Raw genomic sequence first — 72,089 nt, 5'->3', positions numbered from 1 at the left:
CCATCTCTGAATCAGACCCAGTGTGTGTTCCCCTGCAAAAGCCTCAGTCAGCACCAGGTTATGCCAGGGTGGGCTAATCACACAATAACAGGGATACCTGGAGTATGGGAATAAATTGAGCAAGACCGAGCCTGCTCAGCACGTGATTAAATTCCCTAGGACAGTGTTTCACAAATGTGGTCCAAGTGGAACTTTAATAGTTAATGTTCTATATCACCTAGCAGGAGTACAGGTGTGTTAATTATTGACTAACTAATTGTCTATTTTATAAGATAAACAGGTGTTTCTCTGAGGGACTATATTACATAAACATGTAATTATTATTATTATTATTATTATTATTATTATTGTTATAATATTTATTAAGACATTACTTAGAAAATGCAGTACCATACATGGAATATACTGAGAAAGTGACATATAAATGGTACTGTAATTGTTTGTTGACATATCTTTGGAATGGTACAGACTCAATAAACTGATAAACTAGGTAGGGGCATGGGTTTGGTAATTCAGTTTATCTTGGCAGAGAATCAGAGATGAGTGGCAGGGAGGGGAAGACAACTGAGCACACAATGACATTGCACCACCCAGGAAAGGGTGAACACACAATGTCAGAATTGCTGAAAAGGGCTGGGAGACAAATGACAAGGAGCACTGGAAGGAAGGACAGCGAGAGGTATGAACATAAGGAAAGAGGGCCCAAGCCATTATAGTTTACATATTAACCACTTAACTGACAATTTTTTTTTTCTGAAAACCGCTCCAAATTTGTTAGGTTTTTTATGAGTGAAATAGGTGAGGAACATCCATTTTAACTTATCAAAAATGATTTCATAAAAAAAAAATATATATATTTTTTTTTTAAGATTTGTAAAAAAAAATGTGTTTTTTCAAACATCGGAACCACCAACGGAAACATTGCGACCATCGCGACGTTCAATTTGAGACCAGTTTCAGACACCAGGTACTCTAGGGGGTTGAGGGGGAGGTTAATTTACTTTCTCCCAGTGGCTGCTAATCTTTGCAGCTGCTGGGTAGGGGGTCTTGCTTTGCTGACCGATCAACACTGGTGTGGTCAGAAAATTACGACCATGCCAGGCAAGTGGTTAAGAGAGGGGTTGAAGAGCTGCTAGTTGAACTGTGGAGAAGCATAGGAAAGGGGAGAAAAGAGGAGTGGAGACTTTGGAGTTATGAAAGGCTCCGATGTACGTTTGAAACTGGCAAGATTGTGATAAAGTCTGTCTTGGTGAGGGAGTGAGTTTCAGAAAGTGGTCTCCATATGTCACCCTTTGCAGCCCCCTCCATGTGTCTCCCTTTGCAAACCCCATCCATGTGTTCCCTTTGCAGCCCCCTGCATATCTCCCTTTGCAAGCCACTCCATGCATATCCCTTTGCAAGCCCCTTACATGTGTCTCCCTTTCTCCCTTACAGCCCCCTGCATGTCTCCCGATAAGGTTACTTCCTGTAGCTGATTTGATTATGTCATGTGATTGCTGCAGTCACATGGTACATATTGCATTGAGTCTGCTGTTCCAGTCTCTGTGTAGCAGACAACACTGTAGGAAATAAAGTAAGTTAAATTAAGAAAAAAGTGTAATGTGTGCAAAAGTACATGTTGGTGTGCAGGGGTAGATATGTGCAGGGGGATATATTGGTGTTCAAGAGCAAATGTGTGCAGGGGGCATGTTTTATGAAATCTGATGGGCACAGGGGCATGTGTGAGAAAATCTGGTGGGCATGTGTGAGAAAAGATGAAAAGTCTAAGTAAAATTAAACCTATTGTTCTATATACAGAGCTGTAGCTTAGGCAGTGTGATATGTATCAACACTAAGGGTGACTTCTACAGACCCCACGAAAATGGAAGGTGGCGCATTGTAGAGTACACTTTCTTATCAATTAAAGAAATAAAAAAACAAAAGTGAACCAAAACACTTGAGGGTGGTTTTGCCCACACCAAAACACGGGGTTCTGCACACATCTCTCATTTATAGTGGGTGTGCTGCACTATTGTATGCATGCAGGGAAGTAGAGAGCCCTGCCGGGCCCATGTATAGAGGGGGTGTGGCCTAATAACGAGAGGCGTGGCCACATCCCCTTGAGCAAAAAACCCCCCAACAACACACTTTTGCTCAGCAGTCACGAGTAGTCTCCCACTGCAGCTCAGCACACGCTGTGTGCTAGGCTGTTGTGATGGAGAGAGAATGGAGGGGGGGGGTGGCGCCGGACCCAGGCCCCCGCTGGGCCCCTCAGGAAGCCTGGGCCCAGGTAAATAGTACCCTCCCCCCCACACCTCTCGGCGCCCCTGTATGCATGGACTTATTGTACATCCCTCTTTCCAGATATAATGAGCCAGTGTAACTTTACACTATTTAGGGGTCTATTTACTAAGCAGTGTTAGGAGACAGAGTGAAAATTGATAAGGTACCAGCCAATCAGCTCCTAACTGCCATCTCACAGGCTGTGTTTGAAAAATGACAGTTGGGTGCTGATTGGCTGGTACCTTATCACTTTTCACTCTGTCTCCAAGCAATGCTTAGTAAATAGACCCCTTAAAGTCCTATGGCACTGATTGTATTATACATTCATCTTGTTCTTTTTCATTTTAGAGAAATATAAACAAAAAGGTTGCATAAAAGGAAAATAAAGAATAGTACTAGAATGTCTATCGTTTCTGCAATTTCCAAGAAAGAGCAATGGGCAACTTTTGAAAGCGGCTTTGTTCTCTGAGACAGACGACGCATTATTTGTACATGTTGTTTTGCTGCAATATTTTCCGTCTGTTAACACATTTAAATATTCTGTTTATTTATTATCATTGATCCAGTACATTTAACACAGCATTGCCTTTACCGCCCACTGGGGTTGTTTTCATTGTCACGTTTTCTTTTTAAGCTTTATTCTCCAAGTGAAAAAAAAATCTTGAAAGGCATAAAGAGATCAGACTCCGAACTAAACAATGAAGATGTATTACTATTATACAGGAATTGTTTTCATTTGCCTCACTACCTGCAGCACACAAATATGAGACACAGTATTGGAGAAAGATGCAATCTTCTCCCGGAGGTAATATTATGCACAAAGACTTAGAAAAGGCTGTTCTGTTTGACAGCAGGATTTTTCTATTACCATTTTACCTCTGTTAAGAAAATAATACTGACTGTATGACCCCTCTTTTTTATATAAATAATAAACATTTCTATTTTTCTACACAAACCAGAAAATTCCAACATTATGGTAAAGTTATACAGAAAATATTTACATTAAAAATCAATGGCATATGAATATATTCATGTTTTCTGAAAAGTAAACCAAGAAATAGAAATATAGAAACTAACACTAAATCTAACGTTTCAGTTTAGAGGCATTAGTAGCTATAGCAACAGTAAAAAAAAAACTATATAGGAGATGTATCAAACTTTCAAGAGAGATAAAGTGGATATCAGTGCATTATTCCCTGATATCCATTGGCTTCTGGTGGCTCCAACTGTCTGCGCTAATAGAGATGTTCTTGGGCAAGAACTTAGAAATTTAGAGATTATAATATACGGGGAGATGTATCAAACCTCTGAGAAAGATAACGTGGAGATATTGTCCATAGCAACCAATCAGCTTCTAACTGTCGTTTATCTAGCACCGTTTATAAAATGAAAGTTAGAAGCTGATTAGTTGCTATGGTACGAATCTGGAGTGTTACAGCCGTGGTACTTGTAAGCTGCAATTATGTAGCATCCGCTCTCCAGGCTCCGGTTTCCAGCAGCTCGTTCTCACTCACTCTCACAGTTGGTGACGTCACGGCGTTGCGGCGTCACTAATCCACGCCCCACGGATATTTATCTCTTCAGTTGCTTAATGGATATTTATCTGTTTACTGCCAGGTTTTCTCTATATATTCTCTATATTTTTATTTGTATTTTATTATATTATTCCACCTCTGAATCTGGCTCTATCTATCTATCTATCTATCTATCTATCTATCTATCTATCTATCTATCTATCTATCTGTCTGTCTGACTGTCTATCTAAAAGATATATATATGTCCTCTCATTTATGGAGTAAGTCATTCCCCTATTATGTTACTACCAATATCCCCCATAGCCATTTACCAATTATTTTTATAGATTTTGGGACAAGCTATACTGTAGATCGGAGGTTTACTGCTCTGCTTCTGATGTTCCTATGGGCTACCAAATTTTACAGTCTGCAGTATCTATTTTCCTAGAAATCTCTATAGAAGTCCTATGCTGTTAGACTTCTATTTCTGATGACGGCCAATTTCCTGACCTATTTTGGCTACTGCCTTTCCTTGTCGTATTTAAATTATAAATGTGGCTCCTAGGAATATTTATAGTTTTGTCTGCTGTTATGGTTACTTTATGATGCTACTGTAATAGGCAAAATACTTTCTTTTTTGTTGTACTTACTGCTATTGAGCCTTATTACTTCTATTGTACTCCATCCTTGCCTTGCCTTATCAACCACACTATTTTTAATATGGTTTCTGTAGGTTGCCCCCCACCACCCTGTCCCCCTCTTAACCATTTGTATTAATCTCCGACCCCTTTTGACCACCCTTCCAGTGGTGGTTATACTGCCACCCTCCTTCCCCTAATTCACCCTGTTGTTTTCTTGTACACCTTTACTATTGATTCACACCTGGAGCTTGTTTTCCATCCTACTGTATCTTCGTAGATTAGTGCTACTTCTTTGGCACCTTTGACCACTTACCCCCAAGCGGTCATAATGACCGGTCTCGGATACTCTAGGCTTTTTAGCCAATTACTTCCGTGGGTCCGACCATAAGGACGGGGCCTTCCCCGTTCCTCATTTTCTCTTCCTTTCTTTCCCTATCTTCTCTTTTTTTCTTCTTTCCCTGAGACCAAAGTCCGGACTTTCTGGTACATTACTCACCTACTCTCTTTTGACCATTACATGTTAACCATTTTATACACACCCCCATGACTACCAAACTCATCACATTCAACATTAGAGGTTTGAATAGCCCACAACGTCGATCCACCCTGTTCCATACTCTTCGCCATCTTCAAACAAAGCAATGTTATTTTTCTTCAAGAGACCCATTTCGCGTGCGCTCATCACCCCGAACTGAAATCCAAATACTTCCCCTCCACTTACCATGCTTGTGACCCTTCCCGTAAAAAGAAGGGTGTTGCTATATTATTCTCTCGTCGGGTCTCCTTTACCCCCTCCTTAGTTGTTCGGGATCCAGAGGGGCGCTATCTTTTCTTGGTTGGGGAACTAGATGGTACCCTTTTTACGTTTGTTAATGTTTACGCCCCAATTCTGCACAACCACGCTTTTTTCGAACTCTAAGTTTGCTGTTGCCCCAACATAGTAGAGGTAGAGTGGTTGTGGCAGGTGACTTTAATACTACCTTAGATTCACGGCTTGATAGATCTAAACCTCCCCAACGATCATCGGTTAGCTCGGTTCGTGCTAATTCTGATGCTTTACAACAGTTTCTCTCCCACCACCTCCTATTTGATGCTTGGCACATGAAAGAACCCAATTCTAAAGATTTTACCTTTTATTCACATGTCCATGATGTCCATACAAGGCTGGATATGATTTTTCTTGGGGTTGACCCCGCACAACTAATTCTAGACGCCAGCATTCACCCCAGCACTTGGTCAGACTAATCTCCCTTTCCTCATAATAACTCTCATACTTGGCGCCTTAATGACAGGCTCCTTATGAATCCTGCCCTGCATTCACAGCTGGCCTCTGAGATAACAGAATACTTCTCTCTTAACACTAATCCTACCATCTCTCCCCAGCTTCTCTGGGATGCTCATAAAGCAGTGATCCGAGGGTCTCTGATTAAGTCTGCGGCTCTTGCTAGGAGGGCCAGAGGCAAGAGGCTTCTTGAACTCATGGCTCTGGTTGATCGTCTAGATAAAACCCACAAAACATCAGGACTGGCGGATGATTACCATAACCTTGTAGCCGCCAGGGGTGAACTTGGCCTCCTTCTTACAGCAAAAGCGGAGACCTCTCTTTTAATGGCTTAACCAAACATTTTATGAGAAGGGGGATAAAGCTGATAGAATACTGGCATCTAGATTAGGATCTAAACTCTCGCAGAACAATGTTCTGACAATTAAATCTAGCTCAGGTGAACCTATTAGAGATCACTCACACATTACTGAGGATTTTTGTAAATTTTATACTAATTTATATAACCTTTCGTCTTCTTCAGGTAGTTCATTACCTACTAAGGACTCAGTACAAAACTTCTTAGCCAGTTGTCATTTACCCAAATTATCCTCATCAGTCCTTGAATCCTTAAACGTTCCGGTTGAGACGCAGGAGATCTCAGAGGTGATAAAGAACCTTAAAGCCAATAAGGCCCCTGGCCCTGACGGCTTTACAGCTACCTACTATAAATCCTTTGCCTCCCTGCTCTCCCCCCATCTTGCCGCGGTGTTCAATGGTGTGATATCTGGTGGTTCTTTCTCCAAAGAGGCCCTTGAGGCGAGGATTATTGTTATTCCCAAAGAAGGTAAAGACCATTTCAACTGTGCCCATTACAGACTCATCTCGCTGTTGAACGCTGATGTCAAGATTTATGCAAAGATACTTGCCAACCACCTAAATTCAGTACTGCCTGACTTGGTCCATAATGATCAGGTTGGCTTTGTTCCGGGGAGGCAAGCCAGGGACAACACCAGACGAGTTGTTAGTCTCATTCATTCCATCAATTCTACTCAAACCCCAGCTCTGGTGCTCTCCTTGGATGCTGAGAAGACCTTTGACTGGATCTGCTGGCCCTTCATGTTTCAAACTTTGAGGGTCTTCGGCTTAGGTGGCAATTTTCTCCAGGGCATCTTGGCCCTATATTCTATCCCTTCAGCTAGGGTCTCCGTCAATGGTCTTCTCTTGTCCTCTTTCCGTATAACTAATGGCACTAGACAGGGGTGCCCTTTGTTGCCCCTGATCTTTGCTCTTGTCATCAAACCCCTTGCAGCGCAAATACGCCTTGACTCGGATATTAGGGGTACGTCACTTGGGAAAACTGAATACAAACTATCTCTTTTCGCTGATGATGTACTCCTGACCCTAACTTCTCCTCATACATCTCTCCTGAAACTTTTCCAAGTTTTGACTGTTTACGGCTCACTTTCAGGCTATAAGGTCAACTTTTCTAAAACTGAGTCTCTTGCACTCAATATAACACCTAGGGTCTTGGATCTCCTGCGTCACAATTATAACTTTGCTTGGCGCCCCGCTAAAATTAAATATTTAGGTGTCTACATAACAAACAGTTATGACACTTTATACTCTGCGAACGTCCCCCCTATGCTTAAAATTTAAACTGGACCTTCTTCTATGGCGTGATCTAATAATTTCCTGGTTAGGCAGGATAGTAGCAATCAAGATGAACCTTATGCCTAGATTACTCTACCTCTTCCAGACCCTCCCTGTTGCTGTTCCCAAATCAACTTTATTGCAAATACACAGGTGGTTTGTCCAATTTGTATGGAAATCGAAACCTCCCCGCATTAGTTTTCTGACTCTTTGTCGTCCCACCACTAATGGGGAAAATGGATTTCCTGATGTTAACCTTTATTATTATGCTACCCATTTAAGTCAGGCAATAGCCTGGTTTACATTATCTCAACCACCCCGCTGGGTGGAAATTTAAATTAAGTCGTGTAATGTCTCCTCCATATCTACAATTATAGACCCCAACCTGCCCGCTCACACCCGGTTATCTCCTTCACATGCTTCATATGGGATTACTGTAAATCCCAATTTAACATCACCTCCTATCCATCCCCCATTACCCCTATATGGTCGAACCCAGCATTTACTCCAGGTTTCGAACTTGCCCGCTTTTCTTCATGGATTAAAGGTGGGGTTAGGGTGGTATCTGATGTTTTTGAGTCGGGTGGATTCGCCTCTCTGGATTCCCTACAGAATAAATGTAATATATCTTCTGTCAATACTTTTGCTTATATTCATATACGTAATTTTATTAACTCTTTTCCCATTAATTCAATTGATAGATCTCTAACACCCTATGAGTCCTTATGTCTCCGCAATCCTCTCATGAAAGGTATTATATCTGTTATTTATAATCTTTTATTGTATGTTAATTTACCAGATACACCTGGCCATGAACTTCAGTAGGAAAAGGATCTGGGGAGCCCACCGGATGAGAGCACATGGTCTGTGGTGAGGGAGAGGGTATCCAAATCTTCTATTTCCACCTTAATAAAGGAAAATGCCTACAATATATATTATAGATGGTACCTGGTACCTACCCGCCTGCATAGAATGTATCATCTAGCCTCTGATCGTTGCTGGAGAGGTTGCGGCGAGACTGGCACCTACATTCATATATGGTGGTCATGTCCTATAATAGCTAAATTTTGGGATGAGGTTGCTGTCCTCCTTTTGGAGATTCTTAAAGTACCACTGACTAAATCTCCCTGGTCTTTTCTCCTTGGCTGTCCACTAGAGGGTCTCAACCCACATGCTGATAAGCTCTCTTCACACATTTTAAATGCAGCTAGATGTTTAGTTGCAAGGCACTGGAAAGATATCAACCCTCCTGCTCGCCAACAACTCATAAATAAAATCTGGCATGTGGCGGCCATGGAGAAAATATCACCTTATCTCCATAACACCTCCCATAAGTTTCTTATAGTTTGGGGTGACTGGTTTCTTTATAATAACACCACACCACATGGATCCCTACCCTCAGGCTTTTCAAACCTACTACTTTGATGTCCATAATTCACCTATTATTTGTATAAGTCTGGATTCGGTCTCCTCCTTAACTCACATGTCCTCCCCAACATACTTTCCCCCTTCTTTTTTCCTCTTTCCTTTTCTTTCTTTTCCCTCTCTCTACCCCTCTAAGTAGTTCTGCTTTCCATTTACATATTTTTTTCTCAATGTTTTATATTTTGCATTGCTCTATATGATTTATTCTAATTAGAATGGAATGTTGATATATGTGTTCATATGATATCACGCTATTCTGTTTGTCTGAGTATTTCATATACCTCTTTATTTGAGTATGCATGTATAGTTGTATTATTTTACTTCTGTAAAATCTAAAACTAAACTTGCTAAAAGAGATATATATAATAAATAGAAAAGATAATTAATAAAGAAAGTTATTACTGTTGCTTTCTGCTGTTTTAGAACCTGGGTCCATGTGAGCATTGTGCTCTGACGTTAGCCCACTAGACCATAATGGGTGATCAACTGTAAGAGCTACTCTATGGGCTTTTGTATTTTCAATTTTCTGTATTAAATATCAAAATGACTGGGGCTAAAAAGAGTGACCGTTAGTTCTATCTATCTCTCTATATATTTCTTTCTAATCATCTAATATGTTGAATGTGGACATATTTTTTATTGTCAAGCCATAAAAGTATTTATATAAAAATATAATTTTTTTTGTGTATTTTTTTTGCTTCTTTTCTCTAAATAGAAATTATCTGAAATTTATTAAGATCTCTCTAAATAGAATACTGAAAATATATTAGTCACTAGGTTCTTAAACTCAAAATATCACTCTGTGTTGGATTCACACCTGGGTTACTGTGGTTAACAGTGCTCTGGCATTAGCCCTCTAGACTATTTGGGACGATTGAAATCTATTTGGATTTCTCTCTATACATACAGTATACCATCTAAATTAAGTTTTATGTTGATGTCTATTCGCTGTGTTTCTCCATGATGCCATTATAGTTTTAACTGTTTAATATGTCATTTTTATTTTTCTCTATGTAATTGGTTGTTTATTATTATTATTATTATTATTATTATTATTATTATTATTATTATCAAGTTATTTTGGTAATGACCTGTTGTATTATGATTAGCCGTATGTTAAACTGTTACAAAAAAGTTTTGTTCACCAGCAGACTTCCCTCCTCTCTCCAAATTAAATACATCTGTGACTGTTTGGTCAAGTTAATTGTTGGATGGAAGCTATTGGCTGTGACACATTTAAATAATATCTTACCTGTGAGATACCTGCAATACCCTTCTGAAGAAACCGTTACACGTTTATAATGGATAAGGCAGTTAAGGACTTATCCGCAGGCTTGAGCACTATTGCCACAGATCCGGTGATTTATATGAGAACAAACGGGACCCCGTGGATTCAAGCAATTTGGATCTATTACGCTACTCCACTTGCGTCTACCTCCCTAAACACCGGACGATAATGTGTTGCTCCCGCTGACATAGCTCCATCTTCAACATCAGGTGTACATCTCACGGGGTGCGTAATTCACTGAGGTATTGCCTTCCCACCGCTGCTACTCCAGGACAGAGTACTGGGGATCAAGATCTGCAAGGTGGTGAGGTTGATTCACAGTGAGGAGGTCGAGCTTGAAAAGCCAGTATTTGGGCTTACTGATCCTTATATTGTATACCTGGATAAATGTACATGTTATTTCACAAAGTGGATCCCTGCATTTTAAACAGATTTCTAAAGGCATAGTGGACTCTATATCTGTTCTTCTTGAGGCTATTTTGCCCTACTCTATACTAGTATTTTATATATTTAAATTATTTTTGGCCATATTAAGTGGTTTTATTACATGTAAGGTGTAAAATATATTCTAACAATTATGTTATATTAAATTAATTTGTAACTTTTTACTATAGTGCTCCCTTGTGTGTGTTTTTTATCTATCTATCTATCTATATCACATTATCTATCTATCTATCTATCTATCTATCTATCTATCTATCTATCTATCCTGCCTGTGTCCCCTGACTACACTAGAGCCAGCCTGGATGTACCCACAAATGTCGCGTATAATGTTTTTTCTTTTTTTTTTTCTTTTGAGGGGGTGTTTCTCTATTTGACAGTGGCAGCTTTGGAACTTTTAAGATGCCGCCTCCACACTTTCACCTAAAATGAGTGTGTGTTGGGGAAGAGATTTGCAAGAAGTGTTGCCTAGTGTGCCGATAAACCTTGCACCGGCCCTGCCCTCCACTGATGTACAGCCATGCGTATTACTGTACAAGGTCTAAGATGCCCTCTTTCAGTGTCTTTAGGTGCAACCTTCAGTTGCACCTTCGGAACTTTCACCAGGCCCATGCTAGGTGCAGATTCTCCGTCAGAGTATGGCCTCCATTGAGAATGATTGTGCATCTGAATTCACAACCACTATAGCAATGCGCCCGTTACACTCCCATAACACACCCATAAGACATCTCCTTGAATCCATTTAGCCACCTCCCTTTCACTGCCTAGGAATGCTCAATACATTTTCAAAACATTTCTGAGGCTGTGAGTCTCCCGTGCATCTCCCATATGTCTCAATCATAACTGCAACTCTGTGCACATGGACTCTGCAGGTATGCGCAGAAGAAAAAAAAATTGCTTAACTGCATCCAACATCAACAGTGCGTCCAACTCAGCCCCATAGTGTCTTGCAAAAATAATGAAACCAAAAAAAATCAACAGGGTTGTGGTATAAATGACACTTACATAGATTGTCCTAGACAGTATTTTATTAATTGTTTTTAAAGAAAATAAAAACTATTTGCAAACAAAATTACAATTATGGCAGGAAAAAAAAAAACAGTATTAGCTATCATGAAATATTTAATCCATAAAGGAAGCTAAAAATAAATTAAAAAATAGTAGAAAAATATAAACATAATTTATTAAGGGATGGACCAAATGTGACAAAAGGCAAAACTGTGGAATGACATTTTTAATCTTTCCGACATGAGCGTTCCCATCTTGGCCCGTAACCCTGAAAGGGTGCATTTGCAGGGCAAATTTCCCAAAGCAAGAAAACTTGCTACAGTATTTGCTCAGGGGTGAAATAGGAGAGTTTGATATATTTTGTCTGGAATATTATAAAATTGTCTGGAATATTATAAGATTATCTCAATATATGTGTCCTGTAAGCTATCACAACATGACATTGATTATAAAAATAAAAAATGATATTCAGAGTATAATACATTTCCATAGCATTACAGATACCACAGGCTTCTATGTGATGTTAGGCAAGAAATGTTCGTAAATATTTTCATATATTTGACAATTGTTAAAAAGTGTATAAAGAAAGTGGAGGCTGCAAATTCTCCATGTTTTTGTGAATTTTTTTGTATACATCAGCCCCTTAGTCCCTAAATAGACATGTATACCATAGAATGTTGTGCAGCAATGATAATTTTATAAACCAAATGCATGTTACATATTGCCTAGATACAGAATGAATTTATTCAGCTGTACAGAAAGGAGCTGTATGTCTTCAAATGTTCATCTTCTTTTTGTTATTTGTGAATTTAGTAGATATCTCACACATAACATTTTCTGCCAGATTCTTAAACAGTAAATAAATATAATATGCAATATAAGAAAACATGGGATAGCATTGTGGGACACCAATATATATATCACTAATGTCATGAGAGGATATAAAATGTGTGTTAGTGCATTTATCTAGAGATAAGTGAGACACCAACAATTAGATTTACTAAAGCTTCTAAAAATGAAAAGGAGGTGTAACCAATCAGATTCTAGCTCTCATTTATTGCATTCCAGAAAATGATAGGTAGAATCGGATTGATTGGCTGTTATGGTTAACAACACCTCTTGTCTGTTTTAGAAGCTTTAGTAAATCTACCCCCAACTGTTATTTTCTTGGGACAATTAGCAAAATTAGGCAGATACTGTAGTTTCATTTTCCCAAGTCTTGGATTAGTTAGCAAAATTTATTTTTCAATATATTGTTATATTTTTAATGGAGGAATTTGTCTGTGTAATATTTATTTCAAGCCTCATATCCACCATGCATTTATTAGTGTTCTTAATGCTAGCACTATACATTTAAATGAGAATGACTGTGGAACCTACTACTTTTAACATCAGCACACTGGTTTGTGTTAGCACGGGAGCATTATCTTTTTGGCTTAATAGTTTGTATGTTGCCTGTTCCATTTTTTGCATTCATTGGAAGCCAAAAGCATTGAGTTAAATAGAGAGTCGACTAACCTGCCAAAAGCAAGTGCATGTACTTGTATATTACCACATGACCAACGCATGTGAAACGCGTTAGTAACACATTACATTTAGACTGCACAACACACATCACAGCCTTCCCAATTCCCTCCAGTATCCCACTGCTGTACTGTATCACTCACCATTTGCATTTTGCAATTAAAAGGTCAGACACCCTTCTGGATACAGCTGTGTTATACCCACATCTCCAAGTGAACACAGTATATACCTACCCATAAAATGATAGCTACAGTCTGATTAGTTGTTTTAGGCAAGATCCTCTTTAAAAAGATTGATAAATCTTCCTCACTGGTGTGAAAGATATCCTTTCTGTTTCCAGGAGTAATTTTTATCAATTATCGGGTTTTGGACCTGATAATTGTAATTTCTTATCGCCGTTATTTGCAGCAATAACAAATTTAATACCGCCCTAAAAGGATCCCCGCCCTTAGATGTGTTAGTACTGAAGTGATCGCATTTGAGGACACTTCCCTACTATGGCCCATATTCAATTTGAGACGAAAAGTCCAGACTTTTCGCCTACTGGACTTTTCGTGTTCTTCACCTGTTTTCCAGGCGGAAAAGTATCACGCGCGTGCCCGCTATTCCCTGTATTCAATTCCAAAGTAGGAGAAATCGGGAACAGGCGAAACTTTGATCGGCGAAAAAATATGGGAATTTTCGGGAAATAATTGTAGGACCCCCCGAAAGATGTCCAGACCTGGGGATCACTATGGATACCCCCGTTTTGGCCTGCCAAACAAAATTTGGGCTTGTAAATAGCCGCGGCAGGTGCAAAAAAGCGGCTTTGAAAAAGGTGATGCAGAAGAGCATTTGGAAGTTTTTTTGGGGAAAAATAAATATGCCCATCAAATTTGGGGTACTTGAAAATGGGTGCAAGCATATGTTTAAGTCCCATAAATGATTTTAAAAATTCAGCAAAAATGCACCTGCCGCTACTCCCGCAATGAAGAAAACACCTGCCGCACATAAGGGAACCGCTCAGGACTCAGTTCCGTAATTTAGAAGTGTGTTCCCTATTTTTTTTTTAAAAAAACAAATTTGAATTGTCCCTATTTTTTAAAATCTTTTTTTAACACAGCTTATTTTTAAGGACCATTCCCATGGGTGCAGGCTATTTTTTTCAAGTCTGCACCCTAAACTCCAAATCTGCACTTTTTTCGCCTGCTAATGGCAATAGAAAAATGATCCCTGTTTTTTTACATTCACTTTTCGCACCCTACTATGAAAAAAAACGGGAATTTTTGGGAAATGTGCATGGGACCCCCTTAAAGATGTCCAGACATGGGGGATCACTATGGGTAGCCCCGTTTTTGCCTGCAAAAGAAAGTCGGGTTTTTAAATAACCGCAGCAGGTGTTTTTCTCCCGACATTGAAGAAGTGATGCAGAACAGCACTTAGCTTTTTTTTCATTTTTAAAAGTGGTCCCATCAAATTTGGGGTACATGAAAATGGGTACTAGCATATTTTTAAAATTCTGCAAAAAAACACCTGCTGCTAACAGCCTATTCTAGAAAACACCTGCCACATACTTACAGAATACCCCTGAACCTATTTCGCTATTTTTAAACACTGATCCCATTTTTTTTTTTTTTTTTTCACCCCAAAATTTTAAATAATTTTTTGGGGGTGTCCCAATTTTTTTTTTTTTACTTTTATTTCCACATTTAGTTTTTAGGTGGCATTCCCAGGGGTGCAGGCTATTTTTTTAAAGCCTGCACCCCTAAACCCCAATTCTGCACCTTTTTTCGCCTGTTAAAGGCTGTTGAATATTTATCCCCGTTACTTTACATTGACTTTTCGCACCGGCAAAAAGTCAATGTAATTGAATACGGGGATAGTTGAAATAGGCGAAAATTACATGATCTGTGATAAATTATCACCGATTCCGACATTTCGCCTCAAATTGAATACAGGCATATATCGGGACCCCTGGTGAGCTACTGCACATGCACAGTCTGCTGACCACACATGTGCGATGACCATAGCAAGGGAGGGTTCTCTCCTGGTAAATTTTGTGAAGTGCAGCCCAGATGGCCTTAGCTGCCGTGGCCAAACTCCGGAATGCTTCACATTCCGGAGCTTGGTAAATATTCACATCCCCCATAGGACGCTCCGGGTGAGGCTGCAGTTACAGGCACCCTGCTAGCCTGAAGCAAGGGACTTTGAGCAGTGATAGCGCGTCACTGCACACACACTCCTAGTTATTGCCCTGCTCTAGGGGCTAATGTCACATACATGCAGGGGCAGAACTATGGGAGACAATGGAGGCGCCTGCCGCCGGGTTCCAGCTCTGAAGGGGCACCTCCTCCATTATCCACAACATATTCACTCCACTTAGGGCTGTAACAATGTACTCGGAGTGTACCATCACAGCCGCCCAATACATGGCACCCCTTCCGAGCACCTGAGAAGCCACCATACACTCGTGGAGAGCTCCATGTCAGACCATCAGCTGCTGCCTTCTTCTATTTATAGCCTGTCTGCATGTGAATTTCTACATTACAGTGTTAGCGGCTGTGATGGGGGTGGGACCAAATTATAACTTGCCTCCGGGCGTCTGGGATGAATTTACGCCATTGCATAAAGGCCCCCATTTACTAACGTGTTTTATCACCAAAACAAGTGGTAATGTCACTGTGTATAATAAATGGTGTTCCTGCCAATCAGCTCCCAACTGTCATTTTTCTAACAGTTGATAGTTGGGAGGTGATTGGCTGGAGCACCATTTAACAGTGAAATTTATCTGGTGATAAAACTCGTTAGTAAATGAGGCCCACAGTACGCAAACTGTATCTGAATTAGACCTAGTTGTTGATTTATTATAGGATAAGATTCACAAAAATGCAACCAAAACTTACATGTTATATATGGAATTTCCAGGAATACTGACGACATACTGACAGATTCTGAAATCAAATTATAGTCCTGTTCTCCCATTCTGTTACTGACATTTATAAGCAATTCCTGTGATGGACATCTGGGATAATGTCCTTGTGACATGTCTGCAATGACAACAGTATAATTTATGTTTCTATCAAATTGTTGAATAACTTCTTTTTCTCCTGGAGTGTAACATAAATAACAACCTGGGGCATATTTGCCTGTTCACTATTGAACCTTGACATCTAACAATTAGAATGTCAGCTTCTCCAGTGTAAAGAGCAGGCTTTCATATTACATAGCGTTGGGCCAAAAAGATCAATTGGTGGACATAAGCATTTCCTATCAGTGTTTCCTACCAGAGGCAGCTCCGGAGCACTGCAGCCCTAAACTACTAAAGGAGTTATTTTTATGAGATCACTGCGGTCATTGTGCTTTCCATAAGTCTATTTTTGCAAAAATACATAGCATATAGACTGCAAGTTTTACATTTTCTTAATCCAGATAAATCAAATTTATGTCATTACACTAAGGGCCATATTCAATTTGAGGCGAAAAGTCAGAGGTCAGACTTTTCGCTATCATCGCTGTTATTTCCTGGGATAAAGTATTGGGCGCGTGCCCGCTTATCCCAGTACTCAATTAGGATCCGGCGAAAACGGCAGAAAGGTAAGTCCTGTCACTTTAGGGGAAATCAGCCTGTCACCCCCCAAAAGATGGTCTGACATGGGGGATCACTATGGGTACCCCTAATTTGGCCTGCTGAAGGTATTCGGGTTTTTTAAATAGCCGCAGCAGGTACATAAATGCGCCTGAGAAGAAGTGGTGAAGAATAGCATTTATTTTTTTGGGGGGGGAAATAACTATGCCCATCAAATTTGGGATACATGAAAATGGGTGTAAGCATATTTTTAAGTCCCTAAAGTGATTTTTTAAAATTCTTCAAAAATCCACCTGCCACAACCACCCGCATTCTAGAAAACAACTGCCACATACACGGGGACCCCCTTGAGGCTATTTCGCTAGTTTTTAAATTTGTTCCCCAGTACTTTTTTTGGGGTGTCCTAAGGAATTTTTTTTAATTTTTTTTTTACTCAGATTACATTAAAGGGACATTCTAAAGGCTGCAGGCTTTTTTGTTTTTTTTTATTCTGCAATCCAAAACCCCAATTCTGGACTTTTTTTCGCCACTTAAAACAGTGGTGAAAACTTATCCCCGTTTTTTTAGAAAGACTTTTCGCACCTGCGAAAAGTCTTTGTAACTGAATATGGGGATAAGTGAAAGAGGCGAAAATGACGGATAACGGACTTTTCACCTCTAATTGAATATGGCTCTAAGAGTGAAAGTAAACATGTAAAATAGTATCTAGTTAGAAATGTATTGTTCTTCTGTTCATATGAGAATATATTTTCTTTAAAATCTGCTCACTGAATAAGGTTTTGTACACATATTTTTTCCCACTAGCAGTGGCGTGAGAGGGGGTGAAAGAGTGGGTACTAATTACCTAGGCTTGCTGAATGGGCCCGATGGGGGTCCAGGTCCGTCACTGACCCCCCCCCTCCCTCTTACCTCAGAGCAGTTCAGCACACGCTACTGAGCAATTCAGTTGTTTGCATGATCGGACGTGAGTGCCGTGGGCGGACATATCTCTGCTCGCAGCCTCCTGAGATGGCGAGCAGAAATGTGCGAAAAGTCCTAACCAGGACTTTAGGCCAGACTAGCCGCTTTCAGCTTTATAAGTCTATATACCCAGTGTATTTGGAAGCAACAAGCACAATAATTAATAAAGTCAAACCCGATCTGAGCAACAATTGAATTGCTCCATCAGGCGCCCACTAATTATTGCGGCGCCCAAAACAATAGAATTCCCCCCATGGACAGTAATCCACGTCTCAGCACACCGGGTAACGCATGCAGGGTAAGAGTTTATAGGGTTTTTTTGCGCAGTAGCTGACAATCGCTAAGCTCCGTGGACATTGGCATCGCATGAGACTCATAATCAGGCCCAAAATGTACTTCTTCCATATTGATCTACTCCGTATATACTCATTTTTATATCCAGAATTGACTGGGGCACACCATGCAGACTTGAATGGTGCCATGTTACTTAATCTTATGCTCAGGAAATCAGGCAAGTTATTAAGGAGTTAATTTTGTATCTCAACAACCATAAAGCAGTCATAACCACTGTATGGAAAACACAGCTACAATCTGAGGCAAGATAATTAATCGAACGGTCACCCCAGAAAATGCGCACCAGGGAAAAAATAATACAGAGATCGGATTAGATCACTTAGATGTACACACAAAAAAAATATTTAAAATTTTCTTTTCTAAAAGAGAATGGCCTGCTATATGTGACTGAGAAACACGTAATTACCAGAAGAATTTAGCCCTCTTTTATTATATTTTATGGAAGGACTGCTATACAAGTGACTTATTTTCACTTTTTCCAATTGATTGAGATCTCAATTCCAGTCTTGCTGTGGCTTGGATCAGCCGCCCACACCATTGTGACAGCCACGGACCGCTGTTCATTAATTCCAGCAAGGACCTTCATTACTGCCTGTCGCTGATCCATGATGGTCTCCTCCAACAGGCAACTGCGCGGCTCCACGCTGCCGATCCACAAAGCTATCCAGGTGCAGCTGTAATGTGAGTAATGCCTTGCTGGCTTCAGACATCTAAACTGTAGAACAACTGCCTACCCTACTCTATGAGGTGTACTAGCTGGAATCCTTCTTGTGCTGCAACGGAATGGGATTGTAATGCCGGCGACATACTCAGCCCGACAGGAGGAAATCCCGACAGCGTTAGGCAAGTTATCTAACCCTCCTCTCTCCCCCCCCTAATCCTCCCTTAGGGATGCCTAACCCTAAACTCCTGTGGTGGCGCCTAACCCTAAGTCCCCCTCGGGGTGCCTAAACCTAACCCCACCTCCCCCGCACCCTAAACCTAACCCTCCTGGGGGGTGCCTAAGCCTAACCTCCCCCCCAGCGGCGCCTAACCCTAACTTCCCCTAGCCTAACCCTAACCCTCCCCAGGGTGAGCCTAAACCTAAGTCCTCCCAGGTTTGCCTAAACCTGCCCCCGCAGATAAGTGCTAGGGATGGCCAGACTCACCTTAATCGGTCCGGCGTCCTTCGGCACTCCGGCCTCGGGATGAAGATAGGCGTCGGTATATCGGCGCCTATCTTCTGTGCCTTGCCAGTCTTCTGGTGTCGGGATATAGACTGGCGGCATTTAGTCCGCCAGTCTATTAACTACATCCCACTGCAACCACCCTCATTACAATTCAATATTACTGTCTACGTATCTATATATCAGTTCAACTCTGACCACTTCTCTAAATGTGCGGCACATATGTCATTATTTGGACTGTGATTTTTACTGAGCGGGACTGCATTCCTATTACCACCTAAATCTGATTTACCAGTATGAGTATGTTCATATAATTGTTACCTTGTTGCTGCTATCCTTTACATTTTATCAATTGACTGTTATTGTGTAAATTATTTTTACTTTTATTTTGAGTAATTCTTTTTTACATTATTACCACATTTCTATTGTATTCATTATGTTTATGTCCTTCCTACATTGGCATTTGTTTTTTTGTTTTTTTAATTAATATTTTTATATTATTTAATTTAATTATTACTCTGTTTATGTGCTCCCAGTGCATTTTTGTATCTCTTCTAAAAAAAGTCTGCTAAATGCAATCCTATCCAAATAAATCAGCTACATCTCTGGAGCATGGGCAGAGTTAGGACTGTGGGGGCTCCTAGGCTGAAACTCTGTTGGGGCCCTCTGGACAGAGGCCAACAATATTTAACTCTGTCCCATTAATAGGGACGCTATCCTTATACAGGCTAATCATTGCACATTGCAAAAAATATTTTTAAAATCCTTTTACTTGGTGTCAGTCTCCTCTGCAGACCCCTCTCACTGTTCTCACCAGACTCCCCATATGTCTGCTATAAAGACACCGCTGGTGGAGGGTGGATACAAATATGTTTATTTATAGCTTAATACAGAGTATAGTAAAGTAAGCAATTTGGGGTTATAACAAGTACAATGATGAACAGGAAATAGAATGCACTTGAATATGCTGGATTGCATTAAAACAGATAACAGGCAATAGAGAATGGCAGTGTTGGTAACTCACTGGTGCAGATATAAGTCCAGAAAGATAGTCACAACTGGTACTGGATCTGGTACACTTTATATCATGTAATAGCCACAGAGAATAAGCAGGTGAGTATTCTAAAACAAGACCATAGTCAGGATATCTGGAAGTCCAAAAGGAGAGCAGCTCCCCTGGAGGACAGTGGTACTGCAGCAGAAACCAAGGACAGCAGCACCGCTGGTGGTCAGTGGTACTGCAGCAAATCATGACTGTATCCTACAATACTTACTTTATCTCTGGTTCTCTTTTCTCTTCATCCTTTGCCTTCATTTTCCTGTCCTCTCTCTAGTCTTCACAAGCGCTGCAGTGCACTCTCACTCTGCTACCTCTCCCACTGACAGCGTTGCTATGTTGCAACGTGTGGCATAATGCAGTAGCAAAATAGCATGCGGTCCTGCTTACTGATGGTGGGGCCCCTTGGTAGTAGGAGCCCATAGGGGACACCCTATTTAGCCTATCCGGCCCTGCTCTGAAGTACTTTCAGCAGAGGGTCTTCGATATGGATGATTCATATATTAGCAACACCCGCGCACGCAGGGGGGGTTTCCAAGTACCTAGAAACCCCCCCTGCCTGACCCGGTGAGCAGCGCCGCTGAACAAAATATTTATTTTGAAAAAAATTTTTTTCAAAGATTGACACTGCTTGGGCTGGCTGTAGGGGGAGCTGCAGCGCGCAAGCTCCTCCCAGTCAGTCCCCAGGCCGGGCACCATGATCCGGATGACTCAGCGCCTCATGCCACCCTTGACACACTGTCACTGCCAGCGGCTGTGGAGTTCCGGAGCTGTCAACCGCCAGACGTAGGTGGCCGCCGCCGGGTGCCGCCCCGCCCGGGGGGGATAACATTTATTGTTTAAGCAGCTGATGACTCAGACTGACTGAGTACTGCTGTATGTCGGTGGAGCACTTGCGGGCGAGGGCAGCAGGAGGGGGGGGGGCGGGGAGTAATATTTTTTGAATGATGGCCATTTTCTACTGCTTTGTGTATGGGGGGGGTCAGCCAGGAGGGGATAATATGTATTAATATCATTCCATTCGACTGCTCCATTTATATGCGGTGGAGGGATGGAGGGGGAAGGATAATATTTATTAGATTATGCCAGCTGTATGCTGTATGTTAGTCCCGGGGGGTGGGGGAATGGGAGGAATCCTCCCATCCCCCCACACCCCTGGAATAACATACAACAGACAACTCTGCATAATCTAATAAATATTATCCTCCCATCCCCCACCCACTGGGGATAGCAGACAGCTGGCATAAGCTATTAAATAGTATCCTCCTATTAAAACATTTGAAGGACACAATTAAGTGTATGTTGCAGGCCTATTCTGGTTAGACGTTTTTGTCATTGGGTCTGTAACCAATTATTTGGAAACCCCCCTTTCAAAATCCTGCGTTTGCCACTGAGCAAATAAACCTGAGGTCGAACATTCTACAAACAGAATAAAAAGATACAGCTGAGGCTGACGGACAGAAATACAGGAGACTACACTAATGGCGGGGGAAATAAGTGTAATTACCAAATTGCTTAGGTAAGCATGCTGTAAGGGAAGCAATCGGGAAGCCGACTGCCTAAATACCGGCAGCTGGCTTCCCGACTGTCTTATCCCGGCAAGGGTGAAATGTCATCTAGACGCCCGCATTTCCCCGACGCCGGGAGACTGGCGCCCGGCATCACGATCGTAGTGACGCCGGGCGCCGCGCGCGGACAGCTGCGGGGGGAGGGTTAGGTTTAGGGCTCCCGGGGGGGACTTAGGGTTAGGCACCCCCCGGGAGGGTTAGGGTTAGGCTAGGGGGAGGGAGGGTTAGGGTTAGGCACCCCCAGGGGGGACTTAGGGTTAGGCACCCCCCCGGGGGACTTAGGTTTAGGTAGCGGGGAAAAGGGTGGTTAGGGTTAGGCACTTAGAGGGGGGATTAGGGTTAGGCACTTGGGGGGGAAGTTAGGGTTAGGCACCCCTAAGGAGGGTTAGGGGGGTTAGGTTAGTAGATACTTACCTATCCACGATCGGGATTTCCAGCGCTGTCGGGCTTCCGCTGCGTCGCACTCTGCTCCTGTCGGGCTGCCGCTGATGGGAATCAAACCGCCGGCCGCATGCCAGCGGTATTTCATACCCATTCCTGCTGTAAAACATGGAAGAATAATATACTTGGCCGTTACAGTATGTCCTAATATGTTATCTTGTATCTCTACCTTGGAGTGAGTGGACGGTTTTAAAATGTATCAATGTTGTGTTTATTCTTATAATTATTCGTAAGTCACTTAACCTTAATTATTTAATGACCGCGTTAGCTGAGCTTCAGTGCAGCACATTCATTTTTGAGTAAACAAAAAAAGACACAAGTGAAACCTATTTTCTTTTTTATTTGAACAAAAACCGACTTTATTTAAAGCGTTATAAATGATACATTTTCATAGTGAAATATGTTTTAGAACAAAAAATCCTGGCTGTATAATCTACTGGGAGAGGCAGCAGTGTAGTGTTCATAGTCATACAGTAAACAAACATGTATCGTGACAGCTGACTTGGGTAAAGTATATAAAATGACACTAATTAACATATGTTGACATGCAAGTCAAGAGTAAGGATGATTAATTTACATGCTTTGTGGTGCATTAATTATAGGATAAGAATGAGGACAGCCAGTGCGAGATTTTAATTTGCATGGTGCAGAATCAGTGGGATATGCATCATGTATATTTCCTACACACTCATTAATTAACAGGCATAAGATACAGTAATTGCATTTAGTCTATATAGCGCGTTGGGGGTGGTGGTTAGTTTCACAATTTCTCCAGTAATTGATAATTAAATGGATCTCCCCATTCCTGTATGTTTAGGCCTATCAAGAGCACATACTATTACTATTATTATTAGAGATGTGCGATTTGGTTCTCCAGAAATCAGAATCCACCCAAATTTCATGAATCCGGACAGATCCGAGGCACAGTTATGATCTTCTGAGGAGATCCGGACAGATCCAAGGCGCAGTTCTGATCTTCTCGTGGTTTGGAATTCGGATTTTAAGTCTGAATTTTGGGTTTGGGATTGCAAAAATTACATGATTTTAGCTGTTTTTTTAAATTTTTTTATAAATTTATTAATAAAAAAAAAAAAAATAGATCCAAAACCAAAACACTTGAGGGTGGTTTTACAAAACCAAAACACGGAAGTCAGCGCACCTCTAATTACTATATAGATACACGGGAATCAGATGGACAACAATGTAAGTTTGCGTCTTTCGTATTGCTATGTGCGTAAAATTATTTTAAACCCTATAATTCCATGTTTCAGCATTCAAACATGGATACCTGTGAGCAGAGATTCTCAAACCGACCGCAGAGCGTCTGACAGCGATTCAATTTCCACAAATTGCTTCTGTAATTTGAAAATTCACTGGTATTTCTTGAATTCTCCATTAAATAAAATTGAGCTAAGGGCCTGATTCAGACCTGCTCGCTAAGATGCATACTCTCGCTGCTGCCGATGGTATGCAGTGTGTGTGCATTGTGCGCATGTGCATACCTTAGCGAAAGTTCACAATGCGTTTGCTCGCTGCACATAGACAGCCCAGCAGAGTGAGTGACAGGGGAAGCCGTTTGTAGGTGGTGACAGGGGCTGGCCATTAAAAATGGGGGAGTGGAGGTACAAATGCAGGCGTGCCTGAGCATCTCAACGGAGTGTTAGAGGTGTGCATAATTATAAGACAGCATCATAGTACACGTCACCTGGCTGGTTTATACACTGAAGTGCTCGCAGTGCTTGCGGCAGGGTATGGTCAACCTCAAGCGCTGTAATAGCATCTGATGTACCGATGGTTGCATACACTTCCTGGACATGACGTGCACAAGTGGGCATCTTAAAACAGGCTGGTGGGTGTCCGCATAGGCACACGCAGGGGGGGTTTCCGTCTGCCTGGAAACCCCCCTCCCCAGCACACACCATGACCACAATAGAAATAGTAATATAATAGAATGTTACTAGTGCTGCATGTTCTTCTCGGTATCACAAATGAAATGATTAGCACCACCTGTGGATCTTTTAAAATGTGTCAGCCAGTAATAAATTAACCTGTGCACCAACTAGGAGATGTGGAAAATATGCACTGTTAGAGGTGCACTGCTATAGACCATCAATAGGGTTAATAATTAATACCATATAATAATACACTATCCAGTACATAAGGAGACCGATATGTATATATATGTCCAGGGCAGTGCTAAGCTCTTCTGCTGCTCCCCCAGACTCCCGGACTTGCTTCAATGCTCAGGAATGGTGCTCACATCAGAAAAAAAACATTCTGCTCAGACAGGATGGACCTACAGCCGCATCTAATGGCTCACTGTGATCGCTGGTCCTGTATATGCTGGAATTATGCAACACAATATACTTTGTATGTAACATATTAAAGCTGGATAAGTGCTAATTATGCCCACTTCATGGACAGGCCACTCTCACTCTAAAATCCAGCATTTGGAAACCCCCCTCTAGAAATCCTGCGTTTGCCACTGGGTGTCCGCATACATTGTGATCGCTCTCTAAAAAATACTGGGTGTGCTAATGCATTGCTGTTCAATGGCACTGCCTACGCAATTTTCATACACATCGTGCGAGCGATCGCTTCTAGCGAGCGGCTTTGAATCTGGCCCTAAGTTCAAGAAAGTCAAACAAATTTCACAGTGTTAGAAATAAAATTGATTCTCGTGGCATGGTGAACGATGAACTATAACGTGAACTATGATGAATTCCGTAGCCTTGAAACGCAGCAGTGTTTTTATATTTACAATGGCATACTGTTCTTTTTTTCATTAATTACAAATATTATTTCAAAAGTGTTCAATGAAAAAAAAATGAAAACCACTAATTTTAACCAAACAGCAACACTTGAATTGAAACTGCGAACAGAGGGCCTGATTCAGAGACGGGCGCAATGTTGATATTTACGCAGAACGAGTGATTGTTTGCTAATGCGCATGTGCATTTACATTTGTAGAGAGGAACCATTTGCAAAGTGAGTGACAGGTAGTCATGGGCGTGCATAAATTAGCCATTGAGGTCTCTTTCACAGCAGGAGAGCTCTTTGCATGTCAGGAGATCTGCAGTACTTGCAGCTGGTTAGACTTGCCGCAATATGCTGCATGGCTGCCCGATGTGCGTCGATGGTACCGATGTTTATGCTGTAGCACATTGCTGTATGGATATGACTAGGCAGCAGTGGGTGTCCCTATGTCTGGAAATGCTTTGGAAGGAATATTTTAGCAACTGCGATCCGTGAGAGAATGCAGTGTGATTGAATTACCATCCATCTCTGAATCAGGCCTAGAGAACGTGAGCTGCAAATTTATGAATCGCAAATTGTCAATCGGTGTCTAGAGAGTAAGAGAAATGTTTTGCGCAAATTTGACCGAATTTCGAACCAGTTCAAAGTTTTCAAGCATCTTTACATGTAAGAATTTTTTTTTACTAAATAGGAAAAAAAACAAATTATAACTCAAAAGACACATCGTAACAAATGTAGTCTTTAACAAACAGACTGGAACAGAGGACAAGGAAAGAAATATAAGCCACGGCAGTTCAGAATTATTATTGTGACTAATGGTACCCATACCAAGATTTGAATGACGATGCTGTCCAGGATCCAGGGCAAAGAAGAACAAATACAGCAGCACACAGAAATGCAAGGTAACCTTAGACCCAGATAAAGAGGCTCAAAGTACTGTATGTCAGTGTCAGAAGATAGTAGTGCTGCAGGAGCCAACATACATGTAGCATGTAGGCAAGTGTGTGTGTCATAATAAAGCCAACAAGTATTCAAGTTTGCTGAATCTTGAGATGAATACGGAGTGCCATCTGCTGGAGACCTGGAAGAAAGGCATCAGAACCTGTTACTAACTAGTGACATTCGAACATCTTAGATGAAGCTAATTTATGGAGATCTGAAAAACTTAATTCATCTTTGTATTTTTTATTTATTTATAATTAAAAGCTTTTACAAGAAAACCATAAATAATTATCCAAAGAATAATACAATAATTATCTTCATTATATTATTCCAATAATTTTGGTCCTGTCATACACACAGGAAGCAATCGGGAAGCCAACTGCCTATATACCGGCAGCAGGCTTCCCGAATGTCTTATCCCGGCATGGGTGAAATGCCGGGCGGCTAGATGTAGACGCCCACATTTCCCCGACGCCGGGAGACCGGCGCCCGGCATCACGATCGTAGTGATGCCGGGCGCCGCGAGCGGACAGCCGCGAAGGGGAGGGTTAGGTTTAGGGTTCCCGGGAGGGACTTAGGGTTAGGCACCCCCCCGGGAGGGTTAGGTCTAGGCTAGGGGGAGGGAGGGTTAGGGTTAGGCACCCCCGGGGGGACTTAGGGTTAGGCACCCCCCCGGGGGACTTAGGTTTAGGCAGCGGGGAAGGGGGTGGTTAGGGTTAGGCACTTAGAGGGGGGATTTAGGGTTAGGCACTTGGGGGGGGAAGTTAGGGTTAGGCACCCCTAAGGAGGGTTAGGGTTAGGGGGGTTAGGTTAGGTTAGTGGATACTTACCTATCCACGATCGGGATTTCCAGCGCTGTCGGGCTTCCGCTGTGCCGCACTCTGCTCCTGTTGGGCTGCCGCTGACGGGAATCGAACCGCCGGCCATACGGCCGGCGGTATATCATACCCATTCCATACACACACCACCCTGTTATATGGTGCTGCAGGGGTTTTCCTCTCCGGGGGGTGAGATGTATTAATGATTGCAATTATAATGTGATCATTAACGGACTTCTTTGCCTTACCTGCTGAATCGTCCCTATGTATCTTTGCTGTCTTGCTTGGACAGATCTTTCGATACAGGCAACTAGAGCCAATGCGATCTATTGATGGCGTTAGCTACAGGGAACGAGCTCCAGTAAGTTACACTAAGTAGCTTCTGTCTCCCAGGGATTTGGCAGCTTCGTTTTCAAGAGTCACACATCAGTCATCTTGAATTCAAAATCCCGAAATCGAAATCCCGACGCTTGTCATTTAACCTACGTCGGGAGCCCGACGCCCTGATATCCCGATCAAAGGTAAGCCGGGCACCGGGCACGGACAGCCCTGGGGGGGTGGAGGGTTAGGTTAGGGGATCCTGGGGGAACTTAGGGTTAGGCAGCCCCCCAGGAGGATTAGGGTTAGGCTAGGGGAAGGGGGGTTTTGCACCCCTGGGAGGAAGTCAGGGTTAGGCACCCCCCCGGGAGACTTAGGGGGTTAGGGTTCGGCACTTGGGGGGTGGTTAGGGTTAGGCACCCCTAAAGGAGGGTTAGGGCCGGCAGTAAATCATACTAATTCCCCCATGAAAATTTTTGATTTAGGGGAATATACCGAAAATATTATTTGATAAATAGGCTCCAATATCTCAATTTTTTTGTTGACAGCTGCAGAAATGTTGTAAGCTTGCGAGCAGGGCCTTCCTACCTCTATGTCTGTCTGTTATTATTACCCAGTTGTGTTCTACTAATGTTTCCAATTGTAAAGCGCAACAGAATATGCTGTGCTATATAAGGAACTGTTAATAAAATAAATAAAACCTACAGGGGCCTAACTAGAACTTTGTGGGCCCCATAGCAAACTCTTGTAAGGGCCTGCCTCCCCCACAGGCAAAAAAAACCCACACACATTTGACTCCACATGATAAAAACACATTGGCCCCCACATGAAAATAAAAATATAGCACAGCAGACAGACAGATACATACAATATATATATATATATATATATATATATATATTACTGTGTATATACAGTCAGGTCCATAATTATTGGGACATTGACAGAATTTTCAGATTTTGGCCTCTATTCACCACCACAATGGTTTTGAAATGAAACAAACAAGATGTGCTTTAACTGCAGACTTTCAGATTTAATTTGAGGGTAATTACATCCAAATCGGGTGAACGGTGTAGGAATTACAACAGTTTCAATATGTGCCTCCCACTTTTTAAGGGGCCAAAAGTAATGGGACTATCAACTCAAAAGCTATGTCATGGACAGGTGTGGGCTATTACCTTGTTATTTCATTATCAATTAAGCAGGTAAAAGGTCTGGAGTTGATTCTAGGTGTGACATTTGCATTTGGAATCAGTTGCTGTTGACTCTCAATATGAGATCCAAAGAGCTGTCACTATCAGTGAAGCAAGCCATCATTAGGCTGAAAAATCAAAACAAACCCATCAGAGAGATAGCAAAAACATTAGGTGTGGCCAAATCAACTGTTTGGAACATTTTTAAAAAGAAAGAACGCACCGGAGAGCTCAGCAACACCAAAAGACCCGGAAGACCATGGAAAACAACTGTGGTGGATGACAAAATAATTATTTCTCTGGTGAAGAAAAACCCCTTCACGACAGTTGGCCAAATGAAGGACACTCTCCAGGAGGTAGATGTATATGTGTCAAAGTCAACAATGAAGAGAAGAGTTCACAGGAGTGAATATAGAGGGTTCACCACAAGATGCAAACCATTGGTGAGCCATAAAAACAGGAAGACCAGATTAGAGTTTTCCAAACAACATCTAAAAAAGCCATTACAGTTCTGGAACAACATCCTATGGACAGATGAGACAAAGATCAACTTGTACCAGAGTGATGGGAAGAGAAGAGAAGGAAAGGAACTGCTCATGATCCAAAACATACCACCTCATCAGTGAAGCATGGTGGTGGTAGTGTCATAGCGTGGGCATTTATGGCTGCCAATGGAACTGGTTCCCTTGTATTTATTGATGATGTGACTGCTGACAAAAGCAGCAGAATGAATTCTGAAGTGTTTTGGGCAATATTATATGCTCATATTCAGTCAAATGCTTCAGAACTCATTGGACGGCGCTTCACAGTGCAGATGGACAATGACCCGAAGAATACTGCAAAAGCAACCAAAGAGTTTTTTAAGGCTAAAAGTGGAATGTTATGCAATGGCCAAGTCAATCCCCTGACCTGAATCCGATTGAGCATGCATTTCACTTGATGAAGACAAAACTGAAGGGAAAATGCCCCAAGAACAAGCAGGAACTGAAGACATGTGCAGTAGAGGCCTGGCAGAGCATCACCAGGGATGAAACCCAGCATCTGGTGATGTCTATGTGTTCCAGACTTCAGGCTGTAATTGCCTGCAAAGGATTTGCAACAAAGTATTAAAAAGTGAATGTTAGATTTAGGATTGTTTAGTTTGTCCCATTACTTTTGGCCCCTTAAAAAGTGGGAGGCACATATAGAAACCGTTGTAATTCCTACACCGTTCACCTGATTTGGATGTAATTACCCTCAAATTAAATCTGAAAGTCTGCAGTTAAATGACATCTTGTTTGTGTCATTTCAAAACCATTGTGGTGGTGAATAGAGGCCAAAATCTGAAAATTCTGTCAATGTCCCAATATTTATGGACCTGACTATATATATATATATATATATATATATATATATATGTATATATATAAATATATGTATATACACACATATATCTACACTATATACATATGTATTATGTATATACACATATACACACACATATAAATGTGTATATATATTAGGGGTGAGCGGGTTCGGATTACTGAAATCCGAACCCCCCAGAGCCCCCCCGATCCGAGGGCGATCCGAGTCAGGCTCGACTTTTCCCGCCTGACTCGGATCTGAAATCGAGGCAAAACGTCATCATCCCGCCTTCCGGGTCTCGCGGGTTTTGGATTCAATATAAGGTACCCGCCTCGGCGCCATTTTCTCACTCCGCTGTGGACAGTGAAGAGGGAGGGTGGGAGTTAGGGCTGGCTGGGCTGTGTAGTGTAGTGTAGTGTTGTGCTGTGCTGCGCTGTGCTGCTGTTGTCCATAGGGGCTGTGTCCACTCCTCCAAAGTCCATAGGGGCTGGCTGTGTTGTGCTGTGCTGCTGTTGTCCATAGGGGCTGTGTCCACTCCTCCAAAGTCCATAGGGGCTGGCTGGACTGTGTTGTGCAGTCAGATGTTCATAGGGGCTGTGTCCACTCCAAAGTCCAGTGCAGTGTCCCAGTCCTAAAGGGGTGCTGTAGTGTTGTCCAGGGGGTGCTCTGTCCATCAGGGGTGCTTCCCCCAAGTGCAAAAAAAAACTATATTTTCGGTGTTTGTGAATTGTGTGCACTGTGGCCGCACGGTTATCAACAAAGTAGCGCCAAGCGTGCGCCTGTGTCATCTGTAAAGGGCCGGCTGGCTTGACCGTTAAAGGGTGCTGTAACCCCCAAAGTGCACTCCAAACAAAATAAAAAATTATTTTCTGTGTTTCTGAATTGTGTGCACTATGGCTGCACATGCATCAACAAAGGAGCAGCGCCAAGCGTGCGCCTGTGTCCCATAAGTAAAGGGCCGGCTGGCTTGTCCTTTAAAGGGTGCTGTAACCCCCAAAGTGCACTTCAAACAAAATAAAAAAATATTTTCTGTGTTTTGAATTGTGTGCACTGTGGCCGCACATGCATCAACAAAGTAGCGCCAAGCGTGCGCCTGTGTCATAAGAAAAGGGCCAGCTGGCTCGTCTGTTAAAGGGTGGGGTTATCCCCAAAGTGCACTCCAAACAAAATAAAAAAATATTTTCTGTGTTTGCAAATTGTGTGCACTGTGGCTGCACGTGCATCAACAAAAGAGCAGCGCCAAGTGTGCGCCTGTGTCCCATAAGTCTGTAAAAGGGTGGTGTAACGCCCAAAGTGCACTTCACAAAAAATAAACAATTCTTTTTTTCTGTGTTTGTGTGCGAAATGTATGCGCAGTAGCTGCACGTGCATCAACACAGCAGCAGCTCCAAGCGTGCGCCTGTGTCATAAGTCAAGGGCCGGTTTGGACATCTGGTCCGGACTGAAGGACGTGCCAACAATGTCAATATCTGACATGTCTACTGTCACTGCATATGATACTGTCACCACTGACAGAATGGTGGAGGAATTATTTTCTGTGTTTATGAATTGTGTGCACTGTGGCTGCACGTGCATCAACAAAGGAGTAGCGCCAAGCGTGCGCCTGTGTCATAAGTAAAGGGCCGGATGGCTTGTCCATTAAAGGGTGCTGTAACCCCCAAAGTGCACTCCAAAAAAATAAAAAATTCTTATTTTTTTCTGTCTTTGTGAATTGTGTGGGCTGTAGCCGCACCTGCATCCTCAAAGCAGCAGCGACAAGCATGCGTCTGTCTGTTAAAGGGTGGTGTAACCCTCAAAGTGCGCTCCACAAAAAAAAATTCTTATTTTTTTCTGTTTTTGTGAATAGTGTGGGCTGTAGCCGCACCTGCATCCTCAAAGCAGCAGCGACAAGCGTGCGTCTGTCTGTTAAAGGATTACATCGGTGACAGCATCCAAGTAGGCATGTCAGACAGTCTGTACCTGTACTGGCAGGAAAAAGAGGCAATTTGGAGGCCCCTGTACAAACTGGCTCTATTTTACCTGAGTTGCCCCCCCTCCAGTGTGTACTCCGAAAGAGTGTTTAGTGCAGCTGGGAACCTTGTCAGCGAAAGGCGTAGGAGGTTGCTTCCACAAAATGTGGAGAAGATGATGTTCATAAAAATTAATTATCAACTCTTCCAGGGAGACCAGCCTCCAAATTAATACTCTGTGAGGATGAGGATGTACACAACACTGAAGAGGGTGAGGAATCGGTGGATGAGGAGGGTGAGGACGACATCTTGCCTCCGTAGAGCCAGTTTGTGCAGGGACAGATTAATTGCCAGCTTGTTTTGTGGGGGCCCAAATGAACCAATCATTTCAGCCACAGTCATGTGGCAGACCCTGGCGCTGAAATGATTGGTTTGTTAAAGTGTGCATGTCCTGTTTATACAACATAAGGGTGGCTGGGAGGGCCCAAGGACAATTCCATCTTGCACCTCTTTCTTTTCTTTGCATTATGTACTGTTTGGGGCCTAGTTTTTCAAACTGTCATCCTGTCTGCCACTGCAGTGTCACTCCTAGATGGGCCACGTGTTTGTGCCGCCCACTCGTGTCTCTTAGCATAGTCATCCAGCTACCTCGGTGCAACCTTTTGGACATAAAAACACTATTGTGAGGTGTGAGGTGTTCAGAATAGACTGGAAATTAAGGTTATTGAGGTTAATAGCATAGGAGCAGAAAAACCCACAAATTCTGTGATTTTAGCTGTTTTTATGCTTTTTTAAAAAAAAATACAGATCCAAAACACAAAACACAGAACCCAAAACACGGAAGGGTGGTTTTGGCAAAACCAATCCAGATCCAAAACCAAAACACAAAACACGAAAAGTGGCCGGTGCACAAACCTAATACATATATATACATATATATCTTAGGGATTAGCGGGTTCGGATTTCTGAAATCCGAACCCCCCCAAGCCGCCCCCCCCCGATCCGAGTCGTATCCGAGTCAGGCTCGACTTTTCCCGCCTGACTCGGATCTGAAATCAAGGCAAAATGTCATCATCCCGCCTTCCGGATCTCGCGGGTTTTGGATTCTATAAAAGGTTCCCGTGTCGGCGCCATTTCTCACTCCGGCTGTGGACAGTGAAGAGGGAGGGTGGGAGCTAGGGCTGGCTGGGCTGTGTTGTGCTGCTGTTGTCCATAGGGGCTGTGACCACTCAGTCCATAGGGGCTGACTGGGCTGTGCTGTGCTGCTGTTGTCCATAGGGGCTGGCTGGGCTGTGTTGTGCTGCTGTCATAGGGGCTGGCTGGGCTGTGTTGTGCAGTCAGTTACAGTTATAGGGGCTGTGTCCACTCCAAAGTCTATAGGGCCTGACTGAACTGTGTTGTGCAGTGTCCCATAAAGGCTATAGTCCTAGAAGGGTGCTGTAGTGTTGTCCAGGGGGTGATCTGTGCATCAGGGGTGCTCCCCCAAAGTGCATTCCAAAAAAATTTTTTTTTTTTTTCTGTGTTTGTGAATTGTGTGCGCAGTAGCCGCACGTGCATCAACAACGTAACGCCAACTGTGCGCCTGTGTCATAAGTAAAGGGACGGCTGGCTTGACCATTAAAGGGTGCTGTACACTTCAAAGTGCACTCCAAAAAAAATAAAAATATATATTTTTTTGTGTTTGTGAATTGTGTGCACAGTAGCCGCACGTGCATCAACAAAGTAGCGTCGAGCGTGTGCCTGTGTCATAAGTAAAGGGCCGGCTGCCTTGACCGTTAAAGGTGCTGTAACCCCCAAAGTGTACTCCAAACAAAATAAAAAATTATTTTCTGTGTTTGTGAATTGTGTGCAATGTGGCCGCACGTGCATCAACAAAGGAGCAGCGTCAAGCGTGTGTCTGTGTCATAATTAAAGGGACGACTGGCTCGTCTGTTAAAGGGTGCTGTAACCCCCAAAGTGCACTCCAAAAAAAATAAAAAAATATATTTTTTTGTGTTTGTGAATTGTGTGCACAGTAGCCGCACATGCATCAACAAAGTAGCGTCAAGCATACGCCTGTGTCATAAGTAAAGGGCCAGCTGCCTTGACCATTAAAGGGTGCTGTAACCCCCAAAGTGCGCTGTAACCAAAATAAAATAATCTTTTTATCTGTGTTTGTGTGTGAAATGTATGCGCAGTAGGCATGTCAGACAGTCCGTACCTGTACTGACAAAAAAAGAGGCATTTTGGAGGCCCCTGTACAAACTGGCTCTATTTTACCTGAGTTGCCCCCCCTCCAGTGTGTACTCCGAAAGAGTGTTTAGTGCAGCCGGGAACCTTGTCAGCGAAAGGCGTAGGAGGTTGCTTCCACAAAATATGGAGAAGATTATGTTCATAAAAATTAATTATCAACTCTTCCAGGGAGACCATTCTCTACAACGTACAGAGGGACCTGTGGTGGTGGATTCCAGCGGGGACAAATTAATACTCTGTGAGGATGAGGATGTACACAACACTGAAGAGGGTGAGGAATCGGTGGATGAGGAGGGTGAGGACGACATCTTGCCTCCGTAGAGCCAGTTTGTGCAGGGACAGATTAATTGCCAGCTTGTTTTGTGGGGGCCCAAACGAACCAATCATTTCAGCCACAGTCGTGTGGCAGACCCTGGCGCTGAAATGATTGGTTTGCTAAAGTGTGCATGTCCTGTTTATACAACATAAGGGTGGGTGGGAGGGCCCAAGGACAATTCCATCTTGCACCTCTTTTTTTACTTTGCATTATGTACTGTTTGGGGCCTAGTTTTTAAAACTGCCATCCGGTCTGCCACTGCAGTGTCACTCCTAGATGGGCCACGTGTTTGTGCTGCCCACTCGTGTCGCTTAGCATAGTTATCCAGCCACCTCGGTACAACCTTTTGGACATAAAAACACTATTGTGAGGTGTTCAGAATAGACTGTAAATGAGTGGAAATTAAGGTTATTGAGGTTAATAATAGCATAGGAGCAGAAAAACCAACACATTCTGTGATTTTAGCTGTTTTTATGCTTTTTTAAAAAAAAATACAGATCCAAAACACAAAACCCAGAACCCAAAACACGGAAGGGTGGTTTTGGCAAAACCAATCCAGATCCAAAACACGAAGAAAGATCCAGATCCAAAACCAAAACACGAAAAAGTGGCCGGTGCACACCCCTAATATATACATATTAGGGGTGAGCGGGTTCGGATTTCTGAAATCCAAACCCCCCCAAGCCCCCCCGATCCGAGGCTGATCCGAGTCAGGCTCGACTTTTCCCGCCTGACTCAGATCTGTAATCGAGGCAAAACTTCATCATCCCGCCTTCCGGGTCTCACGGGTTTTGGATTCTATATAAGGTACCCGCGTCGGCGCCATTTTCTCACTCGGCTGTGGACAGTGAACAGGGAGGGTGGGAGTTAGGGCTGGCTGGGCTGTGTAGTGTAGTGTTGTGCTGTGCTGTGCTGCGCTGTGCTGCTGTTGTCCATAGGGGCTGTGTCCACTCCTCTAAAGTCCATAGGGGCTTTCTGTGTTGTGCTGTGCTGCTGTTGTCCATAGGGGCTGTGTCCACTCCAAAGTCTATAGTGGCTGACTGAACTGTGTTGTGCAGTGTCCCATAAAGGCTATAGTCCTAGAGGGGTGCTGTAGCGTTGTCCAGGGGGTGATCTGTGCATCAGGGGTGCTACCCCAAAGTGCACTCCAAAAATTATTTTTTTTTTTCTGTGTTTGTGAATTGTGTGCGCAGTAGCCGCACGTGCATCAACAACATAACGCCAACGTGCGCCTGTGTCAAAGTAAAGGGACGGCTGGCTTGACCATTAAAGGGTGCTGTACGCTCCAAAGTGCACTCCAAAAAAAATAAAAATATATATTTTTTTGTGTTTGTGAATAGTGTGCACAGTAGCCGCACGTGCATCAACAAAGTAGCGTCGAGCGTGTGCCTGTGTCATAAGTAAAGGCCCGGCTGCCTTGACCGTTAAAGGTGCTGTAACCCCCAAAGTGTACTCCAAACAAAATAAAAATATATTTTCTGTGTTTGTGAATTGTGTGCACTGTGGCTGCACATGCATCAACAAAGGAGCAGCGTCAAGCATGCGCCTGTGTCCCATAAGTAAAGGGCCGGCTGGCTTGTCCGTTAAAGGGTGCTGTAACCCCCAAAGTGCACTCCAAAAAAAATTAAAATATATATTTTTTTGTGTTTGTGAATTGTGTGCACAGTAGCCGCACATGCATCAACAAAGTAGCGTCAAGCGTACGCCTGAGTCATAAGTAAAGGGCCGGCTGCCTTGACCAGTAAAGGGTGCTGTAACCCCCAAAGTGCGCTCTAATCAAAATAAAATAATCTTTTTATCTGTGTTTGTGTGTGAAATGTATGCGCAGTAGGCATGTCAGACAGTCCGTACCTGTACTGACAAAAAAAGAGGCAATTTGGAGGCCCCTGTACAAACTGGCTCTATTTTACCTGAGTTGCCCCCCCTCCAGTGTGTACTCCGAAAGAGTGTTTAGTGCAGCCGGGAACCTTGTCAGCGAAAGGCGTAGGAGGTTGCTTCCACAAAATATGGAGAAGATTATGTTCATAAAAATTAATTATCAACTCTTCCAGGGAGACCATTCTCTACAACATACCTGTGGTGGTGGATTCCAGCGGGGACGAATTAATACTCTGTGAGGATGAGGATGTACACAACACTGAAGAGGATGAGGAATCGGTGGATGAGGAGGGTGAGGACGACATCTTGCCTCCGTAGAGCCAGTTTGTGCAGGGACAGATTAATTGCCAGCTTGTTTTGTGGGGGCCCAAACGAACCAATCATTTCAGCCACAGTCGTGTGGCAGACCCTGGCGCTGAAATGATTGGTTTGCTAAAGTGTGCATGTCCTGTTTATACAACATAAGGGTGGCTGGGAGGGCCCAAGGACAATTCCATCTTGCACCTCTTTTTTTACTTTGCATTATGTACTGTTTGGGGCCTAGTTTTTCAAACTGCCATCCTGTCTGCCACTGCAGTGTCACTCCTAGATGGGCCACGTGTTTGTGCTGCCCACTCGTGTCGCTTAGCATAGTTATCCAGCCACCTCGGTGCAACCTTTTGGACATAAAAACACTATTGTGAGGTGTTCAGAATAGACTGTAAATGAGTGGAAATTAAGGTTATTGAGGTTAATAATAGCATAGGAGCAGAAAAACCAACATATTCTGTGATTTTAGCTGTTTTTATGCTTTTTTTAAAAAAAATACAGATCCAAAACACAAAACTCAGAACCCAAAACACGGAAGGGTGGTTTTGGCAAAACCAATCCAGATCCAAAACACGAAGAAAGATCCAGATCCAAAACCAAAACACGAAAAGTGGCCGGTGCACACCCCTAATATATATATAATATATATATATATACACACACATGGACAATAACAGGTGGCACTCCAGGTCTTTGCATCAATGTATAACCAGTGCTCGAAGAGTGCCGGTATGCAACGGTATGACATACCGGCACTTCCAGCATTTATTTTTTTTGCAAGTTCAGCTGGACAGCAGAGCTCCGCTACCCTAACACTGCTCAAAGGCTGTCAAAGGAAGAGAGCCCATAAAACAACTCCTACCTGAAGTGCGGCTGGCTCTGTATTATTGCTGCAGACTTCACCCCGCTCAGCCAGGCTGCAGAGTTGGGCTGAGCCGGGTTGGGTGGGGTAGTTAGGTATATGTTGGTGTGTGTCTTCATATGCTATGGAGTCCGGCTGCAGGGGTGGGCTGAGGGTGGGAGAGAGAGAGAATATGGGGAGTCAGCATACGCTGGTGTGCTATGGAGTCCGGCAGCAGGGGTGAGTTGAGCGGGGTGAAGTCAGGCTGGTATACTACGAAGTCCACAGGCAGAGCGGGGGGAAAGAGAGAGGAGAAGGGAAGTCAGGCATACTCTGGTGTGCTACGGAGTGCAGGGTCGGGCTGAGCGGGAGGGAAGTCAGGCTGGTGTGTGTCTTCATAAGATACAGAGACAGCTCAAAGGGTGCAGTCTTAGGCTGTACTTTCCTGGAGCAGGGGCGGAGTTACACCGCACCACAGTTCCCCCAACCCCAACTCAATTAATCATTTTTACCAGGTCTCTTCCCCCCCCCCCCACCGCTGCTCTGTCCCACTATGCAGCTATCGGACATGGGCTGCTGCTGCTGATTGGGCTTGCGGGTGGGGCCTGCACCTGGATTGACATGCCGCTGGGGCAGACTGGGCTGAAGTTACAGTGTGGGATTGGGATTTCCCAGTGATGACGTCACACTGCACATCCGCTCTGTGTGTGGCATGCCTGTGTCAAGTGCTCGGGACGAAGACCCTGAAGAGCAGGCAGCATATATTAAACTGGCTACCATGGCTGGAGCAGCAGAAACTGCAAAAATGAAGGTAAATTTGATGGGGGGAGGGGAGCGGGTTGTTTGTTTAGTAGGGGACACAGATGACTGGAGGCTGGAATGACAGGGGGCTGGAGGGGAGGTAGAAGGCTGGAATGATGGGGGGCTGGAATGATGTGGGGCTGGAGGGGAGACAGGAGGCTGGAATGACGAGGGCTGGAGGGGAGACAAGAGGCTGAAATTAAGGGGCCTAGAGAGGACACCTAGGGCTGGAGGCTGGAATAACAGCGGACTGGAGGGGAGACAGCTGGAATGATGGGGGCTAGAAGGGGACACACGGGACTGGAATGATGGGGGGCTTGAGGCGAGACAGGAGGCTGGAATGAAGGGGGCTGGAGGGGACAAAGGAGGAATGGAATTTTGGGAGTCTGGAAGGACCACGGGGCTGCAGGCTATGACAGGGGGCCAGAAGAAAAACACAGGGGGCAGGAGGCTGGAATGACAGGGCTGGACAGGACATAAAGGATGGGAGCAGGTTGGTTGTTTAGGTTACACAGGAGGCTGGAATGAAGGGGGCTGGAGGGGACACAGAGGACTGAAGGCTGGAGGGGAGACATAAGGCTGGAATGAAGTGGGTCTGGAGGGGACACAGAGAACTGGAGGCTGGAATAACGGGACTTGAGAGGAGACAGGAGGCTGGAATGATAGGGGCTAGAGGGAACACAGGGGGCTAGAATGAAGGGGGCTGGAGGGGAGACAGGAGGAATGGAATTTTGGGGGTCTGGAGGGGACACAGGGGGCTGCAGGCTGGAATGACAGGTGGCTGGAGGGGACACAGGCGGCAGAGGGCTCGAATGACGGGGCTGGACGGGACACAAAAGGCTGGAGGCTGGAATGCCAGGGGGCTGGAGGGGACAAAGGGGACTGAAGGCTATAATTACAGGGAACTGGATGGTACACAGAGGGCTGGAGGCTGGAAAGACAGGCTTCTGTAGGGGACACAGGGTGCTGAAGGCTGGAATGACAGGGGACTGGAGGGACCACAGGAGCAGGATGCTGGAGGGGACACAGGGGGCACAATTCTGTTTGAACTTCTATTGTATGATGATGACATTGGTTTTATTTCTACACAAACAGGCATCTTCCAGACCATGTGATCTTCAATGTGAATAGTGACTACTGATTGAGGACATTGTCTGCCCACAGAGGATCAATGTCTTCGCAGGTTCCCCATTGCCAAGAAACCACCATATAGGTAAGGTGAATTTTTATTTAGTACACACAAAACAGTATAGAATTTTATTGTTTTTTGAAGTGGGATGCAAAAAGGAATTTTCACCCTGGGCTCTACTAGGTCTAGAACCGGCCCTGATATGACACACAAGGCCTTCCTCCTATAGATGGCTAAATGTGGATTAATGAGTAGTCTGAGGACCCAGGCGACACGTACCACACTCCCAGGGCCCCCCATTGGTATCCATGATGATGGATAGATCACTGGCGCGGTGGCAAGCACATCTTTGCCGCCAGTGCACATGAAGAAAGGGGATGGTGTGCTGATCGGATACCAATGTAGGGCTCCCCTCACAAGGAAACACTTTTGCAAAGCTAATGAGAGGAGCTCCTCACCATCTGAGCAAGAGATTTCTCTGAAGTCCACTATGAAGGTCAGCAGCATCACTAAGTTCTACTCTAAAATGTTCTGGTTACAATTCAGTTAAAGGGTTAAATCAGAGAATATGGCCCTCATTCAGAGGCGGTCGGAGGATGCAAGCGGTCGTTCAGAAACTGGGCGGCCGCTTGCATCCTGACCGGCCGCTTCTGTTTTGGTCATTAGGCTGTGGGTTAACACCCACAGCTCTAACGACCGCTAGGGTGATGGTCGCGATGGTCATTGACCATTGCGACCATCGGGGCTTACGATGAGACCCTAGGGTAGGGTCTTACTTGTCGTAAGCCCCAGAGAGCTTCTGGCTCTGTCAGAGCCGGAAGCTCTCCACTGACATCACTAGTGATGTCAGTGGGGCCTCCCCCAAACGGCAGGCGTTCCCATGGGAACGCCTCCGTTTGGGCTTCCACCCCCCCGGCCCGCCTTCCAAACGGGGCGGGCTGTGAATCAACATCGACAGTTCGCCCCCTTTGGAAAGAGACCCGCTACGACCGGCGCTGCGGGTGGACGTTCTGTTACTACTTGCTCAACCTCTCCCCCAGTTGCCCCTAAAGGGACCTCTGGGGCTCTGGTTGTATCATCGAATTCAGGTAATGAAAATTCACTATCACTGTTGGATGACTGACTGCACCCTTCTGGTTTGATTTTCACGTCTTTGTCTCCAACTCTGGAGGTAAATGGACCACGTTGCAATCTGGGTCCTTCTCCACCCATTAACCACCTATATATATGATTTTCCTCGCAGTCAGATTTCACTATTTGGTGTTTGTTTTTCTTGAATCTGATTGGCTCCTTCTTGTAATTGTTGCATTGCACTTGAATTTTATGATACTAGTTTTGTGTTATATCCTGTTCCAACATGCTTTTGTGATCAATTTCAAAAGCTTCCATTTTCTGCCTGGCAACAGATAGCTCCCTACCAGCCTCTTCTACCACAAGGAGCATGAGATCCAGGCCATACTTGTTTAGTATGGCTACCCATTTACGGCAAAAGTCTGGGTTGTATCTGCCTATTGACAGAATGTTTCTAGTATTAATCCCCTAGGGATAAGTTTTTCTCTATAATAGTCCGACAAAGATATACCGTGAAGTAGAAAATCGACTTCACATTTTTTCATTTTGAGAAACCGATGGTATAGGTCCTCAACTCTCAGAGCATTTTCTGCATTAGAAAGTTGCTCCTTGAATAATATCTGTTCTGCTTCATCATCAGTAAAACTAAATGTTTCTCCTTGAGGCATATTCATACCTCTGCAACCTATTTGGTCTCCTGTTTGTGGGTTGCTTGATTCCAGCTCTGGTGTGGTATAAGAGATAGACAGTAAATAGATAGACAATGTCTAGATAGACACCAGATGTTAGACAGTCAATAGTTAGACAGGGAAAAAAGTTTGAGATGGAAAAACGTCAGACACACTAAAGTTATACATGTAATCTAATCTTCACCCTAACTATCCCCTTGGTGACTAACCCTAACCCTCCCTCCTGGAGCCTAACCCTAACTGTCTGGGTAAGTGCCTAACCCTAACCCTCTCCTTGGTGCCTAACCCTCCCTCCTGAAGCCTAACCCTAACTGTCTGGGTAAGTGCCTAACCCTAACCCTCCCTCCTGGTGCCTAACCCTAACCATCTGGGTAAGTGCATAAGCCTAACCGTGGGGGTAAGTGCCTAACCCTAAAAAAAATATAAAAAAATGTGTCGGCCATATTTGTGTCAATCATTTTCATGTCGAACTTTTGATCCTGTCGACCTGTTTTATCTGTCGAACTTTTTACATGTCTAACTTTAGTGTGTCTGACTTTTTTTCGTGTCGAACTTTGGGCCTGATTCAGAGCCGGATGCTCTGAAAGAGCGCTCGCTCTGAGTCAGGGCGTTTTTTTTTTTTTGGAGCGGCCTCCTGGTGCCCTCCTATAGCAGTAGTATATACACATTGACAATAACAGGCGGCACTCCAGGTCTTTGCATGAATGTATAGCTGTATTCAAAGCATGTTACAGCAAAGCCAACGCATACATATACTGTATATAACATACATAATATTAATGAGCATATATTTATAAATAAATGATAAATTAGCTTCATGAGCAGGCTCTTAGGAGCTCTTAAGAGCTGCAGCAGCACAGCTTGTGTCACTCACAGACAGTCCCTCCTTTACACACCGGCACCACTCCGAAGCCGCTGCCTGCTGTGCCACACGACCCTTGTACTATCAGTCCCTGTCTGACGCCCAAAGAAGAGAGAGACTCGCGAGATAATGATGTCATCATCTCTTGAGACCAGTAGCTCTGCGTGTCGGGTGGAAGCCGGACAGTGTCAGTGAATGACACACAATCCCCCCCCAACCCCCCATCCGGCGTTTGCCCGCGGCCAGCAAAGTTTAAATAAACACAGAGTTGAAATTTTAAAAAAGTCTGTGGGCCCCATAGCAAGCCCCCTATAGTTACACCACTGAAGACCTACATATCCTCTGTCATATTTATAAAGGGTGCTGTTCTCCACTGTCAAATAGGAAACCTTCTCAGGAACGAGCGCCCACTCTGAATCAGGGCGTTTTGGGGGTTTTTTTGGAGCGTCCTCCTGGACGCTCGCATAGCTGTGGGTTACCACCCACAGCTTATGCAAGCGTCCATGATAACGGTCGCGATGGTCAAAACCATTGCGACCATCGGGCTTGCAACGAGACCCTGCGGTAGGGTCTCGGTGACCGCAAGCCCTGGAGTGATTTTGGCTCTATCAGAGCCCAAATCACTCCCACTGACATCACTAGTGATGTCAGTGGGGCCGGACCCAGACGGTAGGCGTTCCCATGGGAACGCCTCCGTCTGGCAGCCACGCCCCCGGCACGCCCACCAAAGGGGGCGTGCTGTCACTCAACATCGACAGCACGCCCCCTTTGGTGTGAGACCCGAAGCGACAGCTTGGCTGTCGCTATCTGGGTCTCGCGCATGCGCACGACGGAGCTCCCTCCGTAGTGCGCATGCGCACTAGGCCACCATCGACCCGCTTGCGAGCGCTCAGCACTCGCAAGCGGGTCTGAATCAGGCCCTCTGTTCTATGACATAATACGCTGCTCAATGCTGTACTGGTGATTTGTGCTTTTCGAATCATTGAATCTCTGATATGTCAAACAGCAAAGCAAATTCAGGCTAATAACTAAGATGTCAAGCATGGCCAGTAGTTATAATGTCAAAACTAGACTAGTAACTGAATAGATATTGTGCCAATTAAATTTACAAGGCAGCCAATCAGATCTGCTGAAATAACCTTCACTTTCTCTTCTGAGTTGCTTTAAGACTTAAAACACTTTGTACTTTATATATTCACTGTGACTTATAATTATCCCAATCTTTCTTGAGCACATACTGTACTGTACTGACTTCTCAAATATATATTTAATATCCCTTCTGTAAAATCAAGACACATGGTGGTTGATGCACAGTTGAATGAATGCCCATTTGTATAGCATGTCATTGGTATGTCCGCACTACGCATGCTCGGAAAACGCACGCTTCTCTTAAATAATGTGCAGCTGTTCTATGTCCAACTCTTCGTCAGCCTCATATTGTACCAGGATGTAACTACAAAACATTTTTTAGAAGAAAAAATAAGAGTTTCTGGATGTTGCCTATGCACAAGGAGGCAGCCATTTGGGATTGGTATATAGGTCCGGTGGTTTAAATCCCGACGCCGGAAAACCAGCACCGCTGAAAATACTGATCGGTAAGTATAGTACCTATCCCTAACCCTCCCTTAGGAGTGCCTAACCCTAACCTCCCCCCCTAGTGCCTAACCCCCCCTACCCCTAGCCCAACCCTATCCCACCCGGGAGCCCATAATCTAACTCTCACCCCCTGCGGCTGTCCGCGCCCGCCGCCCGGCTTACCTTCATTCGGTATGCCGGGTAAAGGGCTCCCGGCATAGGGATAATGGTAGGCGTTGGGATTTCGACGCCTATCATTTGTCCCCTGTCGGAATTGCACAATCGGGAAGCCGGCGGTCGGCATTTTGACTGTCGGTTTCCTGACTGCATCCCAGCCATTTCACCAACCACCATTGGTATCACTAAGCCACACAAAATGGCTGCTTTCAATATGTGCAATAGGTGATAGGTGCACTGACACATACTGCAACATAAAACTAGAAAAAAAACTGCACACAATATTCACATGGTGCCTGTTTTAGAGAAGTGCATTGTTGTGTGGATTATTGCTGTCGCTGATACGATTTTGTACGCAGGGGATATGCGAAAATATGCTAATGTCGCAGATGCTCCGAAACGACCCTTAACTGTAAATAACTCTGCAAGTTAAAATGTGCTGCTTGCAACTACGGTAATGGACATTGACGTATGCGCCAATAATCGCTCACCTGCACAAACATCGGCATAGCGTACTTCTTTGAATAAGGCCGATAGTGCCATATTTATCAATAATCGAGTTTTAGACCCAATAATTATAATTACCTCCACAATAAAAAATATTATAGATTGCCGGGATGTATCAAAAATTAGATCTAAGGACAGGGTCTCCGATAGGAGCAAATCCCTGCGATGTGTAAAAGTAAAGTGATCGCAGTTTTTGGACCTTGAGGAGCTACTGTGCATGTGCAGCCTGCTGATTGCACATAGGTAAGCGGGTAGTGCTGGGCACATTTTGCATAATAAGGTTATATTGGAGAGGAATGTCCTGGCGCAATGAAAGCTTCCCAATTATATTGCCTAGCCCAGTGGTAGCCAACCCGGGTCCTCGAGAGCTACCAACAGTGCATGTTTTCCAGGTCTCCTCACAGAATCACAAGTGTAATAATTAACTCCACCTGTGGATCTTTTCAAATGAGTTTCTGAGTAATGAATACACCTGTGCACCAGCTAGGTGGTCTGAAAAACGTGAACTGTTAGTAGCTCTCGAGGACCGAGGTTGGCTACCCATGGCCTAGCTTGTCCCAAAACAAGGTAAATGTGCACAAAGAAAAAATTATATTTGGTTATATAATCTAAGGCGCTATTCCAATACACACATATAAATACAAAAATAAAAAGTAATAAAAAATCTGAAAGTAAACCACCAACACAAGAATCTTTCCAAGATACAGTTCTGGATCAGTGCAAATCTTCACCCTTAAGTAAATAGTCCAAGTCCTTCTTTTTCTTTTTTTCTCCATTTCTTATTCATTTGTCTTTTACCTATGTGGTCATAATGGTGCGTTTTGAAAAATAAAAACAAAAATGATAAATGTGTAGTATTGTTTGTAACAAAAGATCTGCCAGCACCCAGAAAGTTGTTTGTAAATATTATAAAATAACGGGTGCTTCAGAGGAAACCAATCAGGGTGTATAAAAAGGATAGAGAATAGTGGTATCCCAATTCTATGAGAGAGGTGATTAAGTAACGTACCCTGCTCAATTAGGAGTAGAATAATTAAAACCTATCAAGGTTTGCGGGGTCCTTTGTCTTTATTCACAGGAACGCCGCTCAGTTATCCATCACAAAAGAAGTGTTCATACTAGTGGAAGAACTCCAAGGAAACATATATACATATAATATGCGTAGCCAACTCACAATATCATGTAGTTGGGATCCTCAAATAATGTTTTTTTTTTATATCTTCATCAATCAAGTCATAAAATGTATCCAAAAGCAATATATTTGAAAAGGGAGTTTTTGTCCACAATTTATTCAAACCAATGTTTACAAAATGTTTATAGAATAAACAAAAACAACATTTCATAACAAACATGACATGGAGAGGATAGAACGATTCATCCTAAAACCCCATTTAAAATCCACAGTAAGTCTTATTAGATGGTTATACTATAAATCTTTTGAATTGGAGAAAAACGTCTGGACATTCAACCACAAACAGTAATAACTGAGACAGATATACCTCCAAAAAATAAAAAGGGGAAAGAAAAACATATTATTTTAGAGTAGTCCTTACTACCTCCTTAAGCCCCTAATACCAACGCGTTTCGATCGCTATGATCTTTGTCAAGGTGTACTGAAGGCTCTGATCTAACTTCTATTTATACCGGATTACCGGAAGTGACGTCTACCCCATTACCAAAATATGTACTTGCTGTAATAATACAATATACGTCCACACCGGAGAGTCATCCATCGGGACCGATGGTCCGGCTTACCCAATGGGGGTTGTGTAGAACGATGGACTCCTGTATTTGCCGTACACTGCCGCCCGACATCATGGAACTGGAAGTGGCTGTGTTCCAACTTGTGCTCCAAAGGGCGGAAGTGACGAAATCAGCCTGGGTGCGCAGTAAACTCCCACCTGACATCGCGGGACCAGAAATTACTGCGTTCCACCTAGCACTCCAAAGGGAGGAAGTAACATAGTTAGCCTGATCAGGAGAAAAAGGCTCCCTATGCAACTTAGGGGGCAAGAAGTCCCGCGGGACTTAACGGGATGTTGGGAGGGGTGCGCCCTCTATGGGGTGGCACCCCCCCTGTTCAAACATACTGGTCGAACACCCCAAGAGCCCGGCTCTGATTAGTGCACATGATGCTACGCCAATAGTGGGGTTTAAGGAATCACCAGCAGCGATGCAGCGCGCAGAGAAGCTGAAAGTGTGTGGCTCAATCCTTGCTCATTCAGATGCAGGCTGCCCCACAAAGGGGGGGATGGCTGAATCCAGCATTTGCATATTATTAAAGCCATGACTCCAGCAACGGACGTAAGAGTGGATACAGCAGCAGGGCCGGATTAAGGGCAGGGCGACAGGGGCGGTCGTCCTGGGATCCCCACACATAGGGGGCCCCCACACACTGTCCCCGACCCCTAGCCACATGCCCGGTGAGAAGGTTGATCGCGATCTACTGGAAGCTCACGGAGCTCTCGCTTGTAGATCGCGATCAACTTACGGTAAGTGGGAACGTTGGCCTCTGAATACTGATCGCTTCAGAAGCCAGCGTTCCCAGTGATGCAGTGCGCGGATGACGTCATGACATCACCCGCACACTGCAGAGGAGAGGAAAATGTGCGCCAGATTCAGCAGACAGCGACAGCAGCAGTAGCAGTGACGGCGGGACTCGGAAGCTGTGACGGCGTGGAGCGAAGACAGGTAAGTTTTTTTAACAGGGATGTGGACGGGGAGGGAGAGCTACTGGGGGCACTACTTTATGGGGCACATCTACAGGGGGCATTTAAGAAGAGGCACAAATACTGGGGGCATTGCAGGGGGCACAAATACTGGGGGCATTGGAGGAAAGGCACAAACACTGGGGGCATTGGAGGAAAGGTACAAATACTTGGGGCATTGGAGAAGGGGCACAACTACTGGGGGCACTGCAGGGGGGCGCAAATACTGGGGGCATTGCAGGGGGCACAAATACTGGGGGCATTGCAGGGGGCACAAATGCTGGGGGCATTGGAGGAAAGGCACAAATACTGGGGGCATTGGAGAAGGGGCACAAATACTGGGGGCATTAGAGGAAAGGCACAAATACTGGGGGCATTGCAGAAGGGGCACAACAACTGGGGGCATTCCAGAAGGGGCACAACTACAGGGGGCATTCCAGAAGGGGCACAACTACAGAGGGCATTCCAGAAGGGGCACAACTACAGGGGGCATTGGAACATCAGGCAGATAGACTGGTGTGTGTATGTGTATATATATATATATATATATATATAATTTTTTCTTTATGTATATATATATATATACATAACTCATTGATAGTGGCCCCCACACGTTTGTTGCCCAGGGGCCCCCACAGACCTTAATCCGGCCCTGTACAGCAGCGTCCACCTCTGAATCAGTGCCTATGTCTTAAGTACATTTATGTCATGTTCTGTTATGGTAAATAAAGTTGGCTTTTGTGAAAAAAACAAAAACTAATAGTTGTGTTTTTTACTTGGTACAGTTCCCACGAACAACTTAATTCTTAGCCATGGCACCATCTAGTGTGCATTCTTCTGCATTTTAATGCTACTGTAAAACAATTAATTAATTAGACAAACAGACAACCAGTAATAAGTCTTGTGGGAAGCTGTGGAAGCTCTTGTGGCAAATCACAGCACTATGCATCAGAAGATGAAGTTGCTGAGTTAGCTATGTATGACTGGCTTTATAAAAGTGTAGTTTTATAAGGTGTAAAAGAAGAATTCAATGCAAGACTTTTCCAGTAAACTTCCATCCTACAACTGAAATAGAACAGATGCCCCTTTGCCGAAGCTGTTTGCATGTAATAAGCATACTGTGGAAGGTTGTCACTGCCGCTAACTGGAATAAAGCATGGATCGTTTTACCAGATTATACGAGTTTGAAAGCGCTTAAAGCAAAAAATAAATTTGAATTAAATACAGTAAAGTCTAATACAAAATATGAATGTAACAGTATCTATCTATATATCTATGAAGGTTGGTTTAAGAGAGGAGGGGGCCCATGTGCGGGCTCCTTGCGAGCACACTTCTCTCTACTGCCCTTACGCAGGTCTCCAGGTCTCCTTGTTCCTGGTGATTTCTTTACTGCACTAGTTCAAATCTCTGGGAAAATGGCTGCCGCACCATTTTCCCAGTTATTTCTGCTGTAGCAGCAGTGCCGATGCGGGACTCTGGAGAGGTCAGTATAATTATATGGGTGCAGGGTGTGTGGTGTCCGCACCCTGCACCCGGTATAGATACACCAATGTCTATCTATCGCTCTATCTATCGTGATGACTTTTATTTTATATTGCTTTTTGGGATAGATAGGGCTACCTTTGGCTGCATAGTGGACTAAATATATTTGTTTTATTGGCATAATATAGTGAAATCCTGGCACAGTAATGTAAAAAGTTAAACTTTCCATGTTCCTTAAACTCTTCTTACACACAACTTGGGTAGCCCTAGCAATCCTTAAGCTGGGTACACATTAGACTATATGGCGAATTGGACCGACATATACAGTAGTTCGGCTCGACTAGTATGTATGTATGTATGTATGCACTATCCGCGTTCCCAAATGGTGACATCGGAGTCGTTCTGTTGGCCGCGCATGCGCAGCAGATGGAGCAACCCAGCAGTCGAGACCAGGAAGGTGAATGGTGCAGGTGAACGATGTATCAGGCAGTCCGACCCCGGATTGTGGATTGTGTACTGACCGCCCGATATATAGTTTCTTAAGGACCATCGGGCTTCAAATTGACAGGTCGGATAATGTGTTCCCGGCTTTACCCAGCTTGTTCTCCCAAGTATAGGGGTGACAATTATGTTTAAACATACTGACATAGTTATAGAGCCAGAAACAGAAACACATAATATATTGTAACCTTAGTGATGCATGTTTTCCACGTGTTTCATGCATGACGCCATTATTGATATAATGCACTATACTCCTAGTGCATGTTAATGCAAGAGATACAGGAAATGCTGTCTTATCAAATTTAAGTTTAGTATTAAAATTTTAGAGCGCAATGGTAGCAAAAGTGACCCATAGGGCTCTATCCTATTATCCATAAATAGGCTTGAGGCACAAGTATGTGCTGCTCTATGCCACCCTTACGGTGCCTCCTGACTTGCTGAAACTTGTTTGCTGTCTCATAGGGCTGCATTAAAAAATGTGCAAGTCCGCAGCGAAATCGTGCACGAGGTGGGCGGGTTGCGGAGCCTTTTGCAGCATTTTCACAGTGCTGCAACGGTAACTCGCCACCCCCTTCACAACTAATAGGATCAGGCCCAATGACTCTTGTTAGTCCTATTTTTAATGTTCTTATCATGTGTTTATTAAAATATGAAAAGTGTCAAAAAAAGGATAGGCACGAACAAGCCCTAATATAAGTGATTACTTTCACATGTACATTTAACAGGTCTTAATTTCCCCTGTGATTGACACACTATTCTTTCACTGCTCCACGTTCTTCATTGTGACCTATTTATCTCTACTAGAGTCTTCAAATAACATATAGGGGGAGAGATGTACTAAGCCTTGGAGAGAGACAAAGGCCGGATGCTGTGACAGAGCGCTCGCTCTGAATCAGGGCCGGGTGACCATAGTATATAGACCCCTTTATCTCTCTCCACTTCATCACTCTCCAAGGCTTGGGGCCTGATTCAGAGACTGACACAATGGCGATATTTACGCAGATCGAGGCGATTGCTTGCCAGTGTGAAAGCGTAAAAGTGGCCCTGCGCATGCGCCGAGATTGCTTTGCGATTACTTTTGCACAGAGGATCCACTCATAGGCGTTTGGGGGTGGGAACGGGGGGTGGTCAGAAAAAAACGCAGGTGTGTCTGACCGTTTGAACGCTGATTCCTGGGCATGCATAAATTGGCCATTGTGATTGCATTCGCAGCATGTGAGGAGAGTTGTGGTGTTTGCAGCTGGTCAGACCTGCCACAAGGGTAATATGGCTGCTGGATGGGAGTCGATGTTACCGATATTTACGGAGGTAAGCAACGTCGTACACAGATGGGAAGGCAGTAGTGGGCGCCCTATGCTCGGGTGATCTTTGCAACCATTAGCATATTTTCGCAGCTACGTTCCGCATGAAATTGCAACTATGATTGCATTAGCGTCCATCTCTGAATCAGGCCCTTAGTACATCTATCCAGTAGCCTGTAAAATGACAGTTAGGAGCTGATTGGTTGGTACTTTATCTCTCTCCACTTGATCTTTCCCCAAAACTTAGTACATCTCCCCCCAGTAATTATAGTTATGTGATTCCCAATATATACTAGGGGTGTGCACCGGCCACTTTTCGTGTTTTGTGTTTTGGTTTTGGATCTGGATCTTTCTTCGTGTTTTGGATCTGGATTGGTTTTGCCAAAACCACCCTTCCGTGTTTTGGGTTCTGGGTTTTGTGTTTTGGATCTGTATTTTTTTGGAAAAAAGCATAAAAACAGCTAAAATCACAGAATTTGTGGGTTTTTCTGCTCCTATGCTATTATTAACCTCAATTACCTTAATTTCCACTCATTTCCAGTCTATTCTGAACACCTCACACCTCACAATAGTGTTTTTATGTCCAAAAGGTTGCACCGAGGTGGCTGGGTGACTATGCTAAGTGACACGAGTGGGCGGCACAAACACATGGTCCATCTAGGAGTGACACTGCAGTGGCAGACAGGATGGCAGTTTGAAAAACTAGGCCCCAAACAGTACATAATGCAAAGAAAAAAAAGAGGTGCAAGATGGAATTGTCCTTGGGCCCTCCCACCCACCCTTATGTTGTATAAACAGGACATACACACTTTAACAAACCAATCATTTCAGCGCCAGGGTCTGCCACATGACTGTGGCTGAAATGATTGGTTCATTTGGGCCCCCACAAAACAAGCTGGCAATTAATCTGTCCCTGCACAAACTGGCTCTACGGAGGCAAGATGTCGTCCTCATCCTCCTCATCCACCGATTCCTCACCCTCTTCAGTGTTGTGTACATCCTAATCCTCGCAGAGTATTAATTCGTCCCCACTGGAATCCACAACCACCAGTCCCTCTGTACATTCTGGAGGCTGGTCTCCCTGGAAGAGTTGATAATTCATTTTATGAACATCATCTTCTCCACATTTTGTGGAAGCAACCTCCTACGCCTTTCGCTGACAAGGTTCCCGGCTGCACTAAACACTCTTTCGGAGTACACACTGGAGGGGGGCAACTCAGGTAAAATAGAGCCAGTTTGTACAGGGGCCTCCAAATTACCTCTTTTTCCTGCCAGTACAGGTACGGACTGTCTGACATGCCTACTTGGATGCTGTCACCGATGTAATCCTTTAACAGACAGACGCATGCTTGTCGCTGCTGCTTTGAAGATGTAGGTGCGGCTACAGCCCACACAATTCACAAAGAGTAAAAAAAAGTAGAATTTTTTAATTTTTGTGGAGCGCACTTTGAGGGTTACACCACCCTTTAACAGACAGACGCACGCTTGTCGCTGCTGCTTTGAGGATGCAGGTGCGGCTACTGCACATACATTTCACACACAAACACAGAAAAAAAGAAGATTATTTTATTTTGTTGGAGCACACTTTGGGGGTAACACCACCCTTTAACAGACAGACGCATGCTTGTCGCTGCTGCTTTGAGGACAGTATCATATGCAGTGACAGTAGAAATTGTTGGCACGTCCTTCAGTCCGGACCAGATGTCCAAACCGGCCCTTGACTTATGACACAGGCGCATGCTTGGCGCTGCTACTGTGTTGATGCATGTGCGGCTACATCACACACAAGTCACAAACACAGAAAAAAAGAGTTTTTTATTTTTTGGAGCACTTTGGGGGTTACACCACCCTTTAACAGACTTATGGGACACAGGCGCACGCTTGGCGCTGCTCCTTTGTTGATGCACGTGCAGCTACAGTGCACACAATTCACAAAGACAGAAAAAAAAGAATTTTTTATTGTTTGTGGAGCGCACTTTGAGGGTTACACCACCCTTTGACAGACAGATGCACGCTTGTCGCTGCTGCTTTGAGGATGCAGGTGCGGCTACAGCCCACACAATTCACAAAGACAGAAACAAAAGTAATTTTTTTATTATTTGTGGAGCGCACTTTGAGGGTTACACCACCCTTTAACAGACAGACGCACGCTTGTCACTGCTGCTTTGAGGATGCAGGTGCGGCTACAGCCAACACAATTCACAAAGACAGCAAAAAAAGAAGATTTTTTTTTATTGTTTGTGGAGCGCACTTTGAGGGTTACACCACCCTTTAACAGACAGACGCACGCTTGTCGCTGCTGCTTTGAGGATGCAGGTGCGGCTACAGCCCACACAATTCACAAAGACAGAAAAAAAAGAATTTTTTTATTTTGTTTGGAGTGAACTTTGGGGGTTACAGCATCCTTTAACGGACAAGCCAGCCGGCCCTTTACTTATGACACAGGCGCACGCAGTCACTGAATGGCAAAAGTGGCCAGAAATTTTTCTGGCCACCCAAAGCGTCTCCTGCACGCCCCTGTCGCTTTACAGAAAATTCTGTACCACCAAGTTTATTGTGTGAGCAAAACATGGGACGTGCTGCAATTTGCCCAGATGTAATGCCCGCACAATATTGGTGGCATTGTCAGATGTCACAAATCCCCAGGAGAGTCTAAGTGGGGTAAGCCACTGGGCGATGATTTCCCTCAGTTTCTCTAAGAGGTTGTCAGCGGTGTGCCTCTTACTGAAACCGGTGATACACAGCGTAGCCTGCCTTGGAACAAGCTGCTACTGGTGACGCTGCGGTTGTTGCTGCGTAAGGTGATACATTTACCCAGTGGGCTGTCACAGTCATATAGTCCTTAGTCTGCCCTGTTCCACTTGTCCACATGTCCGTGGTTAAGTGGACATTGGATACAACCGCATTTTTCAGGACACTGAGGACACTTTTTCTGACGTTTCTGTACACTCTCGGTATCGCCTGCGTAGTGAAGTGAAATCTAGACGGGATTTGGAACCAGGGACACACTACCTCCATCAATTGTCTAAATCCCACTGCACTAATGGCGGATACCGGACGCACGTCTAACACCAACATAACAGTCAAGGCCTCAGTTATACGTTTTGCTTCAGGATGACTGCTGACTTACTTCATCCTCCTCGCTAAGGACTGTTGGAGGGTCAATTGTTTAGTAAAAGTAGTGGTGTTCCTACTTCCTCTCTGGGATGATGAACAACTCCCAGCAGCAGCAACAGCACTAGGAGGAAGTGGTTCTTGATCTTTCCCTATTTTATTTTTATCGGAGAAAGTTTGGTCCTCCATTTATGTTATATTGATATTTACGTGCGGCTACAGTGCACACAAACACAGAAAATATTTTTTTATTTTTGCTGGAGAGCAGTGCACTTTGTGGGTTACACCACCCTTTGAGAAATGAGCCAGCCGGCTCTTTACTTATGGGACACAGGCGCACGCTTGGCGCTGCTCCTTTGTTGATGCACGTGCAGCCACAGTGCACACAATTCACAAACACAGAAAATATTTTTTTATTTGGTTTGGAGTGTACTTTGGGGGTTACAGCACCCTTTAACGGTCAAGCCAGCCGGCCCTTTACTTATGACACAGGCGCACGCTTGGCACTACTTTGTTGATGCACGTGCGGCTACTGCGCACACAATTCACAAACACAGAAAATATTTTTTTATTTGGTTTCGAGTGTACTTTGGGGGTTACAGCACCCTTTAACGGTCAAGCCAGCCGGCCCTTTACTTATGACACAGGCGCACGCTTGGCACTACTTTGTTGATGCACGTGCGGCTACTGCGCACACAATTCACAAACACAGAAAATATTTTTTTATTTGGTTTCGAGTGTACTTTGGGGGTTACAGCACCCTTTAACGGTCAAGCCAGCCGGCCCTTTACTTATGACACAGGCGCACGCTTGGCACTACTTTGTTGATGCACGTGCGGCTACTGCGCACACAATTCACAAACACAGAAAATATTTTTTATTTGGTTTCGAGTGTACTTTGGGGGTTACAGCACCCTTTAACGGTCAAGCCAGCCGGCCCTTTACTTATTACACAGGCGCACGCTTGGCACTACTTTGTTGATGCACGTGCGGCTACTGCGCACACAATTCACAAACACAGAAAATATTTTTTTATTTGGTTTCGAGTGTACTTTGGGGGTTACAGCACCCTTTAATGGTCAAGCCAGCCGGCCCTTTACTTATGACTAGGAGTGAGCGGGTTCGGATTTCTAAAATCCGAACCCCCCCGAGCCCCCCCGATCCGAGTCCGATCCGAGTCAGGCTCGACTTTTCCCGCCTGACTCGGATCTGAAATCGAGGCAAAACGTCATCATCCCGCCTTCCGAGTCTCGCGGGTTTTGGATCCTATATAAGGTACCCGTGTCGGCGCCATTTTCTCACTCGGCTGTGGACAGTGAAGAGGGAGGGTGGGAGTTAGGGCTGTGTAGTGTAGTGTAGTGTAGTGCTGCTGTTGTCCACTACTTCAAAGTCCATAGGGGCTGGCTGTGTTGTGCTGTGCTGCTGTTGTTAATAGGGGCTGTGTCCACTACTTCAAAGTCCATAGGGGCTGGCTGGACTGTGTTGTGCAGTCAGTTCTCCATAGGGGCTGTGTCCACTCCAAAGTCCTGTGCAGTGTCCCAGTCCTAAAGGAGAGCTGTAGTGTTGTCCAGGGGGTGCTCTGTCCATCAGGGGCGCTCCCCCCAAGTGCTAAAAAAATAATATATTTTCTGTGTTTGTGAATTGTGTGCGCAGTAGCCGCACGTGCATCAACAAAGTAGTGCCAAGCGTGCGCCTGTGTCATAAGTAAAGGGCCGGCTGGCTTGACCGTTAAAGGGTGCTGTAACCCCCGAAAGTACACTCCAGTCCAAACCAAAAAAAAATTATTTTCTGTGTTTGTGAATTGTGTGCGCAGTAGCCGCACGTGCATCAACAAAGTAGTGCCAAGCGTGCGCCTGTGTCATAAGTAAAGGGCCGGCTGGCTTGACCGTTAAGGGTGCTGTAACCCCCGAAAGTACACTCCAGTCCAAACCAAAAAAAAAATTATTTTCTGTGTTTGTGAATTGTGTGCGCAGTAGCCGCACGTGCATCAACAAAGTAGTGCCAAGCGTGCGCCTGTGTCATAAGTAAAGGGCCGGCTGGCTTGACCGTTAAGGGTGCTGTAACCCCCGAAAGTACACTCCAGTCCAAACCAAAAAAAAAATTATTTTCTGTGTTTGTGAATTGTGTGCGCAGTAGCCGCACGTGCATCAACAAAGTAGTGCCAAGCGTGCGCCTGTGTCATAAGTAAAGGGCCGGCTGGCTTGACCGTTAAAGGGTGCTGTAACCCCCAAAGTACACTCCAGTCCAAACCAAAAAAAAAATAATTTTCTGTGTTTGTGAATTGTGTGCGCAGTAGCCGCACGTGCATCAACAAAGTAGTGCCAAGCGTGCGCCTGTGTCATAAGTAAAGGGCCGGCTGGCTTGACCGTTAAAGTGTGCTGTAACCCCCGAAAGTACACTCCAGTCCAAACCAAAAAAAAATTATTTTCTGTGTTTGTGAATTGTGTGCGCAGTAGCCGCACGTGCATCAACAAAGTAGTGCCAAGCGTGCGCCTGTGTCATAAGTAAAGGGCCGGCTGGCTTGACCGTTAAAGGGTGCTGTAACCCCCGAAAGTACACTCCAGTCCAAACCAAAAAAAAATTATTTTCTGTGTTTGTGAATTGTGTGCGCAGTAGCCGCACGTGCATCAACAAAGTAGTGCCAAGCGTGCGCCTGTGTCATAAGTAAAGGGCCGGATGGCTTGACCGTTAAAGGGTGCTGTAACCCCCGAAAGTACACTCCAGTCCAAACCAAAAAAAAATTATTTTCTGTGTTTGTGAATTGTGTGCGCAGTAGCCGCACGTGCATCAACAAAGTAGTGCCAAGCGTGCGCCTGTGTCATAAGTAAAGGGCCGGCTGGCTTGACCGTTAAGGGTGCTGTAACCCCCGAAAGTACACTCCAGTCCAAACCAAAAAAAAATTATTTTCTGTGTTTGTGAATTGTGTGCGCAGTAGCCGCACGTGCATCAACAAAGTAGTGCCAAGAGTGCGCCTGTGTCATAAGTAAAGGGCCGGCTGTCTTGACCGTTAAAGGGTGCTGTAACCCACAAAGTACACTCCAGTCCAAACCAAAAAAAAATTTATTTTCTGTGTTTAGCCGCACGTATATATCAAATCGATGTAACATAAATGGAGGACCAAACTTTCTCCGATAAAAATAAAATAGAGAAAGATCAAGAACCACTTCCTCCTAGTGCTGAAGCTGCTGCCACTAGTCATGACATAGACGATAACATGCCATCAACGTCGTCTGCCAAGGCCGATGCCCAATGTCATAGTAGAGGGCACATACAATCCCAAATGGCAAAGTTCAGGAAAATGACCTTGAAAAAGACATTTAAATCAGCTGAAGAGAAACGTAAACTTACCAATATGCCATTTACGACACGGAGTGGCAAGGAACGGCTAAGGTCGATCCCTAGTATGTTCATGACTAGTGGTTCAGCTTCACATGACGATGGAAGCCCTCCTCCCACTAAAAAAATCAAAAGAGTTAAGCTGGCAAAAGCACAGCGAAGAACTGTGCTTTCTAAGAAGATATCACAAATCCCCAAGGAGAGTCCAAGTGTGGTGGTGGTTGCGATGCCTGACCTTCCCAGCACTGGATGGGAAGAGGTGGCTCTTTCCACCATTTGCACGCCCCCTGCAAGTGCTGAAAGGAGCACCCACAGTCCACTTGCTGATATGCAAATTGAAGATGTCACTGTTGAAGTACAACAGGATGAGGATACTGGTGTAGCTGGCGCTGAGGAGGAAGTTGGCGAGGAGGATTCTGATGGTGATGTGGTTTGTTTAAATCAGGCTCCGGGGGAGACAGTTGTTGTCCGTGGGATGAAAAAGCCCATCACGGTCATGCCTGGGCAGAAGACCAAACATTCCACCTCTTTGGTCTGGCAATATTTCTATCCAAATCCGGACAACAACTGTCTTGCCATATGTACCATATGTAAAGGTGAAATAAGTAGGGGTAGGGACGTCAACCACCTAGGAACATCCTCCCTTATACGGCACCTGCAGCGCGTTCATAAAAAGTTACTGTCAAGTTCAGAAACTTTGGCTAAGACCGTAAGCAGTCCAGGGACACCTAAATCCCGTTGTCCTGTTGTATCCAAGCGCCTGCAAACCACACCGTCAACTCCCTCCTCGTCAATTTCCTCCTTAGTCAGGATCGGAAGTAGTCCTGCAGGCCATGTCACTGGCATGACTGACTCTCCTATCCGGGATTCCTCTGGAGGATCCTGCATTGCTACGCCTACTGCTGCCGCTGCTGCTGTTGCTGCTGCTGGGAGTCGTTCATCATCCCAGAGAGGAAGTAGGAACACCACTACTTTTACTAAACAATTGACCCTCCAACAGTCCTTAGCGAGGAGGATGAAGTACGACAGCAGTCATCCTGAAGCAAAACGTATAACTGAGGCCTTGACTGCTATGTTGGTGTTAGACGTGCGTCCGGTATCCGCCATTAGTGCAGTGGGATTTAGACAATTGATGGAGGTAGTGTGTCCCCGGTTCCAAATCCCGTCTAGATTCCACTTCACTAGGCAGGCGATACCGAGACTGTACAGAAACGTCAGAAAAAGTGTCCTCAGTGTCCTGAAAAATGCCGTTGTACACAATGTCCACTTAACCACGGACATGTGGACAAGTGGAACAGGGCAGACTAAGGACTATATGACTGTGACAGCCCACTGGGTAGATGTATCACCTTACGCAGCAACAGCAGCAGCGTCACCAGTAGCAGCATCTCAGAAACGCCAGCTCGTTACAAGGCAGGCTATGCTGTGTATCACCGGTTTCAGTAAGAGGCACACCGCCGACAACCTCTTAGAGAAACTGAGGGAAATCATCGCCCAGTGGCTTACCCCACTTAGACTCTCCTGGGGATTTGTGATATCTGACAACGCCACCAATATTGTGCGGGCATTACATCTGGGCAAATTCCAGCACGTCCCATGTTTTGCTCACACAATAAACTTGGTGGTGCAGAATTTTCTGAAAAGCGACAGGGGCGTGCAGGAGACGCTTTGGGTGGCCCGAAAAATTTCTGGCCACTTTCGCCATTCAGCGACTGCGTGCCGAAGACTGGAGCGCCAGCAAACACTCTTGAACCTGCCCCGCCATCACCTGAAGCAAGAGGTTGTGACGCGGTGGAACTCAACCCTCTATATGCTTCAGAGGATGGAGGAGCAGCAAAAGGCCATACAAGCCTATACATCCACCTATGACATAGGCAAAGGAGGGGGTATGCACCTGACTCAAGCGCAGTGGAGAATGATTTCCGTGTTGTGCAAGGTTCTCCAGCCCTTCGAACTTGCCACACGTGAAGTCAGTTCAGACACAGCCAGCTTGAGTCAGGTCATTCCCCTCATCAGGCTTTTGCAGAAGCAGCTGGAGAAAGTGAAGGAGGAGCTAAGACGGAGCGATTCCGCTCGGCATGTGGGACTTGTGGATGAAGCCCTTCATTCGCTTTGCCAGGATTCCAGGGTGGTCAATCTGTTGAAATCAGACCACTACATTTTGGCCACCGTGCTTGATCCTAGGTTTAAAGCCTATGTGGTGTCTCTCTTTCCGGCCGACACAAGCCTGCAGAGGTGCAAAGACCTGCTGGTGAACACACTGTCAGCTGAAGCGGAACGTGACACGTCAACGGCTCCTTCTTCATTTTCTCCCGCAACTGGGGCTGCCAGGAAAAAACTTAGGTATCCTAAGCAACCCGCTGGCGGTGATGCAGGGCAGGCAGGACCAAGTTTGGACATCTGGTCCGGACTGAAGGACCTGGCAACAATTTCTGACATGTCTACTGTCACTGCATATGATACTGTCACCATTGACAGAATGGTGGAGGATTACATCGGTGACAGCATCCAAGTAGGCATGTCAGACAGTCCATACCTGTACTGGCAGGAAAAAGAGGCAATTTGGAGGCCCCTGTACAAGCTGGCTCTATTTTACCTGAGTTGCCCCCCCTCCAGTGTGTACTCCGAAAGAGTGTTTAGTGCAGCCGGGAACCTTGTCAGCGAAAGGCGTAGGAGGTTGCTTCCACAGAATGTGGAGAAGATGATGTTCATCAAAATGAATTATCAGCTCTTCCAGGCAGACCAGCCTCCAGAAGGTACAGAGGGACCTGTGGTGGTGGATTCAAGTGGGGACGAGTTAATACTTTGTGAGGATGAGGATGTACACACTGAAGAGGGTGAGGAATCGGTGGATGAGGAGGATGAGGATGACATCTTGCCTCCGTAGAGCCAGTTTGTGCAGGGACACATTAATTGCCAGCTTGTTTTGTGGGGGCCCAAACAAACCAATCATTTCAGCCACAGTTGTGTGGCAGACCCTGGCGCTGAAATGATTGATTTGTTAAAGTGTGCATGTCCTGTTTATACAACATAAGGGTGGGTGGGAGGGCCCAAGGACAATTCCATCTTGCACTTCTTTTTTTTCTTTGCATTATGTACAGTTTGGGGCCTAGTTTTTCTAACTGCCATCCTGTCTGCCACTGCAGTGTCACTCCTAGATGGGTCACGTGTTTGTGCCGCCCACTCGTGTCGCTTAGCATAGTCATCCAGCTACCTCGGTGCAACCTTTTGGACATGAAAACACTATTGTGAGGTGTGAGGTGTTCAGAATAGACTGGAAATGAGTGGAAATTAAGGTTATTGAGGTTAATAATAGCATAGGAGCAGAGAAACCAACAAATTGTGTGATTTTAGCTGTTTTTATGCTTTTTAAAAAAAAAATACAGATCCAAAACACAAAACCCAGAACCCAAAACACGGAAGGGTGGTTTTGGCAAAACCAATCCAGATCCAAAACACGAAGAAAGATCCAGATCCAAAACCAAAACACAAAACACGAAAAGTGGCCGGTGCACACCCCTACTTATGACACAGGCGCACGCTTGGCACTACTTTGTTGATGCACGTGCGGCTACTGCGCACACAATTCACAAACACAGAAAATATTTTTATTTGGTTTCGAGTGTACTTTGGGGGTTACAGCACCCTTTAACGGTCAAGCCAGCCGGCCCTTTACTTATTACACAGGCGCACGCTTGGCACTACTTTGTTGATGCACGTGCGGCTACTGCGCACACAATTCACAAACACAGAAAATATTTTTTTATTTGGTTTGGAGTGTACTTTGGGGGTTACAGCACCCTTTAACGGTCAAGCCAGCCGGCCCTTTACTTATGACACAGGCGCACGCTTGGCACTACTTTGTTGATGCACGTGTGGCTAATGCGCACACAATTCCCAAACACAGAAAAAATATTATTTTTTTTAGCCCTTGGGCGGAGCACCCCTGACGGACAGAGCACCCCCTGGACAACACTACAGCACCCCTTTAGGACTGGGACACTGCACAGGACTTTGGAGTGGACACAGCCCCTATGGACAACTGACTGCACAACACAGTCCAGCCAGCCCCTATAGACTTTGAAGTAGTGGACACAGCCCCTATTGACAACAGCAGCACAGCACAACACAGCCAGCCCCTATGGACTTTGAAGTAGTGGACACAGCCCCTATGGACAACAGCAGCACAGCGCAGCACAGCACAGCACAACACTACTCTGCACTACACTACACTACACAGCCCAGCCAGCCCTAACTCCCACCCTCCCACTTCACTGTCCACAGCCGAGTGAGAAAATGGCACCGACGCGGTTACCGTATATAGGATCCAAAACCCGCGAGACCCGGAAGGCGGGATGATGACGTTTTGCCTCGATTTCAGATCCGAGTCAGGCGGGAAAAGTCGAGCCTGACTCGGATCGGCCTCGGATCGGGGGGGGCTCGGGGGGGTTCGGATTTCAGAAATCCGAACCCGCTCACCCCTAATATATACATTTCCATAACAATGATAGAAAAATATGACCTCATTCAGAGCCACTCGCAAAAAGTGAGTGCTCGCTCTGAATGAGAGCGGCTGCTTTTTTCTTTAAAAGCCGGCCTCCTGCGAGAGGCCAGGTGATGGTCACGATGGTCGCGACCATCGGGCTTGCGACGAGACCCTTGTAGTAGGGTCTCGTCTGCCGCAAGCCCCAGTGAGCTTTTGGCTCTAATAGAGCCGGAAGCTCACTACTAACATCACTGGTGATGTCAGTAGGCCCACTCACAAACGGCTGGCGTTCCTTCAAGAACGCCTCCGTTTGTCCAGCCACCCCCCCATCGCGCCTACAAAATGGGGCAAGCTGTCGATCAACATTTCGTTTGTAGCGAACCTTGGAGCGAGTGAATTTTTCACTCGCTACGGGGCTTGCGCACGCTCATTGCGCATGCCACGCGTGCGCAATGCACAACCATCGATCCGCTTGCGAGCACATAGTGCTTGCGAGCGGGTCTGAATGAGACCCATAGCCTGATAAAATGGTTCAATAGTCAACACATACATATAATTATCAGACAAATATACATTAATCAGTCAAAATGCATATTTTTAATATTATTTATGTTAAAATTACGGGACTAATAAAAAAACACTTATACATTCTTTTCTGTCTTTTTTTTCTACATATGCAAACTAAATGTAATTATGACCGTGCACTAAAATTATATCCGTTTGTTTACTGGTTTCTAATATATTTTTGTCAGTTCAATGACCACTGATAATAGTGATATCTGTTATTATATCTGTTGTCCCTATTGAGTCATTTTGTATCAATAAATGAAATAGCGATCGTGCAAAATGTTATAGTGGCCACCAGATGTCACCAACACACTGGTTATACTAGAACCCTACTTAATGGAAACATTATTTCATGGAGCTCCTACAGAACAATTACCAGCTATTACAGATAAAGAAAATAAAGTAAAGCTAACGTTTTTATTCAATTAGGGCTTTTAGAAATGTAAATATGCAAACAGAATTAATAGTAAATGTATTGTCTATACAAGATATATACAACAAGCTAGCCTTGAGATGCTGGATCTTAAAAATAATTAAATACATTTTGAGCCATAGTAACATTTATACTGTTATATTCCACTGTACGTTATCCAGGAGACTATACAATGTAATAACAGTATGTCACCCTCATTTACTAACGAGTTTTATCACCAAAACGAATTATAAATGTCACTGTGTATGATAAATGATGCTGCAGCCAATCCACTTCTAACTGCCATCTGTTAGAAAAGTGACAGTTGGGAGGTGATTGGCTGGAGCAACATTTATCATACACAGTGACATTTATCACACTCATTTTGGTGATAAAACTCGTTAGTAAATGGGGGCCTGTGTCTGCTTCTTTCACTTGTTTTCTAACTCACGTCAATCTGTGTTGAATGATTTAAGGTATTCAGCCCAGGTGATTTTAGTTGTAGAAAAGCAGAACTAGACTTTTATAACACTGTGAATCAGGTTGGCAGGACAGCTATGCTTCTCAACGATCTATAGCCAAGGACTTTGAGAGAAGGGCGTAGCGGTGGGTACTAATTACCCGGGCCAAGGCTTGTTGGAGGGGCTCAGCGAGTGCCCCATGTCCGCCGCCGCCTCACCCCCTCCTACTTACCTGTCAGCAACCCAGAACGCAGCTCTCTACGGCCCTGTCTATAGTACATTGCTGCACGATGAATGTTACAATCATTACCGCTGTCAGATATCGAATTAATGTGGCCCAGGCTTTTGCAGCTGGCAAACAAGAGGGAAAAAACAGAATCGCACTAATATCACTGGCGCAGTACAATATTTTGGAGTGCGACAGACACATGCGCAGACCACAGATAATCGTTCAAAAACGTAAGCATTACTTCTGTCTCTGAGTCAGGCTCCAAAGCAACACATCCCATTATGCAGGATAGGCCGCAATGAGCATGCCTGCAGCCTGACAGTTAATCGTTGACGATCATGCCGGCGCACCAGCCGCCAAACACACACGAGTCATCAGCTGGTTCTATGGTGGCACAGCCTGACACATATACATATATGGTCTGATTCTGAGTAGGAAGCAGCTCCATTCATGGCTGCAAGTAGCAAGGTCTAGCACACTGCGCATGTGCAGAGCTGATTTACGCATTTCTCTGTATCTCCGGGCGATCCTCAGTTAGCTGGACCCCTTTTTGGGGGAGATTTAATAAAATTTGGAGAGAAATAAAGTCTAGAGAGATAAACTACCAACCAATCGATCAGCTCCTAAATTACATTTTTCAAACTTTGGGGTCTATGTACTAAGACTTGGAGAGAGATAAAGTATACGGAGATAAAGTACCAAACAATCAGCTCCTAACTGTCATCTCTCAAACACAGCCTGTAAAGTGACAGTTAGGAGCTGATTGGTTGGTACTTTATCTCTCTCCACTTTATGACTCTCCAAGCTTTGATAAATCTCCCCCTTTGCATGTAATGCGCATTTCAGTGCAGCAACACTGCGGATGCACTAAAGAGATCTGTCTCATGGGTGCGTCATGGGAACGATGTAGGCGTGTAGCTAGATTCCAGTGCTATTCTGAGCCATGCAAACAGTGGAGGAAGCATGTTTTAGGCAGCTCTCTTGCAACCAGCATGGGTCAGGTACAAGTGCCGTACTATTAATGATGGTTGCTGCTTTGGGTGGAAAAACCATGGGCAGAGTGGCTTCCTGCATTGGCCGTACGGAAACTTGCATTAGTATAAGGTAGGGGTGTGCACCGGCCACTTTTCGTGTTTTGTGTTTTGGTTTTGGATCTGGATCTTTCTTCGTGTTTTGGATCTGGATTGGTTTTGCCAAAACCACCCTTCCGTGTTTTGGGTTCTGGGTTTTGTGTTTTGGATCTGTATTTTTTTGAAAAAAAGCATAAAAACAGCTAAAATCACAGAATTTGTAGGTTTTTCTGCTCCTATGCTATTATTAACCTCAATAACCTTAATTTCCACTCATTTCCAGTCTATTCTGAACACCTCACACCTCACAATAGTGTTTTTATGTCCAAAAGGTTGCACCGAGGTAGCTGGATGACTATGCTAAGCGACACGAGTGGGCGGCACAAACACGTGACCCATCTAGGAGTGACACTGCAGTGGCAGACAGGATGGCAGTTAGAAAAACTAGGCCCCAAACTGTACATAATGCAAAGAAAAAAAGAGGTGCAAGATGGAATTGTCCTTGGGCCCTCCCACCCACCCTTATGTTGTATAAACAGGACATGCACACTTTAACAAATCAATCATTTCAGCGCCAGGGTCTGCCACACAACTGTGGCTGAAATGATTGGTTCGTTTGGGCCCCCACAAAACAAGCTGGCAATTAATGTGTCCCTGCACAAACTGGCTCTACGGAGGCAAGATGTCATCCTCATCCTCCTCATCCACCGATTCCTCACCCTCTTCAGTGTGTACATCCTCATCCTCACAAAGTATTAACTCGTCCCCACTTGAATCCACCACCACAGGTCCCTCTGTACCTTCTGGAGGCTGGTCTCCCTGGAAGAGCTGATAATTCATTTTGATGAACATCATCTTCTCCACATTCTGTGGAAGCAACCTCCTACGCCTTTCGCTGACAAGGTTCCCGGCTGCACTAAACACTCTTTCGGAGTACACACTTGAGGGGGGGCAACTCAGGTAAAATAGAGCCAGTTTGTACAGGGTCCTCCAAATTGCCTCTTTTTCCTGCCAGTACAGGTATGGACTGTCTGACATGCCTACTTGGATGCTGTCACCGATGTAATCCTCCACCATTCTGTCAATGGTGACAGTATCATATGCAGTGACAGTAGACATGTCAGAAATTGTTGCCAGGTCCTTCAGTCCGGACCAGATGTCCAAACTTGGTCCTGCCTGCCCTGCATCACCGCCAGCGGGTTGCTTAGGATACCTAAGTTTTTTCCTGGCAGCCCCAGTTGCGGGAGAAAATGAAGAAGGAGCCGTTGACGTGTCACGTTCCGCTTCAGCTGACAGTGTGTTCACCAGCAGGTCTTTGCACCTCTGCAGGCTTGTGTCGGCCGGAAAGAGAGACACCACATAGGCTTTAAACCTAGGATCGAGCACGGTGGCCAAAATGTAGTGGTCTGATTTCAACAGATTGACCACCCTGGAATCCTGGCAAAGCGAATGAAGGGCTTCATCCACAAGTCCCACATGCCGAGCGGAATCGCTCCGTCTTAGCTCCTCCTTCACTTTCTCCAGCTGCTTCTGCAAAAGCCTGATGAGGGGAATGACCTGACTCAAGCTGGCAGTGTCTGAACTGACTTCACGTGTGGCAAGTTCGAAGGGCTGAAGAACCTTGCACAACACGGAAATCATTCTCCACTGCGCTTGAGTCAGGTGCATACCCCCTCCTTTGCCTATGTCATAGGTGGATGTATAGGCTTGTATGGCCTTTTGCTGCTCCTCCATCCTCTGAAGCATATAGAGGGTTGAGTTCCACCGCGTCACAACCTCTTGCTTCAGGTGATGGCGGGGCAGGTTCAAGAGTGTTTGCTGGCGCTCCAGTCTTCGGCACGCAGTCGCTGAATGGCGAAAGTGGCCAGAAATTTTTCGGGCCACCCAAAGCGTCTCCTGCACGCCCCTGTCGCTTTTCAGAAAATTCTGCACCACCAAGTTTATTGTGTGAGCAAAACATGGGACGTGCTGGAATTTGCCCAGATGTAATGCCCGCACAATATTGGTGGCGTTGTCAGATATCACAAATCCCCAGGAGAGTCTAAGTGGGGTAAGCCACTGGGCGATGATTTCCCTCAGTTTCTCTAAGAGGTTGTCGGCGGTGTGCCTCTTACTGAAACCGGTGATACACAGCGTAGCCTGCCTTGTAACGAGCTGGCGTTTCTGAGATGCTGCTACTGGTGACGCTGCTGCTGTTGCTGCGTAAGGTGATACATCTACCCAGTGGGCTGTCACAGTCATATAGTCCTTAGTCTGCCCTGTTCCACTTGTCCACATGTCCGTGGTTAAGTGGACATTGTGTACAACGGCATTTTTCAGGACACTGAGGACACTTTTTCTGACGTTTCTGTACAGTCTCGGTATCGCCTGCCTAGTGAAGTGGAATCTAGACGGGATTTGGAACCGGGGACACACTACCTCCATCAATTGTCTAAATCCCACTGCACTAATGGCGGATACCGGACGCACGTCTAACACCAACATAGCAGTCAAGGCCTCAGTTATACGTTTTGCTTCAGGATGACTGCTGTCGTACTTCATCCTCCTCGCTAAGGACTGTTGGAGGGTCAATTGTTTAGTAAAAGTAGTGGTGTTCCTACTTCCTCTCTGGGATGATGAACGACTCCCAGCAGCAGCAACAGCAGCAGCGGCAGCAGTAGGCGTAGCAATGCAGGATCCTCCAGAGGAATCCCGGATAGGAGAGTCAGTCATGCCAGTGACATGGCCTGCAGGACTACTTCCGATCCTGACTAAGGAGGAAATTGACGAGGAGGGAGTTGACGGTGTGGTTTGCAGGCGCTTGGATACAACAGGACAACGGGATTTAGGTGTCCCTGGACTGCTTACGGTCTTAGCCAAAGTTTCTGAACTTGACAGTAACTTTTTATGAACGCGCTGCAGGTGCCGTATAAGGGAGGATGTTCCTAGGTGGTTGACGTCCCTACCCCTACTTATTTCACCTTTACATATGGTACATATGGCAAGACAGTTGTTGTCCGGATTTGGATAGAAATATTGCCAGACCAAAGAGGTGGAATGTTTGGTCTTCTGCCCAGGCATGACCGTGATGGGCTTTTTCATCCCACGGACAACAACTGTCTCCCCCGGAGCCTGATTTAAACAAACCACATCACCATCAGAATCCTCCTCGCCAACTTCCTCCTCAGCGCCAGCTACACCAGTATCCTCATCCTGTTGTACTTCAACAGTGACATCTTCAATTTGCATATCAGCAAGTGGACTGTGGGTGCTCCTTTCAGCACTTGCAGGGGGCGTGCAAATGGTGGAAAGAGCCACCTCTTCCCGTCCAGTGCTGGGAAGGTCAGGCATCGCAACCACCACCACACTTGGACTCTCCTTGGGGATTTGTGATATCTTCTTAGAAAGCACAGTTCTTCGCTGTGCTTTTGCCAGCTTAACTCTTTTGATTTTTTTAGTGGGAGGAGGGCTTCCATCGTCATGTGAAGCTGAACCACTAGTCATGAACATACTAGGGATCGACCTTAGCCGTTCCTTGCCACTCCGTGTCGTAAATGGCATATTGGCAAGTTTACGTTTCTCTTCAGCTGATTTAAATGTCTTTTTCAAGGTCATTTTCCTGAACTTTGCCATTTGGGATTGTATGTGCCCTCTACTATGACATTGGGCATCGGCCTTGGCAGACGACGTTGATGGCATGTTATCGTCTATGTCATGACTAGTGGCAGCAGCTTCAGCACTAGGAGGAAGTGGTTCTTGATCTTTCTCTATTTTATTTTTATCGGAGAAAGTTTGGTCCTCCATTTATGTTATATCGATTTGATATATACGTGCGGCTAAACCCAGAAAATAATTTTTTTTTTGGTTTGGACTGGAGTGTACTTTGGGGGTTACAGCACCCTTTAACGGTCAAGCCAGCCGGCCCTTTACTTATGACACAGGCGCACGCTTGGCACTACTTTGTTGATGCACGTGCGGCTACTGCGCACACAATTCACAAACACAGAAAATAATTTTTTTTTGGTTTGGACTGGAGTGTACTTTCGGGGGTTACAGCACCCTTTAACGGTCAAGCCAGCCGGCCCTTTACTTATGACACAGGCGCACGCTTGGCACTACTTTGTTGATGCACGTGCGGCTACTGCGCACACAATTCACAAACACAGAAAATAATTTTTTTTTAGGTTTGGACTGGAGTGTACTCTCGGGGGTTACAGCACCCTTAACGGTCAAGCCAGCCGGCCCTTTACTTATGACACAGGCGCACGCTTGGCACTACTTTGTTGATGCACGTGCGGCTACTGCGCACACAATTCACAAACACAGAAAATAATTTTTTTTAGGTTTGGACTGGAGTGTACTTTCGGGGGTTACAGCACCCTTAACGGTCAAGCCAGCCGGCCCTTTACTTATGACACAGGCGCACGCTTGGCACTACTTTGTTGATGCACGTGCGGCTACTGCGCACACAATTCACAAACACAGAAAATAATTTTTTTTTAGGTTTGGACTGGAGTGTACTTTCGGGGGTTACAGCACCCTTAACGGTCAAGCCAGCCGGCCCTTTACTTATGACACAGGCGCACGCTTGGCACTACTTTGTTGATGCACGTGCGGCTACTGCGCACACAATTCACAAACACAGAAAATAATTTTTTTTTAGGTTTGGACTGGAGTGTACTTTCGGGGGTTACAGCACCCTTAACGGTCAAGCCAGCCGGCCCTTTACTTATGACACAGGCGCACGCTTGGCACTACTTTGTTGATGCACGTGCGGCTACTGCGCACACAATTCACAAACACAGAAAATAATTTTTTTTTAGGTTTGGACTGGAGTGTACTTTCGGGGGTTACAGCACCCTTAACGGTCAAGCCAGCCGGCCCTTTACTTATGACACAGGCGCACGCTTGGCACTACTTTGTTGATGCACGTGCGGCTACTGCGCACACAATTCACAAACACAGAAAATAATTTTTTTTTAGGTTTGGACTGGAGTGTACTTTCGGGGGTTACAGCACCCTTAACGGTCAAGCCAGCCGGCCCTTTACTTATGACACAGGCGCACGCTTGGCACTACTTTGTTGATGCACGTGCGGCTACTGCGCACACAATTCACAAACACAGAAAATAATTTTTTTTTGGTTTGGACTGGAGTGTACTTTCGGGGGTTACAGCACCCTTAACGGTCAAGCCAGCCGGCCCTTTACTTATGACACAGGCGCACGCTTGGCACTACTTTGTTGATGCACGTGCGGCTACTGCGCACACAATTCACAAACACAGAAAATAATTTTTTTTTAGGTTTGGACTGGAGTGTACTTTCGGGGGTTACAGCACCCTTAACGGTCAAGCCAGCCGGCCCTTTACTTATGACACAGGCGCACGCTTGGCACTACTTTGTTGATGCACGTGCGGCTACTGCGCACACAATTCACAAACACAGAAAATAATTTTTTTTTAGGTTTGGACTGGAGTGTACTTTCGGGGGTTACAGCACCCTTAACGGTCAAGCCAGCCGGCCCTTTACTTATGACACAGGCGCACGCTTGGCACTACTTTGTTGATGCACGTGCGGCTACTGCGCACACAATTCACAAACACAGAAAATAATTTTTTTTTGGTTTGGACTGGAGTGTACTTTCGGGGGTTACAGCACCCTTTAACGGTCAAGCCAGCCGGCCCTTTACTTATGACACAGGCGCACGCTTGGCACTACTTTGTTGATGCACGTGCGGCTACTGCGCACACAATTCACAAACACAGAAAATAATTTTTTTTTAGGTTTGGACTGGAGTGTACTTTCGGGGGTTACAGCACCCTTAACGGTCAAGCCAGCCGGCCCTTTACTTATGACACAGGCGCACGCTTGGCACTACTTTGTTGATGCACGTGCGGCTACTGCGCACACAATTCACAAACACAGAAAATAATTTTTTTTTAGGTTTGGACTGGAGTGTACTTTTGGGGGTTACAGCACCCTTAACGGTCAAGCCAGCCGGCCCTTTACTTATGACACAGGCGCACGCTTGGCACTACTTTGTTGATGCACGTGCGGCTACTGCGCACACAATTCACAAACACAGAAAATAATTTTTTTTTGGTTTGGACTGGAGTGTACTTTCGGGGGTTACAGCACCCTTTAACGGTCAAGCCAGCCGGCCCTTTACTTATGACACAGGCGCACGCTTGGCACTACTTTGTTGATGCACGTGCGGCTACTGCGCACACAATTCACAAACACAGAAAATAATTTTTTTTTGGTTTGGACTGGAGTGTACTTTCGGGGGTTACAGCACCCTTTAACGGTCAAGCCAGCCGGCCCTTTACTTATGACACAGGCGCACGCTTGGCACTACTTTGTTGATGCATGTGCGGCTACTGCGCACACAATTCACAAACACAGAAAATAATTTTTTTTTAGGTTTGGACTGGAGTGTACTTTCGGGGGTTACAGCACCCTTAACGGTCAAGCCAGCCGGCCCTTTACTTATGACACAGGCGCACGCTTGGCACTACTTTGTTGATGCACGTGCGGCTACTGCGCACACAATTCACAAACACAGAAAATAATTTTTTTTTAGGTTTGGACTGGAGTGTACTTTCGGGGGTTACAGCACCCTTAACGGTCAAGCCAGCCGGCCCTTTACTTATGACACAGGCGCACGCTTGGCACTACTTTGTTGATGCACGTGCGGCTACTGCGCACACAATTCACAAACACAGAAAATAATTTTTTTTTTGGTTTGGACTGGAGTGTACTTTCGGGGGTTACAGCACCCTTAACGGTCAAGCCAGCCGGCCCTTTACTTATGACACAGGCGCACGCTTGGCACTACTTTGTTGATGCACGTGCGGCTACTGCGCACACAATTCACAAACACAGAAAATAATTTTTTTTTAGGTTTGGACTGGAGTGTACTTTCGGGGGTTACAGCACCCTTAACGGTCAAGCCAGCCGGCCCTTTACTTATGACACAGGCGCACGCTTGGCACTACTTTGTTGATGCACGTGCGGCTACTGCGCACACAATTCACAAACACAGAAAATAATTTTTTTTTGGTTTGGACTGGAGTGTACTTTCGGGGGTTACAGCACCCTTTAACGGTCAAGCCAGCCGGCCCTTTACTTATGACACAGGCGCACGCTTGGCACTACTTTGTTGATGCACGTGCGGCTACTGCGCACACAATTCACAAACACAGAAAATAATTTTTTTTTGGTTTGGACTGGAGTGTACTTTCGGGGGTTACAGCACCCTTTAACGGTCAAGCCAGCCGGCCCTTTACTTATGACACAGGCGCACGCTTGGCACTACTTTGTTGATGCACGTGCGGCTACTGCGCACACAATTCACAAACACAGAAAATAATTTTTTTTTAGGTTTGGACTGGAGTGTACTTTCGGGGGTTACAGCACCCTTAACGGTCAAGCCAGCCGGCCCTTTACTTATGACACAGGCGCACGCTTGGCACTACTTTGTTGATGCACGTGCGGCTACTGCGCACACAATTCACAAACACAGAAAATAATTTTTTTTTAGGTTTGGACTGGAGTGTACTTTCGGGGGTTACAGCACCCTTAACGGTCAAGCCAGCCGGCCCTTTACTTATGACACAGGCGCACGCTTGGCACTACTTTGTTGATGCACGTGCGGCTACTGCGCACACAATTCACAAACACAGAAAATAATTTTTTTTTGGTTTGGACTGGAGTGTACTTTCGGGGGTTACAGCACCCTTTAACGGTCAAGCCAGCCGGCCCTTTACTTATGACACAGGCGCACGCTTGGCACTACTTTGTTGATGCACGTGCGGCTACTGCGCACACAATTCACAAACACAGAAAATATATTATTTTTTTAGCACTTGGGGGGAGCACCCCTGATGGACAGAGCACCCCCTGGACAACACTACAGCACCCCTTTAGGACTGGGACACTGCACAGGACTTTGGAGTGGACACAGCCCCTATGGAGAACTGACTGCACAACACAGTCCAGCCAGCCCCTATGGACTTTGAAGTAGTGGACACAGCCCCTATTAACAACAGCAGCACAGCACAACACAGCCAGCCCCTATGGACTTTGAAGTAGTGGACAACAGCAGCACTACACTACACTACACTACACAGCACTAACTCCCACCCTCCCTCTTCACTGTCCACAGCCGAGTGAGAAAATGGCGCCGACGCGGGTACCTTATATAGGATCCAAAACCCGCGAGACTCGGAAGGCGGGATGATGACGTTTTGCCTCGATTTCAGATCCGAGTCAGGCGGGAAAAGTCGAGCCTGACTCGGATCGGACTCGGATCGGGGGGGCTCGGGGGGGTTCGGATTTCAGAAATCCGAACCCGCTCACCCCTAGTATAAGGTAATAAATCTGGCTTTCGCAGTATCACGCAAAAACAGCCACTTTGTGCTCAACTTAGAACCCGCCCCAAAGTGTACCCACCAATAGCAATACATCACTGATAATGACCAACTGCTTCCATGTCCCTTAGTAAATTGATTGGCTCCACCCCACAAAACACTGGCACTATAGCGTATAGGTCAGGGATGGGGAACAACAGGCCCGGGGGAATCATTTGGTCTGGGCCTCAAAGATT

The sequence above is a fragment of the Taudactylus pleione genome, unplaced genomic scaffold (genome assembly GCF_031769625.1).
Source record: "Taudactylus pleione unplaced genomic scaffold, aTauple2 ptg000188l, whole genome shotgun sequence".
NCBI classification, from domain to species: domain Eukaryota; kingdom Metazoa; phylum Chordata; class Amphibia; order Anura; family Myobatrachidae; genus Taudactylus; species Taudactylus pleione.
The sequence above is the reverse complement of the archived record's forward strand: the minus strand, read 5'-3'. Positions refer to the sequence as shown.